Source organism: Xiphophorus hellerii, chromosome 12 (assembly GCF_003331165.1).
Source record: "Xiphophorus hellerii strain 12219 chromosome 12, Xiphophorus_hellerii-4.1, whole genome shotgun sequence".
Lineage (NCBI taxonomy): Eukaryota > Metazoa > Chordata > Actinopteri > Cyprinodontiformes > Poeciliidae > Xiphophorus > Xiphophorus hellerii.
In genome coordinates this window covers 22,343,310-22,415,398 of record NC_045683.1, presented here as the reverse complement: position 1 = coordinate 22,415,398, position 72,089 = coordinate 22,343,310, and the positions used below count along the sequence as shown (strand labels likewise).

Genomic DNA, 72,089 nt, shown 5'->3' with positions numbered 1-72,089 from the left:
CAGATTAAGTTGTATTTCTACATTGTAAATGATTAGCATGTGTGAATTTAGCTGGACAACAGGCCTGAACAAAACACAAAGCCTTGAGACAATTTTTGAAAAAGTACTTAACGAGATTTTTTTTTTCCCTCACATTTATACATAACACACATAAACATCTGCACATGTTGGTAATTTTAAAGGCCAAACATTTTCTTGAATTCATGATGTGAAACTGCTCCATTTTGTGCCGTGGCGAACATAGCTACAGCATGCTGCAGGGTGAGACTGCATTGAATTTTTGATAGTGTGGAAACTGTGAAACAAACTGTCAGAGAACTGTTAGCCATTGGATGAATGTAATTAAAAACCTGCTGCTTCCCTCAAAGTCTGGAGCTCAGAACACAAGGATTTATTTATAGGATGTGTTTGAAACCAGTATCTCTGTAGATTAATGAAATAAGATAAATTAACTGTGAGAAACATAAGAGGTTTGATTTCAAAGAGAGCCAGAAGTTACCACTTTATGATTTTTAATTAGCTTCAGCAAACAAATGGGCATTATAGCATTTAAGTTATTAGTTGACTTCAGTGATCTTGAAGTGAAATAAAAATATGGAATAATCATGGAATATATTGTATTTATTAGTGAGCTAGATTTGCACAGACACAATCTGCATTTGCATTACGCCTCAGCCCCGGGTCATCGGTGTCCACTAGCTCTGTCTGTCAAAGAAAAGTAATTGCATCATGTCGGCGGACAAACCACCGCTAACGCAGGCAAACAGAAACTGCTGGAGGTGTTGTGTTCCTTCTCCCTGGGAGCTCAGCTCTCTGATTCTTTCTTCTCTTTTTTTCTGAAAGGTGGTGATGCGGTGTCAGACTGTCGCTTCCTCTGATCTGCAGTCACACAGCGGATTCCCAACGAGCATGTCATCGAGGGCGGGGGGGATAGGGTGGTGTGATGTGTGTATGTGTGTGTGGGGGGGTGCTCAAATGCTCTGCTCGTTACTCTAAACACTGCCTAATTAATAATGTATCAGAGAGGACGCGGTGAGACACAGCAGGGCCCCTCTGCTTGTCACAAACGCTGACACACACACACACACGCTTGCATTTAAGTAGAGGTTGATCAATCCCCCCTTCTTCTACAGGGGCCTCCTTCCAAATCTCCTCCAGGTATTCGGATGCTGAAGCAGCAGGACCAAACAGGTACCTGCCTCTCAAGACATGACGGTAGATTGCTGGTGAATCCTACTTCCTGCTGAATCCTAATGGGTTCATGCTAGCTGCACACTTTAATGGTGGAATATGTAACTGGTAGGTGACGTGGATTACTTCCTTCACTAGCAAACATGGAGAAATGTTTGCACTTGCTGTCATATTTAGTTTGAATTATTCATGATCCCTGACAGGTAAGGACATTTGACACTGATGATGTTGAAGTAAAGGTCTAATCTCTACAGCTTCTGCCACATTAAACTCTTTGTTTTTCGGAAATCAACAGCATAAAGTATCTTGCAAAAGTATTCATATCCAATAAACAGATTTTGTCACAATATATATATATATATATATGAATGGGATGTGACGGGATAGACCAGAACAACATAATACAAAGCTGAGATATAGTTTGCATTTCTTCCTCATAAGTCAAATTGTTTTGTTTTTTTTTATTCCAGGAGAACGCTGCAAGTAGTTCCACCCATCTTCCTTTCAGCTCCGATCACACTCCCTCTTCAAACTAGATAATTACCTTAGAATTATACTGTCACCACCATGCATCACAGGGTTTTTTTTGTTGTTTTTGGGGGGGGGGTTGTCATAATCATAGTGTCACATGCAGGGCAAAAAGTTCAGTTTTGCACCAAAACTGACCCATGTTTGCTGTGTTCCCTACATGGCTTCTAAAAGTGAATGTTTAGTTTTGTGTTGCTACTGCTGTTTTCTTCTTGCCGTTCTTCCATAAATACCAGATTCGTGGAATGAATGGCCAGAGGTGGTGTCAATAGATTTTTTCTCCTGAAATCTAAATGGCCACAGCAACTCCAGAGTAAGCATAAGTCTTTTCGTTGCTTGTCTAATTTCTCTTCTCATTCCCCTGTTTCTTAGCTTAAGGGGAAGGCCGGATTTCAGTAGGTTTGCCATGTGCCATACTCTTTCCACTCTCAGATGATGACATTCAAAGCTTGAGACATTGTTTTTCAACCTAACATCTCCGTAATTTAATCTTTCTTCTGTTTGCTGTGCTCTTTGGTCTTCATGATTTGTTTGTTCACTGATGTTCGGTAGGACGCCTCGGAGGCCCTCATGGAATACTGATCAACCAAGACACTTGGTTGGTATGGATTTTATTCAGGGTATCAAAGTATAAAGGAAACTGAATAAAAATACATGCCACACTTTGGAAACTAAGGAGCGTTTTTCCTCCACACCGATTTTCCGTCCACTTTACAATATTGCACTGCTTTGTGTTCCAATTCAGTTTCCAATTCCAACACATGTTGTGCCAAGGCTCTTTCCAAAAACAAAAAGAAAGAAAGAAAGAAAAACATCAATTCATCCGAATTATACAGAATCCAAGCCAAGTACATACATTCCAAGTATAATAAAATACATATTTTGGGGGGGTTCTAATGGAACAAAACGTGGAACAGTGCCAGGCGCATGATTACTTTTGGATGGCATGGAACGCCTATCATTTTAATTTTCATGTTTTTTTATTTTTTATTTTAGCATCAAAGTTTTCGTCTATACATCTGTCACTGGGTGAAATGGTTTGAGATGATTTTGATTTTCACACAGGTGATTTATGTGCCGTCTCTTTAAATAAATATGTTAGAAATTGTTCCAAGGGAGTCATTAGACTATCCAACCGGTGCTGCACAACTTTAATCTATTCATAGATTATCATGATGCTTCTGTTGTATTTTTTACATATGTTCTGAGGCTGACATTCACATCCTTTTTTGGCCTTTTTTTTCCTTTCTCTTTCTTCCGAACATTTGATTTGTTTCCTTCTTTGTTTGTGTTTGTCATACGTAGAGATGTAAATTTAGCCACCCCATGGGAGAGCATCCTCACTTGTGACACAAAAAAAACTGCAGGAGAAAAAAAAACAAAAAACAAAAAAACAACACGAAAATCTGAATAACATAAGCCACAAAAAAGTGAGAGGGGTGGGATGAAAAAGTAAAGGAAGGATTGCGGTTTGAGAGATGTGGGGGCACAGAACAAGAGAGGGAGGTTTGAGATGTGCAGGACTGTGTAAACAGTCGACGCGGGGGCTGGAAAAATTAACGCTGCATAAATTGTACGAAATATGTCCTATTTTCTTTCTTTTTTCCTCTGCACTCTCTTTTAAAAGGGTTCAGGATGCAGTGCTGTCAGATGAACGGCAGACAGGCATTTTCCGACTTTGTTTGATCCTGGCTCCTTTTTATCCTTTTTTTTTTTTTTTTTTTAACTTCCCTGTGACAGAGGGGAGGCAGAAAGTGGGGTGCAGCGTGCAGGCGTGTGTGCGTGTGTGTGAGGTGTTGGCGGAGAAAGAGGGGAAACAGGAGAGATGAGCCGACAGGAGACACATGTAGACAGACGTTCACAGTTATCACACCCTCATTGACACTGCCTTTTTAGTTCCTACAACCAGCAGATCTCACTGGGAGAGCGGCAGGGATTTTGTGTCTGATAACTGTGTCAGCACCTCGGCACACCAGATCTGAACACACTGACACAGTGATTTTATGGACAGGGACTAACATCACACTCATGCTTTTTGCACACAACAGCTGGACCAAGAGAAGGACGGGGGGGGGAAAAATAAAAAAAATAAATAAAAAACAATCAGGTCAGAGACAACTAGTCTTTCAAACAATTTATTTATTTATTATTATTATTTTTGACAAATGTAAAATGGGATCCGTGGAAAAGCAATCTTAGACAAGCAGATAGTTGGAAATTGTGTGAAGCTGTAAAAGCAGTTTTAGTGGGTCAGGTTCCTTGTTTCCTTCAACACTTTTCTGTGTTTCGGTGAGGTTGGGAGCCAACGTCAATATGGAGCAAGAAGGAGACGTTCATGTCAAGGAGATTTCATCAGATTCTGTACAATTTATGAAAATGTTCACATTGCGTCAATATTTTTTTTTCCTAAGTTCTCTTGAGGAAAATGTAAACTTAGTTAAAATTAGTGTAATTATTTAAAAACCTAACCAAACAACTGGCCAAAAAAAGATTCATTGTTACTTCCTTCTTTTGTTTGAGTAAATGCAACATCTAAGCTCTTTTTTTGTACAATAAGTGATCAAAATGACCAAGTAGATGAGTTTCGTTAGATCTAGGTGTCCAAATATCACGCCAGTCAAGACAAAAAATTATGTTATGTGGAGGCTAGACACACTACACAAGAGAGAAATTTAGAAATTGAAGTCTGTCACTTCAGCCTGTCTCCACTCAAGTGGAAAACCCCTGCAAGAAGGCCAAAGTTTTACATCTGGACATAGAACAATATAACAATGCCATCATAGTCTCAGGTAGGTGTATCTTTGCAAGTTTTGTGCACAGAAAAAGTTGCCCAAATATTTACATACAGTGGCATCTCTGTTTATATTTGGAAAACTGAATGCAAATCTGCAAACTATTGCTAGGATGGTGGCTAAGGAGGTAGGAGTTCATCCTGTTGTTGGTGGGTTGCTGGTTCAATCCCCTTCTTTGTCAGTCTCAGTCATTGCTACCTGGGGCAAGAGACTGCCCACTAGTGGTGGTGCCATTTTAAGACGGCCTTGCCAGCTCTGGCTACATTGTAGCTTACCACCTTCAGTTTGGGATTGATTCTGGTGTGAACCACTCTGTGGTCCTCTGGACTAGATAAGATGCTACACAAGCATTTCTTATGACTATGTCTGACCTTCTGCAAACAAAACAATCAACTCAAATCCCCCCCAAAAATAAGTGAACCTCCAAACCAGGCATGGCAAAACCTACTGTGTTGTTTGTCTTTATGTGTTAGTTGTTTTCTCATCTTGGTCATGTTTATACCGTTGTTGTTCACAGAGTTATTGAGTTTAAACATCTGGAAGGAAAGAAAAAAAGATATAAAAACTAATGGAGGGCAATTTTCCATCTCCTGGAAGTCAGAGGGAGGTTTAATTTCCACCTTTATGGATGAAACAGATTTATTTTTAAGACCGTTCTGTCTAAAACAATAATCCTAACTTTTCCTTTCATGCTGCTGCTATCAGCATTATCCTTTTTGTCAAACTACATCTGCCTCTGTTTGCATCTCCTGCAAATGAATTTGAAACAGAGTTCAGAAAAAAAAAAAAAAAAAAAAACAGGCCATCTCTCAGCGCTCTCTCCCTTTCCCTCTCTGGATCACAACAACACAATTTCCATTTATAATTTCAATTGTTAATTTGCATAAGAAAAATTAGTTGGATGACATGCGTGATGTTTTTTTCCACCCCCCCTTTTCTTTTCTGCTTAATTTTCCCACTAATTATAAGCAGCAATGGCACATTATTTACATAAATAATTGTTGTTCCTTCTGTTCGCTCGTATTTTCCTCCTTTCTTTCTCTGTCAGAGTTGTTTTGGCATTTGTCGTCCGCAGGGGCAATTCTCCTCTGAGAACATTTTCACATATCTCCCGACTGAAATGTCTTGGATCCTCAGTGTTTTGTGTTTGTTGTGGTGTTTTGCTGTCCTTTGTTCAATAAATAGACTCATCCTACATTCTCCCTTCGCCTCCAAACTTCTAAACTCTCATAAATAAATATGTCAGTAAACACTTTCCTACTGTTTTTCCTTCAAGATAGAAGAGTTTTCCACTTCTGACTTTCCAGGGAAGTTTGCAGTCCACAGGAACAAACCTGCCCACTGCCTGGGGCTTTGTTTTATCATCACCCTTTTTTTTGGCGACGCCACATTTTGATCTTCGGGATCAAATATGAGTAGTATTTTACTTATTTTGAGCTTGTTGATAAAGTCTAACGTGCACCGTGGCTAAAGCTGTAAATTACCCTCTGCTGCTCAGGGACCTTTTATAGTACAAACAAAATATTAATGAATCAAACAATCAGGAGCATAATGCAGGTCACATTTCACGGTTTATGCAGCGCACATTGCCACATATCAAACCTGGTAATTTGTACTCACGGAAAATGGCTCTCAGTAGCTCAATAAAACATTTGTACATTCACTTTATAGAAGCTCATAATTAATCATGTTATAACAGCCAAAGTTCCTATGAGGCCAATTTACTATGTCAAGTGTAAAACGCAATTTACAAAATAAATGAAAGACTTACTGTGCATTGCTTGGGATGCTTGTATTAACTCTTTAGTAATGCATTTTACATGAACTTCTTCCTCTAAAAACCTGGCAAGAACAAATTAATTTGTGTGTTTTGAAATTGAATTTTTATTTTTTTTTTAACTAGAATATAATGTATATTAAATAACCTTTTTGCTGTATTATTAAAGTAGATTTATTCATTCTAAAAGAAAACAAAAGCAATACATGGAAGTTTAATGACAATGACAAGTAGTGGTTTTGGCCACAAAATGAATGTTTATTTTGAAACTGCCATAGATGTACATACCATGTTATTATTTATGTATTTAAACTTTATTTTAACAATTATAATGAGTCAGTTTGTTATGAAACGCATTGATAGTGAAAACTATCATTCAAATATTTCTGCAGTCTAATTGAAAAAGTTTTAAAAATCCAAATGTGCCTGATGACAAATAAATCTTCCATTCTTACCAAAACTGCTCACATATTTTCACCATTTAAGGCACGTAAACATTAAAGGCTGGTACTCACAAGTCAAAGTTGTGCACTTATAGTGTCAGCCACTGCTGTTGTGTTTCGCCACCACAACCCATCAAAAGTGCAAAAAGAAGCCCACTCCAACATGTTTACCACATTTTCTATCTGCGGCAGCCATGTTGGATCTGACCTCAGCTTTGTTTGGGGACCTAAAGACTTTTCAAGTTACGATTCGGTCTTCAAGGGCGTTCTGTTCAATTTTTCTGACTCAGAACTCAGAAATTCTGACATCTAAATACAAATTGAGCTTGAAACTTGTTATTGGGTTGAGGTTTCTGGAGAGAGAAAGATATTTAAAAACAAAGAAATAAGCATAATCTGACATTTACCTGTTAATGACAGAATAATTGTTTACCTCTAACAAGACATTATGTGGGGGAGGAACCACAGGAATGATTGAATGCTGTGAGATGCCCAAACCTCTTCATAATTCTCTCTTTGTTATGTTCCACATTTACATTGTTAACAAAACAACAACTATTCACTACATATTAAAACATTTCTAAAGCAAGAACAATTATTTGACAATAAAAGTGTTTTTTTTTCTCTTCACCGTCTAATCGCACAAGCCGTAACTTTGGCTCTCTTTCAGCAGACTCAAACTGATTGTTTATCTAAGGGTCCAGTTTGCTCCCAGTGACAAGGGGATAGAGAAGTCGCCAGGAACCAGCGACAGGAACTGCATGTGGGGCGCACATGTTTAATTGAGGGAAGGAAAATGTGCATCAGTAGTATTGAGAGGAGCAGAGGGCGATCTTCAGAGGCCAATTAATTTGGAATACAAAGTAGTGGTGCAATCTGCTCAGGTTTCTGTCTGGGTGCAGGGCTAACTCACACCAGCCCTCGTCTCGAAGGCATCTGAGATCAAATTAATTTCAGCATTTCCACCACCACCACCCCCTACAACACCACCACTGTCTCGACATACATTTTTCTAGTCCGTAAAGTCTAAGCTATTATCTTGCCAAAAATTATTCACTTTCTTTTTTTTTTTTTTACCCTTAGTGGAGAAGCTCACCGAGTTGTGTTTGTCAACTTGGACAAAAATAGCACATCTTCTCTGCCTGCTTCTTCCTGTGTGTCCAGAAGAGAGCGAAGCAATAACACGGCTAAAACTATTTCTGGAATTGGTCAACCAACTTCCTGTAGAGACGCACAATGGGAACCACGACCCTTTTCTTTGTGCTCAACATCTCAATATGGTGGTACTCAGTGCTCTAAAAAGATTCTTTAGCATCCGTGCTTGACGTCTTACAGGTCCCTAAATTTATACATGTGGATACGTTTCTATAGCAGTAGCAACACCGGCTTTGTTGTGTACTCAGACTGCTGATAAATGTAGTGCATTTTCTAGGATAAAAGTCTGGAAAGAAATGAAACTAAAAAGAAAATCATGATATATGCCCACGCTGACGCAGGCCTGAGTAAGAGGCAGAGATAAGGAAGGCTTGCAAAGGAGGGAAACCTAATTGTGCAGGGGAGAGCGGGTAAGAGAACGTGGGTCCTCTGTGAGATGGTTAATTTATAAGAGCGGTAGTGGAGGTACCATGACAGGCCGGGTAATGCTAAGGAATAGTTTGAAAGATTCCTTTGTCTCTCAGGTTAGGAATCCATCCACGTCACTCAGTTCCCATTTCTATCTTTTTCTCCCTCTGGCTTTTTCTGTTTCCATCACACAGTGGAGATACTCGCCTCTCTTCCTCTTACAAAAGTAATCAGTCTTAATCACGGCACAAATGCAATAGTTTTCCTGGCTTACATGGAAGCAGTGCCTTTAGCTTGGATCAAGCTGGTTTTTTACAGGAAGCGATGCTACAAAAAAAAAAAAAGTATAGCAAGGCTTACCTTTTTGTACATTTTTACATATGATCCAACTAGAGTTTATGACTTTGTTTTCCACTTAACTTGCTTTTTCATTCATAGAGAATTAGGCAGCCAGTCCTCTGTTTCCTGCAGAAGTCACCCCTGCTCTCTCCCGCCCCTCTCTCTTTCTCCAAGCCCTCTCTCTCAGTCTGTACCTCATTGCCAATGCAGGGAGCATAGCGGCAGCCATAGACTCGCGCGTGGAAACACCCGGCAGACAAGAAAAATGACGGCCAGCGCAATCTCATTTTCTGAAGGGCTGCAAGTCAGGCAGGAAATGGCTATTATTCCATCGACACTGTCGGTATTAAGTTATTTCCTTCTCTAAATACGAGAATGTTCATGAATATCTATTGAGTTCCAGGTGCAAGCGCAAGAGGTTTTGTCGCCACACACTTGGATGATTGCAGCCCTATATTCTGCCTGCTGCACCCTCACTTCTGAGATTGAAGTGAAAGACAATGCTAGTGGAAATTGGCTAATAAATCCAGAAGAGGCAAAGGGCTGTTTGAGCGATACCACCAGCTCATGCAGAATAAAACCTCCTGTCCTAGCTCAGCCTCATGCTTTCCAAAAAGGGGGTGATCTCGCCTGGAGGGCCAACTCTTCCTCACTTTCCACAGCCAGAGGCCTTAAAGGGAGAAATCTAAGTGAGGTTCTGTTAAAGGTTTATATGCAGGTAAAATCTAATCTGCTGTCAATGACTCTCATGGTGTCTTCATTTAAGTTCAGTTGGTCCTTGACACTTTTGCCAACTTGACAGAAGAGTGGTTGTCTGAAAAGAAGCAGAAAGTAACTTAGCTCCATGGTTATACTTGCAAGCAATTGTAGATGCTGTAGAAGAAGAATAACGTCGTCTTACTGTGAAGAGTTAAGACTGATAGACATCAGTCTTTCCTCATGTATGATTATGTTTGGATGTACAAAATGGACTCTCTTCTGTGTTTTTTTTTTTTTTTGTAACCACAACAATTATCCTAGATGTCACAATTTTTACGCAGTCTTAAAAAAAATAAATAAAATAAAATAAAAAACTTTAAAACACCCACCATTCTCATCCTTGGTCCTAAATCACCTTGATCAACATCTAAAATTTGCACACTTGGTCTTTAACTTTGGAGGCATGGATTTCTTCTTCATCTTGTAATAAGGCAGAGAAACTTGGTAGATGGCTAAAACCTATGGACCAAACATTGCATTACAAAGTTTATTTGTAATATGACTATAGTCAGATAAGATAGGATAGGATAAGATAAGATAAGATAAGATTTATTTGTCATTGTCATCAACAGATTACAACGAGATTGAGATTTGCTCGACTCGAGTTAAGATGCAGGTTATGTGTATATACATAATATACAAAGATAAAGAAATAAATAGTACAAAATGAGAAATAAATAGACATCAGTTTTTTTTTGTTTTTTTTTTTTTCAGATAAGATCAGAACCTGGAGTTGAAAAACTTCACTTAAAATGGAAAATATTAAATTTTACTTGGTTAAGATATTTAGCAATCAACTATAATCAGTTAAGTTAGTAAGTAGAAATATTTTTTGTCATTACCAAGACTCTAAAATTAAATCATAATTGTATTTTTTTTTTTTTTTTTTAAAGTCTCAACTTTCCCTCAGATCTGTATTTTCATGTCAGGTTCTTCATAAGTCTTAAATAATGCCAGAAAAATTATCAATTAGCTAATTAGCCACGAGCAGTATGTTTTTTTTTTTTTACATACAAAAATGGAAACACAAAAGATGAATCTGAATACTTGGCAAGAGTGCACGAAGGGGCTAAAGCTAATCGCTAATTTGAAAGTAGTCCAGGTTTTATACAGGAAGATCACTGGTGAAGCACCCTTCAACCTCTTTTTAGTAAGTAAAAGATAATCCTTGCTGTCTGTTTAAAAAAAACACATAAATATTACAATAGTAAAGCTTGGTAAAACAGCATTTGCATAAACTGATATGGAAATTGGAGTTGGTTAATAATAATCAACATCCATTCTTAGTTTCCCCTTCAGCCATTTGCGTCTGCTGGTATATGTGTGACTATGCCTGGGCATAGTCTGCAGCATCAGTATTTCAAAGGAATTACACGACCACTTTCTTGAGCTCTTTGTCTTTCATGCATCAGAACCTTGTACTCCCTGCAAGATGTGCAGAAACATGAAAGTCAGAGCAGAAAAAATTAAGAAAAAAAAAGCAAAAGCGATGCAAGAGACTGTAAAGGTAGGAGGATGACGATCTGCAGCCTGTTACAGGCTGAAGTGACCCGTTACCTCCCACTCTGTGGCGAGACAGAAGGCAGGCAGCAGAGAAGAAGAGAGACCTGGTGCTCTGCTTACATCTGTCCAGTCAGAAGCAACACGCGCTGAAGAGGATACGGGCAAAGAATGGATTGAAGCTGGTGGAGCGTAAATTAAAGTATTGATTTCAGGGTCACAGTCATAGAATGAGGCTTAGAAATAAATTGAAATAAACATATCAATACATCAAGTATATTGCACCACAAGTACACAAATACACTTCCTCGAATACATTATGAACCACGTTTAGACTAATTGATCGTTGATTAATGGCATCTATCAATGCTGGGATAAAAAAAACTCTTCCACATTTTCTTACGTCAAAGCGTTTTACTATCACTTCCTGTGAACTTTTGTGAAGTTGGTAAAACGTGATGTGTGGTTGGACTCTAGAAAACATACAACTTCTGGAGGCAAATGGTTGCCCTGGATTTTATTTAATAAAAGAGAAAACAAATGTTCACCACATTTCCTAACATTTTGAAAACTGCATCTGCTTTATTGTGAACCATCTGCGTTGTGTTGGCCTGTCAGACAAAGTAACAATAAAATACATTGCAGATTTTTGGTTGTAATGTGTAAAAAAGTATGAAAAGGTTGAAGCAATATCAATGCTCTTGCAGGTTACTGAATGTAAGAATTGCATGTAAATGTTATGGTGATTGCAGCGAATCACACAACTGAATGCAAGGTTTGAATTGTGATCACAGAGATATTAAACATTGTCTTTTGGAAGCATGTGCCTGGTAATTTTAATAATTTCGGGCTTGCTAACTGTAATAAGGTTTCTTTTCACCTACACTGCATCTAAAATTATACAGGCAGGTCATCAACGGTAATTTGTCATTCATTATGAGCTCTTTTTCAGAAGTAATTTTACTGCACAAATTTGAGAACGAGAGACTTTGATAAACAGCGTGAGCAGCTAATCGGAGTCAGTATTTCAAACATGAAAATTCATCTCATCTGCATAATAAAAGAATAAAGAGCACACCATAAAGTGAACACTCAGGAAAGGTTAAAGTACTTCCAATTTATGGGTCAGAGGGAGACGCTTTAGTGGGAAGAGGGAGTGAAATTACTCGGCTGGGAGACCAACAGAATCTCAGTGTAAAGACATGGCAGCCAATTAAGAGAAAGGTCAAACTATAAAAGAGGAAGCGGCAACAGGGAGGCTTTGCACACAGCCTCTCTTACTTTTCAACTATCCCTGCACAATATATCTTCTGCTCACAGTGCATTGTTTATAATGACAGCATGCTTTATGGATACAGTTGCAACCCCATTAAAAAGTCTGTAGCTGTGTTTGAAATTAAGCTCTTCAGAAAACTTGTTCTTGTCAAAAATTTTATTGATTGATTGATTGATTGAAGATACTTACTAGATTTTATTGATAATAAAAGATAATAATAGGTCATGCCACAATACTGTCAGTATAGCACCAACAACCATCATCTCTTTTAAATTCTTATAACATTAAGTTTCTTTTCTGTTTTCTTCGACACAGGTCATATGGGGATATGTGGAAGATGAATACATGCTATGCGGGATGTTTCGAATAATCCAAGATGACATTTTCTAATTTAGAAAAGAAACACTAAAATAATTTTAAAAATGTGTCCCATATGAAGCTTCACAGATGAAGTCCTCATGTATTTAAAGTTATATTTTCTCAAAAGTCCTTGCCTTGAAGCTTCAAAATATGTCAATCTTTGCTTGACCCATCACAATCACTGTTTAGACATTCTTTTAAAAGCAACATTCTAGTCTTAATCATGTTATTCTGGAAATATTCATAATTGGGCTACAGTACAGAGCAAGGAGCTGTAGTTGTACAATCAAGCTTCCCTGTGAGCAAATCTTTGTTTTAAATATGTTCAAACTAAATCTAACCATGCCTAAAATCAAAAAGTGAACATCTTTTCTAGATGTTTTTAACAATTCCTAGTTGTCAGCTAAGCGAAGTCTAAATTTAAAGTTATTTTATTAAAGAATGTTGACATCCAAACAAGAAAAAGCAGAATGAGTCAGGCAAAAATTCATGACTTCTAAATTATTAACACATCATCTTTACAATGTGAAATAAATATTGAAATGCTTCAATGTGCTGAAATTATTCATTAATTTATAAATCTGTGCCAGTCAATCTTTTGTCCTTATGGCAGAAGTTTTAGTCAGAACAGCGTGCCAAACAATTGAGATTTTTACTTGTATGGAAAATAACTGAGTCTGGTCATCTGCACAGCCTATCGAATGTTTAACAACACTTTAGTTTAAAACTTACGACTGGAAATAGTTATCTCTCACTAATGTCGAACTTGTGTACGTCGGGGAAAACACAGAGTACTCAATTTTCATCGCACAACCTCAACTCAAAAATAAACTTGAGGAAAGGAAAATTCTGGGGAGGAAAAAAAAAAAGCTTCACCTAATTCATGATTATTCATTTAAGTCTTCCTTTATGCAGCCTTCAATGCAGTGAAACATTGACACCTTGCCCTGTCCTCACTTTCCACCTGCCTCTGAGCAGCTGGCCAGGCTCATGGGCATGAAAGTGTGGTAAGAGAAATGACATGTGTAATGGGAAGTGGCATAACAATTAGGGGGCTTATGCGATGCTGGTGTGCTTGTTGTGCTGTGGCAGTCGGCTATAAGCCCATATGACTCTGCAGGTCCTTAACGTACAAATATAAACTCATGACAGTCAGAATTTAGGATGTTTTATCTACACCTTTGAGGTAAAACTCTTTAACATCCATGAAAACTCGCAGTCTTTTGATGCTAGCGGATTGATGTCAGTTACTGTCAGACTTGCCATAAAAAAGACAAGACAATGATGAATTAGATGGACGTAGAGAAGGTGGCAGGAGGGAAGGGACTCAACGGGGTTGTTAAGGTAAGAAAAGGTAGGGCAGAAAGATCTGAGTTTCTCTTTTCAGAGTGTAGCGCCACTCTGCGGCTCTTTGACCTCTGCAAACTTCTTTCTTTTCCCTACTTCAAATATCCTGAGAGGTGACAGCACCCTGTCACCTCTCTGCTCTCTCCCCAAGGAGCATCTTTGCTTCATCTCTAAACCAATCATAGCTGACGGTAGAGCAAGGTGCGCCCACCTGTCTGGTTCTTCTGTCTGTTTACTCCACCTCCATTTTAATAACAGCCTTTGCTGCTGGCATCATTGGAAACAATGTTTTGTTTTGTTTTTTTGGCATAGTTGTGACAAGTCAAGTGTTACAAAGAAGGTCCCAGATTTGTTTTGCTCTGTATTTGGAACTTTACTTGTAACAGTCTTTTGCAGTTTCAGTCAGAAACTTTAAAAAGGTCTTCGCTCACAGCCAAAAACTTCCTTCCATCCATCCATCGTCTATCCTCGCTTAACCTTGTACCAAGAAGCACATACTTTTTGGCCTATATCTAAATAGTTTTGCATATGAGATCCAAAGATGGAAGTTTGCACTAAAGGATTCATGAAGTTCTTCATGGGTTGAACTCAAACAGTAAACCACTAATTTTAATTACATTTGAACCTTTTAAACAAGATTTTTTACTCAGCTTGTGTTACTGATGGGATATTCTTAATCTTTAGCTATTCCTGTGTTCTGTTCTGTTTCCTCAGTACAATCTTATATTGTGTACAAAGTTTTGGGTCAGATATTAAATTTCCCCATCTCCATATGTATGTCCCTACACAGCTGTCAGGTTTGAGTTATCGCCTCCCCAGATTTTAAGCACTCCTTTATTCAGCCAGTTCCTTGTCAGATCCTCCTGTTCCTTATCCCAACTTTTAGCCCATCTTCTCAGTTGCTAAACCTGTTGCTCCTGTTATGCTCTTCAGTTTGTGCTCTCTACTTTGCAGCTTTACTGCAGACATTTTTGCAGTAAAGCTGCAAAGTGTAACCTAAAGAAAATTACACTTCTACAAACTTCTATTTCATTCTGACTAGTGTACATTGGAGTTTTTCCTATTGATCATATTCTATTTCATTGATTTTGATGCTAATAAGTTTTATTTATGTGGAGGTTATACAGTTGAGACTTGAGACTGGTCCTTGGAAGCTTTCAAGCTTCTCCACACTCTAAAATGAGTGATATTCATAGGTAGACACATTTCAAACTTGCACACAGAAAAACCAGATGGTGGGCAGCAGACATCAAGAAGAGAAGCTCTCTTTTGTGGATGTAATATGCAAGACAAACATCCAGCTTAGCATTTTTTAGCACACGTTGGCGCACTTTGGGCAGTGTACGAACGTCAACAGTTTAGCCAGAAGATGAAATTGATGTCAGGCGAGGATAAAAATGAACTGACCTTAAGAGAGGGAGGATAGACGGCACAAAGCTTTCTTGCCTCATCTACATTTAGAAGCTCGTCTGGGGGACTGCCTAAATCAACCCGTTACCCTTAATTATCTCCAAGGAAAACTGTGATCCACCCCAACCTTTTAATATAAATCCCGCAAGCTGACATCTGACTAAACAAATAGACCACACGGTCACTCTCTTCAGTGCTTTTTTTTTTTTCATATATTAATGTTGGCCAGGAGCCTCGTTCAAAATAAATCCATAGCAGCCTGAGCTGACCTGGTGCAATACTTTAGAAAATTAGTTTGTTTTTTTTTTTAGGAGTGGAAGGCTCATAGGTTGACTAAGTCATTCCGTCAGTCTCATTTTACAATGATAATTTATATTAAGAAATTTAAACAATCCATCACAAAAATATGTTCATATACAGTTTGAACAAATCCAGAATCAGTGGATTGCTGGTGAAAAATTCACAAATGATGAATGAAAGTTTTTCGGGGTTACGCCCAAGACCATCATGGAAAGAGAGTATTACCTTCCTGGCCTGGGGTAGCTCTGGGATCCTATGAAAAGCTGGACACACTAGCGAGGTGAATGTCGAGGTTTCCCTCCTGGACTACGCAGCGGGATCTTAGAATAGCTGGAGATGATGGATGGACGGATGGCAGTAACTTCTAAATGCTTAACATATATATAAAGTTCTCCAGATGCATCTAGCAGGTCCATACTGATCCCTGTGTCATATTCAAACAGATCTGCTATTTGTCTTCCAGCTGAACACCATAAACATTTGATGTAAAGCCACACCAACTACGACGGTAATAAATCTGAAAGGCAAAGCAGCTAAAGATGGACTTGCTTGATTAAAGGTTGTATGTCACTTCTGCTTGCACTTAATTGCTGTATCATCTATTCAAGTTAGGACTGCAGAATATGAGGGTGTTGCTGACAACAGAGCAGAATGGGAGTTCATGCTACAAAGGCCTCACTCTAGGGGGCTGCAGTTCTGGCAGCAGTATGTGTTTACATTGTAATTAGGACTTTATTGTCCTAATTAGAATCCCCAAACCCTGATTACTCAAACTCCTCACAACCTGCTGAGCCAAACATCCAGACTTCACTGCACTCTTCAGCTCAGACACTGTGCATAAGGTCTGCTCCAAGAGCATGGTGTAATGCTGATATGATTTCATAAACTCTGACTGGGAAGCATCTTCTCAAACCAATCCAGGATGCTGTTTGGGAAAAAGAAGACTTTCCTGGGGAAAAAATATGGCTTTAAGCTGGAAGCATTTTTGCGATGGGGAAATGTGCATATGGCAAACCTTTGGTCACATCGTTTTTAAGACTCTTTCATTGAAAATAGTAAAAAATTTTCCACCATCAAATTTTCTTCCAGTCCATGTCCCTTTTTCTCTTTGTACCGTCTTCCTCCTCACTGTCCTCTTAGAAATCAGAGGGCATCTGTTCTGGGTGGTTGTGTGCAACAAGTGGAACATAAACACACCTGTCTCCCTCCCCCTTTTCTACCTGCTCACAAAGGGATGCTGAGCAGAAGGGCCCATCAGTGGTCCGTCTGAGACCTGTAACCAACACTGCCAAGCCCGGTTCCCAGTAGAGCGCTGGGCTAAAAATCCAAATGGTGTGTGGAGAGACGGGGGCAGGTTGGCTGGCTGCAGCTGTGCTGGAAGACATCATGCGGCATATCAAACCACAGCCAGCTCTCCTGGGGTTCCGCATGGCTGGACGGGCCTCACGCTCTGGGACCCGCAGGGAGGCATCGATCCACAGCCGGCATGAGGCGCTTCTTCACGTCAATGAGGGTAAGGAGAAAAAAAAAAAAAGCTTATTGTTATGTATGCTTTTAAAACTTTTATGCATATTTATAAGAGTATTCATCAAATGTTCTGTTCATTAAACTTAATATTCTGACATATTTTTAATTGAAAGTAACTACTAACCACCAACGAGTCACATATCCCTGTGTGTGTCTCCGAAAACAGAAATCTTTGATTTATTTTTTTCCCCCAATGTATATGGTAATAATTCATGTATCTTATCAAATTTTACTGATGGCCGCTCTCAGTTCTAGGCATGAATGGTTGCAGATTTTCCTGCAGGACTGGCTTCAACTTTTGGAATACATTAACCAAAAAGATATATGCTACATGCGAAAACTGATACAGAGGAAATCTTAATTGCTGCCAAAAACTAAAGGGAAATAAGTGGAAAACGGCAACACAAGAGGATAGATTTCTTGAAAATGATGCATCAAAATTTACTTTTCGATCTACATTGAAGTTACATCTTAAAGATTACTATAAGATTAAGGCTTCTAGCACAAAAACTGAAAACATTTTTGGAAAGGAAATATAAATCTCAGTTTTCTCAACATTAACATCCACCCATCTAGTGTCTTTACATGATAGCCATCTGCTGTGGTGAGGAGAAAGGCAAAGGAAATCCTGAACACCTGAACAGTGTGGAAAGCCTTTAATTCTCAAGTCATTTTGTATTAAGTGGAAGCATGCTGCAAAAACAAAAAGTAAAGGGTAAAATAGTCTGTATATAAATCAGTTTCTTTTATTTATACGTTCTTTTGCTCTATTTTATCCTGTCAAGCTTAAATTGCTCCAAGAACACACACTATGTATCCATGAAAATACCTTAAAAACGAAAATATTATGCCTCAGTCTAATGAAATTGCAGATGAAGAAAATTATTGACAGATGTCAGTCTGAAAAGGGCTAAGAAAGCTTTTTTAACCCTTACAATGTGAGAGCTATTATCCACAAATGTAGTAAACATGGAAGAGTTGTACCCTTTCCTGGCTAATAAAATAAATTTAAAAGAAAAGAGAAAGAGAGAGAGAGCATCAAAGACTCATCCAGAAGTCAAAAAATAACCCAGAACAACATCTAAAGCATTCCAGTCCGGCTTGTCTCAGTTTAGGTCAGTGTTCATGATCCAACAACAGGAAAAAGACTGGCATTAAAAAAAAACATGGCATATGTGGGAGAGTTCCAAGGAAAAAACTACAGCCAAATCACAAATAACATGCAGGTCTGTTTCACATTTACCAACTAAAATCTTGATGCTTTCCAAGTGCTTGGGAGAAATGTGTCGTGGACTATTGACGTAAAAATGGAAGTGTTCTTAACGTGTGCATCCTGTCACATCTGGGGTAAAACTGATGCTGATTTTCAGAAAAAGAACATCATACCAGTGAAACATGATGGAGGATGTTATGCTACTACAGGATCTAAACAAATTTTAGTAATTGATGGAACTATGAACTCTAGTATCTGCTAGATGGAGCTGATGGAGAGTATCCTATGACCTCAAAGTCAAGCTTTGGCTATGCAACCACACATGAATCCAAAGCACACCGGCAAGTTTACCTCTGAAAGGCTGAAAAGGACAGAGATAATTTGTAGGGTCCTAAATAAAGTCTGGACTTAAATAACATTTAGATTGTATTTTGTGACATTAAACAGTTCATTTATGCTTAAGCAGTTGCAATGTGGATTCATTAAAACAATTCTGCAGAGTGGGTAAAAATTCTTCCCCAGCAGCTGTTGCAGCCAGTGGTGAATGTTTTTTTTTTACATGTGGTCCGGTTTTCATAATTATGTTCCCTTAATAAAGGAAATCAAAATTTGAAAGTTGTTCTTTGTACTTATTCAGGATCTTTGTCTATCAGAATCTGTTAATGTTTTTCTTTCATAGCAGAATGTATTTTTCAAAAAAACAACAACTGAGTCAAATGTTAACAGTGGTACAGCTTATTTTTCAAGCTGGCTTGTTACCCGTACAACTGAGTGGATTTATTTGAACTTTTTTGCCGTTTTCATCAGTATTTTTACAAGCACCAATACAAAAATAGGGAGAAAAATCTAAAATGCCACAACAGAGACAAACTTTTCTGCTACAAAACCATATATTGAGCTATTTAAAAAAAAAAAAAAAAACATTGTGTATTTTTAATCCAAAAGTAGAAAAACACACAAACACCCCCTTGGTGTGTGATCTCTGCTGAGCCCTCACTACTCACTCACGTCATGTAATGAACCAAGTCCTCTCACTAATGAGGCTGGCAAAGGACTCCAGGGTCAAGTTTTCTGTCTCTCAATTACACACACACACACACCCACCCACACCTACAGTCGCTGCTCAGACTCACTTTTGAAGAACCAGCTGCAGAATTTTACAAGCTCTTACTTAATTATAAAGGACGGGTCAGAATCTCATATTATAGAGTTCATTTTGGAACCCAGCCATGACACCAGATGATGAGTGTCCTCTTTTTTTACGGAGAAATGACACTTCTGAGTGACCTCAAGAGAATTCATTTGCTTTTAGAAGTATTTCCCCTGAACAAAATAGTGATGTGTGTTATTGTGAACTAAAGGGCTTAGAGACATACGAATAACTCGTGTTTGGAATTAATTCCCAGGCATATAATGTATAATATCACCGCATTTATTTGTTATTATTGTTGTTAGCCGCTATTCGGTATTTGCTCGGCTTGTGTTGTCTAAACGGCTCACGCTGTGCAGCCTCTGTGATGCATTATGTGGCGGTTTACATAGACAACCAGACAGCACAGGCGATGGGGGGAATCCACTGCCATCAAAAGAGTGCTGGTAGTTCTGAAGAGGATTATGCTGAATGTAAGGCGAATTAAAATACAGATTTGAGTCAGAGGTAGACAGAGGCATCTTGTCACTCTACACCTAAAGGCATCCTTCACCGAGTGGCATTCACAATCACAAGAAAATAATACCTACATGCACACACACACACACCCCAAGACAAAATCAGATTCTCCATCTCTGCAGGTGCTGTCATGGGCCCACTCTTCAGCCTCCCATCTTTTCCCCGGCTCTCCTCTCTTTCCTTTGTTCCCAGACTGCACACCGTCATGTCCAGGTCTTGCCTCTGGGGAGCTCAGCCTGGCAGGAGGCTTGTTTTCAGAGCTTTGCTCTTTTCTTCCTCTCCCACTCTTCTCCTCTCTCCTTCCTGGGTTCTTCGTTTGTACTGGTGCTGGCTAATTACCGGCGCATTCTCCCCCCTGCCAACAGCGTGCTGCTGTTGAGCTCACCCCTTCTTCCTCCCTCCTCCCCCCACCTCCAGTCGTACGTTTCTCTCTTCTTCCCCCCGCTAGGAGTGAGTTGGGGAAGGAGGTGGATGGAAGGGCCGGGGTACAGATGTGTATTAATGAAGCGGTGAAGGGCAGGGGGTGACTCACAGAGAGTGGGAGAGCGGGGCGGGGGGAGAGAGAAAAAGGAGCAAGAGGCTATTTGCATGCAGAGACAACGAGTTTCACCTCTGCTACAATCCTTCGTCTCTGCCTGCTCCTCTCCCTCCAAATCCTCCCCCCATTATCCCGCATTCTCTCACTTTTCCAGCTACCCTTCTCTCTCCTCTACCTTCTTGCCTCTCTCCTTTGCTCTCCGGCTTGCTGCCACTGCTGATTTGAATAATTCAGCACAAGCCGGTATTCTCCAGGGCCCCATTGTCTGTGCGTGGCAGGAGAATGAGAAGGAGAGAGATAAGGAAAGAAAGGAAGAAAATAGAGAAAAAGGAGCATTGCAGGGCAGTGTGTCTGCGTGTGTGTGTGCATAGGGGCGTGTGTGTGTGTGTGTAAATGGCAGGAAGAGAGAGAGAAAGAGGGGGAGAGGTGGGTGAGAAGGAGGTCCATCCTGCCTTCTTTTACCTAGTAGTGGCGTAAATCAGCACTAATGAGGCAGAGGAGGAATACCTCGGTTTGCAACTGACTACAGACCGCTTTCCTGAGCAAGCACTCCAAAGCACACAGGTAGATGCTTGTTTAAGCAGTCTGCACACACACAACACCTTTATAACCTTCAGTGCTCTGCTGTGTTTTGGTTATTGACTTGTTGCTAACCCTCAGTCTCTTGTGCTTGCCACTCGCTGCATGTTCAATGTCATTCTGGAGGTGGGGGAACATTTGCAGAGAAAAGCTGGTAGGACACCGGTTTAAGTGAACATATTTGGATGAATTTGCATTAAAAATAAAGATCTCATGCAAATATCTGACAACTTAGGAAGTCATCTGGCTTTAGGGATTGGCGGATTGCTAAAACAGAATAAAAATAAATTCCTGGAGTGCACTGGAAACTCTGATACATTTATACCACGTATCTGATAGATCAACACAAAGCAGCGGATCATTGTGAATGAGAAGGACACCAATTTATAATATACTTGAAAATAATTGACAGACAAAATTCTGAAAACTGTTGAATTCAGACTCATTATTTCTACTGCCGGTAAATAATATGCAGTGCAATTCATTGTCATCAGATTGTACCTGCGTGTAGTTTAATCTCAGTAAGAAGGCAGCTTTTCTTTGAAGACCTCAGAGGTTCTGTTGGAGAACATTGAAGAACATAAAGAAGACCAAGAAGCACAACAGACAGATCAGAACTAAAGCACAAAAAGTTGCAGAGACAGCCCAGCAATCAAATATCGAAAGAATATGACACCTGCAAACCTATTACGGCATCGCCGTCCATCTAAACTGAGAGGCCATGGAGGAGAGCATTAATCAGAGAAGTCACTAGGACTGTAGTAACTTTGGAGGAACTGCAGAGATCCACAGTTCAGATGGGAGAATCTGTTGACAGGATAACTATTTGTTGCGCACTCAACAAATCTGATCTCCATGGAATGGTTGGGAATAGAAGCCATTGCTGAAGGAAAGCAATAAGAAATCCAATTTGCAAGTTTGCACAAGTCATGTTGAGGGCACGGCAAACATGTCTAAGAGGTGAGTTGGTCAGATGAGACAAGACAAAACAGTGTGGGTTGGAGAAAACTAAAACGTGACATCAACCTGAGTGCATTTCCCCCTGTTAGGATAGCAGTCTCAAACGGCATTCCTCGAGAGCCAGAGTCCTGCAACTTTTAGGTGTGTTCCTTGTCCGACATACTTGAAATAAATGATGAAACTGCCTCTCTAGCATCCAGTCAAGCTTTAAAGAGCTAAGCTAATGTGCTAATGTTGGAGTCAGGTAAGCTAATGTGCTAATGTTGGAGTCAGGTAAGCTAATGTGCTAATGTTGGAGTCAAGTGTGCTGAAGTAGAAAGACAAAAGCGAGGACTGGCTTTTGAGACCACTGTGTTAGAGGATCCAAATCATTTAAGGCTGAGGACAGTTTAGATTAAAACATGTGTTAGAATTTTCTATCAATCAATCAAAATTTATTTTTATAGCACTTCACTTAACCAAACTACTTTCCATTAGAGTAATAATAAAATATATAGACTAGAACAGGGGTGTCAAACTCCAGTCCTCAAGGGCCGGTATCCTGCAACTTTTAGATGTGCCTCTGCTGCACCACACCTGAACAGAATAATTAGGTCATTAGCAAGGCTCTGGAGAACTGATCTACACAAGGAGGAGGTAATTAAGCCATTTCATTCCAGAGTTTTGTGCCTGTGGTACATCTAAAAACTGCAGGACAGTGGCCCTTGAGGACTGGAGTTTGACACCTGTGGACTAGAAGAAACATAAAAACATTGCAGTAATATGGTTGGTAAATAACAATGAATTAATTGCTTTGGACCAGTTACAGTAAATAAAAACATAAAGGGTTTTGACGCTAGTTTACTCTGGCCAAAATCCAGACTTAAATCCAGTCAATAATTTGTGAAAAGAATAGAAAAGAATAACACTTTTCATCCAATCTGCCTGAGCTTGAGTTATTCAGTAAAGAAGGACAAGGGAAGGTATTCAGAGGTGGAAATCTGGCAGTGATATTCCCAAAATTATGTGCAGCTGTAAATGACACAAAAGGTGGTTCTAGAAAGATCAACAGATATGAATATATTCTTTCAAGGTTCTGTACATACAGCTTATCCAGACTTATCCAAAAGTCACCCAGAAACTGGGACAATTCTCTGCTTTGGCTATTAATAATTAACAATTTGGTTGCAGGACAATCACTAACTGTACAATATTATATCTAAACTTTACTTCCTTATACTATGAATTTCCATTGCTGTTTTTATGCCAACATTTACGTTAAATATCAAACCATACTCCTTTTTTTTTTGTCCGTTTTGGATTTTCTTACTCTATTTCAAACTCCACACATCTAACTTCCCCAAAAGCCAGCTCCAATAAACTCAGCTTCACCTGGTACATCGGCACCCACCCAGCAACTCCTATGTCAGAGGGGCTCCGAACCTGTCCAGTCCGTGAGAACATCCCCAGATGACAAGTACCACACAATGCAAACGTGAGGAAAAGCTCCAGAGATTTAAGAACATACTGCAGCATCCTCAAGCCCTGCTGGTGATTTGTTCCCATAAGAAAATATGTCAGTAATAGCTACACCTTCATGAATATGGACCAATCTGGAGGCTTTGTACTGTCTGCACAGCGACTTCAGTCAAGTGCCTCTCTCTTAGGAGATGACACGCTAGCCCGTCTGATGTTGGGTTTTTAAAAAGACATATAATGTCTCGACATCAAAGGAATGACGCAAATGTTGTGAAAGGGCTTTCTTTTGTGAGGCTTGAGAACCTCCTGTCAGGCATGGGTAAAATGTGCCTTTTAAAATGTTTGGGAGGGTAGATACGAAAAACAAAGTATTGCATCTTTTTCTATCACACTTTAAGCTCTCCGTGGCTTCTGCGCAAGAACTAAAATCCAATAAAAAAAGAAAGACAATGATCTTGGGAGAGGCACAATCACAAGGTTTTATGTAGAGGTGGAATTTACTGGGTGCATCTTAGAACTGCAGTGATGCAATCTGAGGAAAAACATTGGGTTATTTGTATGAGATAAGACGTCAAGAAATTTGTAGTTAGGCTCAGTTAAGTAGCCAATCAGAAAAGCATGCAACATCATTGCAATTTCTCTGTTTCCTATAATCTCTGTATCTTTTTATCTGTTGTTTTTCACTTCCAGACAGTTCAGAAGCAACCAGGAAAGGAGTGGGATTTTGACTCATGTTGTAGGAATTCTGTTTAATAAATTCAGTGCAGGTGGAGGACCTTTTCATGCTTGCAAGTTCATCAGCGTGTGATCCATAAAGTTGAGGGAACATAACTTTGACAGACTAAAGAAGGGCAAGTGAGCTCTTGTAAAGTAAAACTATGCACCCCTGGATTTACTTAAACAAATACCTAAGACCTTCCGACTTGAATATCCTTGCAGTGACATCAGCTAGTAACGAACTACTCAATTCTAGCAGATGCAATAAGCAAATAAGCAGCTTCTTAATCCTAAAAACAATATAAGAAGACATATCAGAAGAGAGAGCTTGGCCTAGCAGTCAAAACAGATTTTCAGAATGTGACGGAGGAACTGTAACGAGCATGAAGTTAGTAAAGTCCGTGTGGACATACAAGCACACAAATATGCAAACCCAACAAATTACTTTTTGGTTTCAGCTCAAACTGGCGTGGTTCGTCGTGGTGCACACGCGGTGTTCCTGCCTCAGTTGTCACATCCATCCTAGCTTGTAATTTTCAGTGCCAAGCGTTCTTCTTCTTCTTCTTTTCCTTTTTTATGGCGGTTGGCAAGCAACTTTTAGATGTGCATTACCGCCATCTACTGGAATGGAGTGTGGATCGGGACGCTAACTATATACACCCCCCTCAAAACAAAACAATACAAACAAAACAATAAAATAATAATAATAATAATAATAATAAAATAACAACACTTAAATCTTTTCTATCAATTTTGTTTTCTTAAGATAATTAATTAAATAACTTATATCTTTAGAATTAGAAATTTTTCCCAAAATATCTTGTAAATTTAACTGTAATTTATTTTCTTGTAACCGGCAAACTAATTTCCTTCTCTCAACAGAATATTTGGTACAGAACAACAGTGCCAAGCGTTTTCCCGGTTCAAATTTTTTAAACAAAGTAATTTCCGGTCTAAAGCGCGTCGGGAGAGAGTCACATGACGGCGTAATGATGTCATCAGGACGTATTAAGCGTTTTCTATAAAACTGAATATTGTATTTCTGGAGACTGGTTTATTCATTTTTAGTTTTTTCTCAGCGTTATTATTTCCTTTTGTACTATTTAATAAGAGTTTATTTGGGTAATTTCTTGTTCTTGTTTCGTCTTCCTGTGGGCGGAGCCTGTGACTATAAAACAGGGCTCTGCACCACAGGTAGGTCACATTGAAGGTGATAGCCTTATGAGCTGTGAAGAAGGTGCTGCTGTTTTTGTCTGTTTTTGACTTGCCTGGAAGTCCATTGTAAATATACTGCACAGCTTCTCAAAAAAAAAAAATTCACCCGAAGATAAGCACAATAAACACCATCTGAAGTGAACTATGGCATTGGCCTACTATTTGTTTGTCCAAGTCATAACAGAGCCCCGCTACACAGAACAATTATTTCGTTAGTGTGGTATGTTCGACCTGGAGGAAAAGGGCCTTAAAACGTTGATGTAAGTTTTTTGTTGTTGTTGTTGTTATTTGAACTAATAACATTTGCTCAAAATTTAGTCTAAAACGAATTGTTAAAAAAACTCATAGTCATAACTCGGGCTCTTCCACACTGCCTTTACAAAGAGAGCTCAAGCTAATAGAGCTAAACACTCACCTTTCTAAAAAAAAAAAAAAGTCATTTGTCGGTGAAAGACTTGAAGAAAATAAGGTTAGAATCTAGAGCAACAGAAAGACGAGTGCAGATTTACCTAGCTCCAAAGTGATACGCAGCAGGGAATGAAGAGGAGGTGAAGGGGTGAATACACTTTATAAGCCTGTGGGGGTAGTATTATTGTTCAGTTGTTTACAGACAGTATGATGATATGGTATTACCTCAGTTGGTTAGGGGCAATATTGTGGTCTGCACAGTGGGATAGATGTTTGTACTGTCGTCTTGCAGGAGGAAAGACCTGGCTGGCACTCCAATACAAGGCGACCATTCAAAAGCAATGGCTCAATCTGTCTACACAGTGTTAAGACATGGAGGTACTTCAGATGATACGGGAGTAGTATTATGAGATGAAGATGATTGAGTTGGTCAAAGGGTGTAATTTGTTGTTACTTTTGGGATTTGTTGGCGACTCTTTGTGGTTCAAAGTAAAACACTTTTGCAAAAAGACTTTTGAAACAACTCAGGAAGGAGATTAATTACGGCTCATACCACACTAACTATGTGCGTGAGACTCAAAGTTAAATGTTGTCCAATAAAAGATTAGAGCTGTGATTCTCACCACCTTTTGTTCTGCATTAATAGTGTGGTAATTCAGCATGTTTAACTGGTGTGTTGTGTTAGCTCTGTGGATAATATTAGTACTCGTCAAGACAAAGACAGAAACAAAGAACGAGAGAGAGAAATCTGAGAGAGAAAGAAAGAAAAACATTTGAGAAAGATAGAAACAGAGAAAGACAAGAATAGAAATCTAGCATCTGTCATGCAGCTGGGAGTATTTCTAAGAGATGCCAGGAGAAAAAGGAATTAAACACATCATGGGAGAGAAGGAGGGAGCCGCTCGGAGAAAGCTGGGAGGGGAGATGAACATAGGATCCAACATGGCTGGACTGGATTAAAATGGCTGGAGTTAAGGAACACTTTTCTGTTTACATAGCCATAATGGCCTGTTTGAACTTTCCTGTCAGACAGGACTCATTTTGCTGGCATGATTAACTTTGGTTCTTAACCAGACTTGCATGCTGACCTTTCCAAGCTTAGCCTCTTTTTATGATGACGATGTAGGTAATTTGCACCTTGAGTAAAGTTTTATCAAGTGCTAAATTTACAGCATTGCAGGATTTCAGGATTCGTGCAAACGAGACGTGTCATTGATGAATGTAAACTCCTCTGCCTGATAACAGCTGTAAGTGGCAGCAAAAATAGGACCACACACACCAGTGACGTGCGGTGGAGTGAAACCCCGGCACCGAGCCTTGGCTGAGCCTCACTCCCACCGACCCTGACAGTAATCAGGAGGAGAAGTGAGTGCTGAGGAAGTGTCAACAGAAACAAACCCAGGGCTTCGTTTGGGCCAGATTGAACTGATAGCTCATTGTTGGTGACATAATTTAGATGAATGGTGGGTGCAATCCATCAGTGGAGTATGGCTGGTGAGGGTGAGGAAACGAGGAGGTGTGCGACCCGCTCTGTGTGTTCCTGCCAGTGTAGGTATCCTGTTACCCTACACCTGTTAACAACGCCAATTCGCTTGTATAAACAGTAAAGTGATCTTTTTATCGAAGCCAAGGGGAAAGAAAAAGAAACGAGTAGAGGGAAAAGGATAGAAAAGATGAAGCACAGAGGATTAAAGAAATGTTTTCTCGTTTGATTTTAAGAAAGACAAGCAGTTCTGGACATGATGGATGAACCCGAGGTTTGGAAAGACAATTCATGGACAGATGACTCAGATACACACTCCAGCACCGAAATTGAAGCTTCTAGGTTAAAGCAACAGGGACATCTAGTGGGGAAACATGTCACTGCACTTCAGCACCACGCTCCAGCTGAAGGCCAAACCTTTACTCTTGTAAATCAGTCAAGTTACCATAATTACCATATTTCTATTTATTAAATGACAGAATAACAAGTGATAGATTTTAAAAAAGAAGTTCTTATTACTTTCTTATACTCAGGGGTTTAGATAGATTAGGATTACAATGAATTTAGAAAGCCGATATGATGACGTTATCTCTTTGTGAGCTTCTGATAGGTTCATCATTTAGGTTTGATAGAGACAGACCTGTGGAAGACTTTTAAGGCAACACCTCACACATACAAGAGTTAAGAAAAATTAGCCAATATATCATAAGGAGAATTGTGAACCTCCAAAAGTTTGGTTCATTCATTTTCCAGATGCTTGATGATTCCATAGAGATCTGCTCAAACATGTGCGTATGTAAACAGCATGAGAATGTGCAGCTGTCGTACTGTCCAGGAAGGAGACCAGTTCTGAGTCCAAGAGATGGATGTGTGAATCAAGCGAAAACCTAGTGAAGTTATTGATTGAGGTTAGAAGAGTGAGAGCATTATTAATCCAAAGTGAAACTAGTTCTGCATCAACATAGACTAAAAGGTCGCTCTGAGGAGAAGAAGCACAAAACTACATAAAAAAAAACATGATTACAGTTTGTAAATGCATCAAGGGACAGACTCTTACTATTTGTCATGTGATTTGATTCCACTGAAATTGGAATATGTGGCTGTAATGATCACCATTACATTATGAGGAAAAGGGGAGCCAGCTTGCAAGCTTGAGAGCATGTGAAGAATAAATGTGAAGTTGTGTTGGCAGCGTAATGTTGAGTCGGGGTTTCCCTTGAGAAGAGACTGATGCTGTTCACAAAACAGATGAGTCACGAGGACAGAATATTTTGTGAAAATATTGAAACAACATCCCAAGAAAGTCAAGGCAAAGCTAGGGCTCAAATGGACAGTGACCCTCATCACACTACCAAATATGTTGCAAATATGAAGAACAAAAAAGTAAATGTCTTTGAGTGGCCACCTCAAAACTCTTACTACAGTCTCATGTGGCTTATGAGTAGAGCCGAAAAAGGTGAGTGAGAGCAAGGCAGCCTGCAAACCTGGCTCAGTTTCACCAGTTCAGTCAGGAAAAATGGGCCAAAATTCCAGCAAATTGTGGTGCGAATCTAAAGCAATTAAGGTAATTCCAAGTTAGGGTTGATATGACATTAAATGCTTTAAATGTGGACAAAACAGGGTAAAAAAAAAAATCCCAAATTTTATTTTAAACTATTTTTTGTTGAAAAGTAGGGCAACCAGCTTACCTACAATAGCTATAAAACAAGTGTTAAGTTTTTGGAGGGTAAGATTACAATGTTTGTTGATGAGCAAGTCTTTAACTTCATTTTTTGGGGGTTTACAGAGGAAAAGAGGTGTGGTATTTTAGGATGGCTGTGTCGAGAACAAAACATTGTGTAATGATGGACAAGAAAAATAAGACCCACTGCATTAGCTGGGCTGTCTGTGCTAAATAGAGAGAGAAACACAAAGCTAGCTTGCTAACCAGAGCTTTTACAACTCTGCAACACCACACAACTGAAGGAAGGATTTAATCAGCTAAATATACAACATGTTCTAATATTTGCCTCATGTTTAAATCTGTTTTTCAAGCAATCAGGGAAACTGTTTTCACTAGCATACTGGCTAACTTTTGTTTTGAGTGTTTCAACATCAGTGAGCACAATCAGTTTTTCTAATAGTTTTAGTTTTACTGAAACTTGTTCAAGAATGTTTTTTTTGTTATTTTCTGTTTCCACCATGGTAATGACACGGTGCATAGTCCTGATTTTTCTCTCCCTATTCCATTGTACAGAGACACTTTCTTTAAATGGCAGAAGCGAGGTGCCAACCAGCCATATTTATCCTGAGAGGAAGTTCCTCGCGTCCTCCTTGCCTCTCTGTCTCCCCCTCTCTCCGCCATCACATTGTGTCTGCAGCGTGTCACGTCTGCCTGGCAATTATTATGAAATTAAAGCTATTTTCCATGGCCGCTGTTTGCCCCGTTAATAACCGCACCGAGATAGGCCTCCGTTCATTTAGCATTTTAGTTCAGCTCAATTCCTGTCGCATTAGCAATAGGAGCAAAATCAGAGTGTCACTCAGATATTCTGCCTAATGGTTTGGCAATGGCTTGGCCTTTTTTCCAACCCCTCTCCCTTTCCTTTTTGCGATCCTCCTAACCCTATCTCTCTACCAATTACGCTGTTTAATCTATATGTAGATAATGGTGTCCGGGACCTCCCTGTTGAAATGTCAGGTGTGAAGAGGTTATTAGCTAACTTTTAATTACTGTCCATCACTCAACAGCCAGCGGAGCTGATTGGCTCTCTCAGTCTGCCTGCTTATCTGAACGTTTGGCTGATGTCGCTGAGAAAGAGGAAGGCATTTAAGAAGTAGCAGCTCCCTGACTTACTATCACTATTTCTATTCTATTAACTGAACTAAGTGTTTAGAAGGAAGACAAAGGAGGAGGAGGAGGAAATGGTGTGGATCACATGTTAAATAGTTTAATGGTTAAACAGTAAGAGGAACATGCAGTGAGGTATAAGGTGGCAATACAGTAAATTGACACCTGCAACAAGAATAAAAGTAACTATTCACCAAACTAATGTAGAGTAGAGAAATAAACATTGCCTCCAAGTTTTCCCAAAAACTTGGAAACTGCGGTAACACAGTTTGTGTTACCGCAGTGCAGACAGTTTAAATGTTTAGACCTTATTAAGACTGTAATTGCATTGTTCATAGGGATAAGCTAGATTTTAATCTCTTTCAAATGCTTTACGGGTCTGCAAAGAGTTTCCTTGAAACCCCCCTGCTGCGATGCTAAGCTCTTTATGTGCATTTAAAGACCCTCAACCTTTGACCCAAAGTTTACAGCTCAACTCTTCCATTCCTGCTCTGTAATACATTTGCTGGGCTGCAACATTATAGAGATGTGATCTCATGTGTTTGCCAGGCCACAACTCAATGACGTGTCAGTCAGACTGAACATGTCTGCATAAAATATTCAGTGTTTTCTGTCTGTTTTCTAAAAGATACATTATAATTATATTTTTTGTGGTATTGCAGACTACGTCATACCATCATTAAATGCAAAGATTTTCTTTATTTTATGAACTAGGCCTAGACGGTAATAACGATTATTAAATATACTCATACCCCTTGATCTTTTTTTATTTTATAACAAAAATATATATATATAATTTTTGTGGAGTTAGTGCATTAAATTGGTGCATAACTGTAAAGGGGAAGGAGAATTGTGTGTTTTTCAAAAACCTACAAATTAAGATCTAAAGTCTGACATGTATTTGCATTCAGCTCCATTCACTCATTTACCCCAAAATAAATACATTGGCAGCCAGTTGTCATGAGAAAAATAGAGTGAAATTCAGTCTCAGCTTAAACACAGCATTCCTTAGAAATCTCTGCATTTGCCTAGAAAACAAAATGCATGAAAAAAAGTCCTGTTTTCTGTTTACTGCAAGCAATGTGGAGCAAACAGTCAAGAAATATGTGGAAGCAGGTGCTCTGATCTGAGGTGACTGTAGTTGCGGCAACCTTATGCTGCTTTTCTCGACAATAAACAATGAAGCTGGTCAGATGTAATGGGAAGAAGCATGGGAGTAAATCCAGGAAAACCCATGAAAAATCCTTGAGCCTGGTCTGGAGATGGGTATTGATGAGATGCAAAAAGCTGTACGCTTTAAAAATACTTTTGACAAAAGCGGCTCTAAACGTGCAGTTAAGAATAGAAAGCCTTTGCACAATAATAACCTGATTCCTCTGCTTTTATTTGAACGTTACAAGCTGAGAAACACTCAGAATCACTCAGACACACACACTAGCATGCGCTTACAGAAAAAAACCAATCTCTTTTCGTGCTTTGAACCGTCTTTGAGCTGATTTACTATTTAAAACTCAGTGGGGCCAAAGCACCTCTGATTACAGCACCTCTGAGAAAAAAATACTTCCTAAACTCACTTTTTCTTCTTTTGCTTCCTAGTCATCTTTTACAGCTGCATTTTTTTTTTCAAAGTAGAGAGCTGCTTTCTGCAGACATCCACCCAGCTATGGAGGCTCCGGTTTCAGAGAGCTGCTTCTGGATCAGACGCCGTCAGAGATGTAAACAGCCAAGCTCTGTCATCACATTCCTTATTTTAGTAAAGGCAGAACAGGGAGACAGAAGTGAAGAATTGGCTGCAATTAAAAGATATTTTGAACCAATTATTAAAATTAAAATTTATTTTTCAGTTTTCTGCTACCAGCCCCCATTGTTTTCCTTTAGTAAATAAAGGTCCCTGTGGTATTCATGACCCAGTAAACCTGAGTACTGGTGTGTTTGGAGAAATAACCACACACCAGAAGACGTTGTTTAAGTTGATTATGTTTCTCATTCCAACATTGCTACCTTTCAACTGAACTTTATGTGATATTTAAGACTTTAACTTAGTCCCAGCCTTCAGTTTGGACTCTTTTCTCTGAGTTTCTGCGGTGAATTACAGCTGACCCATGAAGACCTGGACCCTGCTGCTCCTACCTCTGGAAAACCTCGTCATCTGGAACGCATCGGCGCTCAAGTGAGGGAGGGGCAGAGCTCCATTAGTCTGATGCAAACAGAGGAGGAGGCCACTGGAATGAAGCTGCCTTCTGCTCTGTTTTGTTATTATCTACCTTGGCAGTAACAGTTTGATTTCCCGTTGGCCAGGAATGCTATTTTAGATGGAAAAGTTGTGGAAGTAATGTCTGCAGACAACAAAAGCTGCAACATCTCAGAACATAACGTTTTGGGATGAGCTGCACCAGCATGTTGCAGAGCTAATGTGGTGATTTTATGCTCCAATATAGGCTACCTTGTTTTTCATGATTAACGTGTCGCATAAGCTCCCTCTGCTGGCGCTTTTTAAACTTTATAATGAGCAGCCATAGCAACATGAAACTGTTTACAAGTGGGAGTGGTTTGCGTGTGCGCATGAAAAGCCTCTTTTGGTTGCAGCGAAAATCTGAATCTGGTGTTTGAAGAACAAACTCCGGGTCAGAGAAACGATGAAAGTTTTTTCTTCTTTTTTGTTTAATATTTGAGTTCAGTTCTAAACTTGTTGATCCACCTAAATAGAGCTCTAGACAGATTTGCATTTAAATGAAGAGTTGAAGAAGTTCTCTATTAGACAATTGATTACCAAATAATGTGATGTCATTGCGCCATTATTACATGAATATGAAGCTCAGCACGAAATCTAACATCTCAAGCGATGGAGCAAACTGCACAAAACACACAGCCTGGTGAGATGCTGCCCTCTGCTGGAGACCTGCATATATGCACGCAAAAATCTGTCCATGATTTAGAACAGTTAGCACGTTTATAATAATAATAATTATAATAATAATAATAATAATAATAATAATAATAACTATTATTATTACATTGTTTCTTTATTTCGACATAACAGAACGGAAACACAATAAAAATGCTTTATTTGTACACAAAACCAGCTCTTAACAGAGGAATAGTTCAAACAAACAATGAAGCAATAAAAAGTTCATACATTTCTTACATTCATAATTCTTCCGGCTGATCTGACAACTATTGAGATATTATAGAATTTTCAAAGTATTCTGGTGGCACGTGGGACAATTTGTCATCGCTGATTTACAGAATGATAAATATAATCTGAACAAAAAAACATGCTTACATTGCCAAAACGGCAAAAAAAACTTAGTGCAGTTAACTATTAAACATATTTCTCAGAGAATGTGTATTTTTTATTGAGGTACGGGAACAGAATGCTTAACGACTCAAGCAATCCACCCTCCTGTTGCAGAAAAGGAGAATCTGCTGATTAGAAACAATCCTTTCCATCTCTGCCATTTCATTTCTCCTCACCATCATTTACCAACTTTATTAAATATATTTATATATATATATATATATATATATATATAAAATTAATGTCTCCCTTCAAAAATATTCACGGAAACACAGAAAAGAAGGTCAATAAAATTTCAAATTTGATTCTGATACAAAAAATGCTGAATGTACTGATATAATTTTCAAAGTTGTGGAAAAACATCTTGTCAAGACAGCATTCTTTCTTATAAAGATCAGAAAATTTTAATTAATTATAACATGACAGTAATTCTTATTTGCTTAATTACAGAAAAATAATAGTTAGTAGTGAAAATAGTAATTAGTAGTTTAGATAAATAACTCAATGTATTTTTTCTATGTAGCAAAACAATAGATAGGCTAAAACTTCCTATAACTTTTAAGAATTTTGATGCAAGTAGTTGGATTGAGTTGAACAAGTTATGAGGAAAAACATTCTTTAAACAACAATGCGCTCCATATGTTGTTGTTTTTCAGCCTTGCTCAGTTTCTGTTGATGGCAATTCATATTTCCAGAGGTGCTCTTAAAGTCAGCATCAGGCCCTCAAGTTCTGGGTCTTCAAAAAGAACAAAAAAATAACATGGCAAGCAAAAAGAAAACCTTCCTCAATTAAGATTTTTAAAAACACATAGCATAGTTATTCCTTTAACTTAGCATGTCTAAAAATAGCAAAATCCCTTAAAAAGGGCAATGCTATTTTATAGCATGATTAAATAACTATGTTGCCTTCAGTTATGAAAATGTTGTATAGATCAAACATGACTTAAAAGAAATTTGACTCTGTAATTTAACACTTTCAAATTAGACCTCTGTCTCTTCAGGAAGCTCTTTCTCTTTCTCACACTCTGCCTTCAGGACATGATCACAACAATGTTCTTCCATTAACTCTTTAACAACATTTCTACCAGCGTTTCACTGAGACGTGGCTCATATAATACAGGTGAATGGTTGCCACGGCAGATTCAAGGATTTCTCCAACATGCATGAAAGAATGAAAGCAACACTTCAGGGATGTTTTTGGTGAGGGAACAACATGATGTAAAGTTAAAAATGAGTTGATTTTACATAACAGTGCCCCTTTTATACAGAACAGAGAATATCTGGGGATTCATTGTTCATTTTAGGGCCTCAAATCTTTTTTGCTTTGTAGTTTTGGTCATTTCCCACCTGATGGAGCGGCCTGCAACTGAAAGTTTTATGCTAAACGCACATCAGTTCGTAGGTGACAGGGAGGACGTAGTGTGACTAGCAGGAAGTTGCTCATGTCTGAACAGCTGGCATTATGCAGTCGGGCATTTTGAATACTACACTTTTGCAAACATGGGAGCTTCACTGACCTCTACAGATTCCTCGTGACCATCAGAGTATCTACCCTTTGGATGCTTTATCAAATTTGCAGTGTGACTCACGCCACTTTGTGGCACAGCTATCATCAGTGGCTAGCAACATTCATTGACTTTTCCTGTTTCTCTGCCTGACAAGGCAAACTATCTCTGTACAATGTTGCAAAGGCCCTTCTGTGAACCTACTGGCCATGTTATAGTAGCTTTCAGCTTCCAGCACAGGCTCATCGTGAGACACAGCGCGGATTGGCGGAGCGGCACAACCTCTCCTGTGAAAAATTGTACGTCAATCAATTGATCAATTTTGGTGTAAACGTGTAACTTTAAAAAGTATTTTTAATGACAGTTATATAAAAAGTATTGGTGATTTTGACTGCAGCACGCACTCTTTCTTCTCAAACATCCGTTCAAACACACTTAAATACATTCAGTAAGCGATGCAGCTCCTCGGTTTGAAGGTGCTCTGGTGACTGTCACATTAAAAACACAGTTAGTGATTTCAGTTAGTTAAGGTTAGAAAATTAGTTTATTAGTAGGTTAGTTTGTTAGTTTGCAGAGCTCTTGGAAGCTCCTCTGGTTAGTAACATTTAAGTTGCTTTTTAAGAGATAAAACCTCAACTCAGCTCTTAAAACACACTTGGGAAAGTTGATGCTTTCGGGGGAGAAGGGAAAGCCAGTTGACTGTCTTATAATCAGCACCACTGGTACCACAACGCATGCTTTAATCAACGTGAATCAATCAGATGACAAGAAGATGTTAGTAAGAGTGGCAGATGGTCCGATACAGCCTCTGCATTGTTAGTATGAGCACTATTAGGAGTTAGTTACTACCTACAGGGACAAAAAGGTCGGGTTGACCACACAGAATACAATCAGAGAAAGAGAAAACTGCTTTATAAAAAAAAACATGCAAATTTAGCCTTTAAAATGAAATCACTTGGGATCAGATTACACTTTTCCAGCTTCAGTATGTGGTCAACCGAGTTTGACCTCAGCAGCTGCTGCTGCGGCTTTTCTTCTAGCTGTTCGGTTTTCAACGTTGCCCTTCCCCGGTCCTGAAACCCTTCTTTCCATGCTCGCTTTAGGATCTCCGAGTTGGACACCTCTAACAGAAGGATTGCAGGATCATGCAAGAGAAGTGTGCATCTTGAAGTGAGCATAAAGCAGAAAGGGAAGTTAGTGGGTTAGAAATGCAAGCCGTCTGCATTCTCAACACGGGTTAGTACTCCTTCAACTGTTAGCAGACGTTAGTACTGTTAGATATTAGTCAGATATTGTTAGTGCAATCCAGACGTGGGTAAAAAGCTATTTACACATCATTATTAGCATTTGCTGTAATTTGCTTAAGTGTTAAATGATGGGGCTGCTGACACTGAAACCGTCTGACTTTTGCCAGCAGGCATCATTGAGAAAACTGCACCACACTAATTTCCAATGACATCCTTGTGATCTAAATCACAAGTTTTTTTTCTTTCATTTTTTTAATGGACAAATGTAACAAATGCTAAGAATCATCAGTAAATAATGTTTTATCCCTTATCTGGTACATCCAGTGGCTATAAAGGATAGTAGCGGCAGTTTCAGGCCCTTTACAGACACATCTTATCGGACTGATGAGACACACGTGCACAGGTACTGCCACTAACACAGATGGAGCGCATGCAGAGAAACACATGCACTCTCCCACACACACCCCCTCACGCATTCATCCCACACACACACACACACACCCTACAGTTCAACTGCAGAATAGTACAGTAAAAATAGCTGGTTTCGCATTGCGCTCGGGAGGTTTCTCAACAAACAGAAATGTGTGATTTACACATTATTAGAAGGTGAGAACATCCGTCATTTTCACACACTAGCACGTAATATTTTTGTTCATACAGGCCTTGAACATAAACCCCTCATAGATTTGGATCTGGAAACACTGGAGGCCAGTTTTCACAAAAAGACACAAAAGGTAACATTACATAAACCGGTGAAAGCTTGGGAGACATGATCAATTGCAAGAAAATGTAACTCAGGTGGAGTTGATTTACAGTAAAGGTTTCCATGCATCTAATCAACAGAAATAGAAACAGGAGAGGGACTGAATTAAGCTATAAAACAGCTTTAACAGAGCAGTAAACGGTTCTGAATGAAGTCCCTCCCAGCAGCCACACATGATTAAACAGATAATGATGGCAAAGCAATGGCTTAATTCTCTTGGCTGATGAACAGAGGCAGAAGTCGCCTCTTGGTAGAGAGACACACTAGTGCTGAAGGTTTTCCTTCGAAGACGCATTACGGCACAAGTCTCCGGCACTGCAAGAGAAACAGACCAAACACGGCGAATAAAGATTCATGTGCAACTTTTCAAACCTCATAGGTGAATCTTTGTCAGTTTGAAACTCATTGAGAAGTTAATTTGGGTAATTCAGTTCAAGCAGTAAAACTCATACAGATTAAGAAGAGTGATATTTTTAAGAATGTATTTCTCTTAATTTAGATACCATAAAACTAATTACACTATAAATAAGCTCTTATGATTAAGGAGGGTGGGCAACAAAACAATGAGTTGCCAAAAAAACTCACTGTTCACAGAGTTCTGGAAGGTTGACTGGAAGGAAAAAGTGTGGTTCATCAGCAAAATGAATAGTCAGATCCTGTAGTGAATCACCACACACAAATGTATCCGGGACATGGGTTACCGCCTTTACACTCGTTGCGTTAAGCTACCCCTGAACAAGAGAAAATGTCAGAAATGTCTATCTGTGCTAAGAAAAAGGACTGAATTGTTGCTCAGTGGTCCAAAGTCTTATTTTAAGATGAAAATACATCTTAATTGAGAACCAATGTCCCAATGTGTTATAAGCTGATTTTATTTTCCAAGAGGACTTGGCACTTGCCCACACTGCCAGACATACTGCCTGCGAATTGAAGTTCTTATTAGCTGTGAACATTCAAGTGGACAGAAATAATGAATGGAAACACATCACTCTGTAAAATCACTATGATGTAGGAGTTATGCTTTCTGAACTGAATTACTGAATAATGTTTCAGTGCCTGTGTAGGAGACGCATAAAGAGCTTCATCGTGAAAAAAAAAATGTTTTCTGGGATAATCCTACATAATGTTGAATAAATAAATCTGAGAAGCAGATTATGTTAATCAGATTTGATCTATGTGTTCATGTTGGTTTATCTCTATACTGTAATCCTACATATAGGGCAGATTCACATCAACAGAAACATGTCAGTGACTTAACACATTGCTAATCTCATGTTGCAGCTCATGTTTCCACTAATGCAGGAGCTAAACACAAATACACTGAAATCTGTCTGAGAGCTAGAGACACTAAGTTAATAAAGAATTAAGATGAGTGGTTAAAATAAAGTAAAGTAAAGAGCCATAGGGTAAAAGTGTAAAACAAATATGAGGGAAATAAAGGGTCTGTCACCATGAAAGTGGCAGATTCAGTACCGCTCTGTAAGGCAGCGCAGCAGAGGAGATGGAGGAACGCCAGCTGGGGCACAATGGGATCTGGTTGAGGCCAAATCTGCTTTTTCATCAGCGTAACTGGAGAAGGGACACACAACACAAAGCAGCAGAAAAGTGGGACGCAACCCAACTGTCCTATCAAGATCCCCAAAGGGATCTGGCTCCTGTTCTTTCCCGTCAGAGCGTTTCATTATATGCGAGCAAAAACATAACACTGATAACTAGATGACCAGAAACTGATCTGAGAAGATTAATCTGCTCCAGCAATTTTAACAAAGATAACACATAACCTGCCCTGTCGTTGGATCCTCCCAGAGTCCTGTTTGGTGCCATGTCAGCAGCTCTGGGGACGAGTCCAGTCCGTACAACGCTGGTCAGCTAAAACAGCAAACACATTATTCTCAATCAGTTTTGGTCATTCTTTATTCCTCTCTACTTTCTGTTCTGTGTCATGTCAGATCAGAGTGCTATGATTAACAACTGTGTTATAGCCCATAGTCTTCAGCTCAGAGGCGGACATTATGCATTTTAAATATAAAATAAACAAACTGTAGAGACGTGTTAATTTCTCTGATATATTAGTTTAGTTTGGCATTAAAATGTGATGAAATGTGATGAACAGGTTTTCAGTTTAGACTCGGTAGAGTCGGGGGAGACGGTCTGAGTTTAATTGTTTGTGCATAATTATCACATTGATCAAGTTCCCACAGTTTCACTGACTCAGCAATCAATGTACAATAATTCGGGTTAGCCGTGACCAGGTGTTACATTGAATTCAGCATCTTTTAAGCAACTTACAAACATTAGCTTAGCATTGTTTATTTCCACAGACAGACAGACAGATAGATAGATATTTCAGCCTCTAAGCTTTTTCCAATAGAAATGTTGCTGCAATACAACCACCTGAACTACCAAAGCTATGCAAAAGACAAGCAGATGCAGAAGCTGGAATGTGGTTGTATTATTTTACGTTCTGTTCTGAAGTCAAAACTCTCCTGAATGATTGCCGGGCACCGCACCAGTGTAAAGAGCTGCCAGTGTACATTGCTCTTTACACTTTCCACTGAAAAAAGGCATGAAGGTCTTTTTCTGTTTTCACAAATAAAATAAAGTTTTTATGAATCATGAATAATTTAACAAATATACAAAGTCAAATAACCCATTTCAGCTTTGAACAGCTGTATGAGTTTTAGACTTTAAACTACAAATGATCAGATGCGGAGTCTATCTAAGATAGACTCTATAAAACAGAAAACCATAAAAGTTCAATAAAGTGTCATAATTACTTACAGTGTAAAACACAAGGGATGCTCAGTCAACCCTGCAAACAAGTAATAGAGGAGTGGTTTCGGGTTAGACTGACAGGTAGTTTTTTTTGTTGTTGTTTATTTTATTTTTTAGGCGGAGCACCAGAGGTGGAGAGCCACATCGTTATCAAAAACTTCCTCTGGTAGTTATCCGCTAATCGCTGACATATTTATTTAGATTTAACTACAAATACAGTTAAATATAATAGGACAGGATTGAACTACTCATGTTACATTATGGCTGAATATTACTGTCAACACTATGAATATTTTCGTTTGCGTGATTTGCCTGAGCAAATAAATTTGCTTGACATTAACACAGATTAGGAGCAAATTTCAAAGCAGGGCAATGTTTGATAAATGTTACAGCAAAGTCTCGAGACATGTTTTCTGTCTCAGAAGGAAACCTCTCTTGAGGGCCCCCTGCTGGCCTGGAGACCCTGCCAGCAGAGCTTGCTTCTGCCTTAGGCCGGCTCTGTTCCCCATGACGAAAAACCATGTTTTTCTATTTTATTCCATGTAAACATTTATTACATGTATATAGTTTTATTTTTACAACATCTGCCCACGAATTTGAATGTTTTTTCTCAAGACCTACGGGCCTTTTATGTCAAGGGAGCAGAGGTGCTACTAAGAAATCTCCATGTACTCCTTGGAATAATAAAAAGCTAAAAACATAATTTAAAAAAGTTTGTATTGAAAAATTAAGAATATTTTTCCATACCATAGATCTTCAGGTTCCACCTGTCCCGCAGCATTAAAAGGGTGCGAAGAGATCATGGCTTCTTCCTTTTCTTCCGCTTATCCCTCCATCCCGGGAGAAAGCTGTTCAACATGCGCATACCCGCAGTGTTGGCGCAGTTTATCTGCCTTCACCACATAAAGGAGGTCGCTGCTCGGACCGAGTCTCCAGCCGTTCACCGTGAGCCGAGGCTCGGCGTCCTCTTCATGGCCGCCGAGCTGAAACAAGCAGATGTGGGAGTGCCAGCAGCAGCTGCGCACTGACGGGGGAGACGGCAGTTCGGTTGGCGGGGATGGGGTGGGGGCGCAGGACAAAGTGGAGCAGGAAGCTTTGGACAAAGATGATGAAGCGAAGGTATTAATGAGAACAGAGGCTCCTTTGAATGAGCGGGACTGCGCAGTCCTGAGAGAATGAGCGGCTCTCGGTCTCCAGCTGCTGCTACAGGTTTATGGTCTTTTGTATGCAACCCCTTTATCCACCATCTGTGTTTCCTGGGCAACCGAGGATTGCCTGCAGGCACCAGCTAATGCACCGCAGCCACCTCAAATCAACATACTATTGCTGCACTGTCATTTTTATAACAGGTGCTGTAAGGCTATTTTACGTCTTTTAATCATATGCCAAATAATCAAAGTAATCTTTTAGCAAAAAAATTGCAATTTTTTTTATAGGACAACCTCGTGTGGGTTATTTTTATTTTTTTCTAATCTTGTCCTGCAGTTCAATATGGATCAATCAATTCCTGGGGCAATTTAGCACAAGTTTGGGTTATAGGTTTAATTCCACATGGTTAAGATTTATCCTAAACAATGGTTTAAAGTAATTATCTTACTGAAAGGCTGCCAGACTTGAAAAAAAAAAATAGGCTGAGGTAGATTTCTAAACAAGTGATATCTGGGTCAAATGAAAGATTCTGATCCATCCATGTTATTCTTGCAAAGTTGCTGGTACATATCTCCACAGACCAACACATAGACAGTGTTGCATTCACACACCTAGAGGTCTTACACTCATCAGAAACATATATTCCTTAAGTTCACATTCCTGTATTATTAGTTTTTTTTTCTTGATGTAATATTCTAATCCTAAATATTGGGGTTTCATTAGCTGTTTGCCTAAAGTCATCATGATTAACAGAAATAAAAGCATGAATTCATCAGTGTATGTTGTTATTTTATATTCCAAGTGTAATTATTCCATGTGCATCACTTAGTTAATCGAATTACTGAAAAAAAAGATTTTTTCAATAATACTCAAATTTCTTGAATATGACTATATATGGGCCTACACTGATTTTATTCTTATTTTCTATTTCAGAATTACAATAGTAGAAGATATAAGAACATAATTCAAAAATATTTATTCCTGGATTCTATGAGCAGACATTAATATTACAAGCAGAAGTCTCATCACAATATATTTGAGATATCTGATAGCTGGCATGTTAAACCGCATCTTATAATTAGCAGATTTAGTGCAATGAGTTTTACTAAAGTATCAGTCTCTCTGTTAAAGCTGTTGTAGTTTCTAGCAAGGAGAGAGTGGTTGTCAGGTAGCAGATTAATATCACCAAAACCTCTGATCCAGAGGAGAAATGTTGGTAGAACACCCGATTCCACCTGCAGAATGAGCCTCCTGTCGATAAGAGAGGATAATCTACATAATCCTCACTGTGGGACTTCAGAGTTATTTATTATTTGTCCACTTATTTCAGAGAAATCTCAAAGATAGCTTTTCAGAATATCGACAGTTTTGGACATAACCAAAATGCAATCGTGGAATCGATGCCCCTTTGGGCCGGAATATCATGTTTTTTTATTATTTATAAATCCAGAACGTTCTTTCTTTATTTTCACCAGACATATTTTAGCTTCAGTTTTAAAACATTTCATCCACTAGGGGGCGATATAGTAACGTGAGCTGCTTCAGATTTGATCCGTCTCGGTTACCATACAGGCCTCCGCTCTGTGTGTTGGCTCATTTTAAATGGAACTCGACGATCTGCAGCCATCTGGTTGTTTTCTTTCTCATCGTTTATGCATCAGTCTGGCACCGCAAGTCTCTCTGGCTTGTGCCGGGTCACCGAGCACCTTTTCCTGAGTAGTAACAGAGCAGCCAAGGACTGCTCCCAGCTGACTGGAAATGGGATAACCTGCATCATAAACGCCACAGAAACCAAGAACGATGCTGCTCCTCCTCCCGGAGTGGAGTACGTCCACATCCCGGTGCCCGACTCCCCGCAGTCCCCGCTCAGAGACCACTTTGACCAGGTGGCGGATAAAATACAGAGCACCGCGGAGCGCCACGGCTGCACACTGGTGCACTGCAACGCCGGGGTGAGCCGCTCCGCCGCCCTCTGCTTGGCCTATCTCATGAAGCACCGCGGGGCCAGCCTGCTGGAAGCCCACCGGCTGCTGAAGAGCTGTCGGCCTATCGTCAGGCCGAACCCCGGGTTCTGGAGGCAGCTCATCCAGTATGAGGCGGAGCTGCGTGGGAGTAGTTCAGTCAGGATGGTGCCGTCTGCTTTAGGAGAGATACCTGACATTTACTTAGAGGAGACCCGGAACATGGTGCTTCTGTGAAGAGACGCTCACTCATTGGGGCAATAAACTGTGGTGCTGATGAGCAGTGACGTAAACATGAGTTATCTTTGGGTTAAAAAGACAGACTTAGAGAGTTTTATAAACTGTTTAATACAATCTGAGTAAATACTTGTTTGTATGTGTCCTGTTTTTAATATTTTTCTTAACTTATTTAACAAATTATGTGTTTCTCTTTTGGTCGTGAGATCCTGAGAGAAAGAACCAGATCTGGTCACATATAAGAGGCTTAAATGAGCTTTTGCCATACGGTCTACCCTAATGGTGGGTGATGAGCTCCTGCTCATCAAAATGAGTCAATCAGACAAAAGGCAACGAAACTGAAGTTGGTTTAAAATTCTAGCTTCCGATTCGGGAAATGGCTAAAGGGCGATTCCACCTAATTTTTCAATACCTTCCGCATCTTTAATCGCAATCACAAACATGGTTATAAATATTCTGCTATTAGTTGAGAATAATTTAGTCTAGGTTTGAAGAGTCTAGGTGTTGTAGTTTTGGAATTGGAGCAGTTATACTATGACAGAGATCCCAAAAAAAAGGGTGAAATCAACCTTTATTGAAGTTTCACAAATTAGAAAAAGGTTTCACAAATCACAAACATGGTTTTAAATATTCTGCTATTAGAGCAGAATAATCCAGTCTAGGTTTGAAGCGTTTAGGTGTTGGTAGTTTTTAAACTAGAGTCGATCAAAGATGCGGAAGCTATTGAAAAATTAGGTGGAATCGCCCTTTAGCCATTTCCCGAATCGGAAGCTAGAATTTTAAACCAACTTCAGTTTCGTCAAAAGGCACCAATCCCACCTGGGAACACCCAGAATGTGCTGGAGAGTTTTGTCTGGGTTTCCCTCCAGGACCTGCTAGCCAATCTTGGTTAAGCAGAAGACAATAGATAGGTGGCCACTTAAAAAATTCTATAGGATATTGATTATTGAATAAATGTTCAAAATGTCCAGTTGTCAACAATGACATAATTATTAGGTTAGGATTAGGTTACATCAGAAACTAGTTACAAAACTACAGATGCTGAAATTCAAGCCAAATGTTACACTAACTATTTGCATACTTGTGCATTAGGTCCATCAAGATGACCGTTCAGGGGTATTGAAACATTTTACAATTTAAGCTATGGTATGGAACCTTTCATTGCTCTTACTATTTCGTAATGCTTTTGTCAAAGCCCTATGCATTATTATTACAACAAAATTGACAATAAGAACTATTTATTGCTGTTTTTTTTAGGTCACTGCATGGCTGCGGTGGTGTCACAGCAATCAAGGAACCACAAGCACAAATACTGCTCTTGGAAAACATTCCTACTTGTAATTAGCATCTTTAGGATACCAGTCACATAAAGAATAGTGATTTGTCTCACTGCAAATCACAACTGCATTTAGTCAAGTTTTCAAATTTATTGATAGTTTCACTGAATAAACAGTGGGAAAAAAATTGTAAAGTTAACAATCCCCACAGTATGGACATTTTGGGGGGTGTTAAACATTAACTGGAATTTGTCATGACAATAATAATCAGCATTATAAGAAATGTATCACGATGAACTATAAACAATAGGGCCCACCCTTACATGCCGACCTTTGTGGAATTGGACACCAGTGTCAGACTGCAAAAGACTTGCTGATGTTCACCTTTCAGCAGAACGACCTCAAACAACAGAAAGCTTCGGATCAAAGCATAATCACGCGTCAGAACGTTTAGTCAGAATCTAGATGTATGATCTGTGAGGACCGGAAAGCTGCTGTCAGAGCAAAAGGTACATAAAGAAAAAAGCATCAACTCAGCTTCAAATGAACGCTACAGTTGCCAGCTTTGAACTCTTAAAAAGTTTTTACTTTGTGTTGGTGTACCTCACACCAATACAAAGTAAAATATCAATGAAATACTTTAAGGTTGTAAATTTGAGAAAATGTGGGGAAGTTCAGGATGTTTAAGTACTTCTGCAAGGTACTGTGTCTGCTAAAATAATGCAAGACTAGCATGCAATCTTGTTATATTTGAGGGCATTTTTTAAAACCAGAGCAGACAAAACTTGATATTACATTTTATAATAAAATGTCTTGTTTTCCCCATCCAGATTAGAGTCATGCTGTGCATATCTACTTTAACCAGAGATATTAAGAAGCTTTCTTTCCATCCTGGAATGATAATGTAATTTTGCAGTTTTTTGCCCTTTTAGCCCATTCCTTTTTGCAGATGACAGGGATTAAATTAGAGATGTGCTATTTAAAGTATTCTAAGAGAAAAAAGTGACAGAAGAAAGTTAAAAAATAGCTTTTATTTTAATAGAAGCAGTCAGCTGTTCATATTTGATATGAAGTAAAACAGCAGAATGTCTATACAATTCTTTTTGAAACTCAGAGGACCAAAAAGATTAACTGTTTAGCATACTACAAACATGGCTTCCAGGAAGCAGCAGAATATTTTCTCTTTCACCAAAACTTGCTAGAAAAAAAAGATTACTGAAAGTATGAGGCAAAGAAAAAAAAAAGACAGCAGCACAATAAATCACAATATTTTCTTAAATCATTTGGCACAGGTATGGCATTTTTTTCTAAATACAAAAACTAATCCATTCAAGTTGAAAGAACAAACTTCTTATTTTAGTGGTCATGTCATGTGTACAGAGCAATCTTTTTCCTGAAAGAACCAAAACATAGAGGCTGCAGCCAAATCCCACCCTACAAATGCAATTTAAGGTAGAAGCAATATGTTGTGGACAACAGATCCAACCCATCAAGTGGTATAAGTTGAGACAAAAAAAAACAAAAAACACCCAAAAGTCACCATTGGCCAAGCATGCTATAACTGGACTGACAAGATTTTAACAGTGGCTCCAAAACAGATTGTTTAAGGAAACAGCACAAATAAAGGCATTTAAACAGAAACATGACATTGACGACTTATTCAGGTGCATGTTGAAATCTGTCCAGTATCATAAAATAAGACGGAAGTGCAGACAACTGATTTGCTACTTCTACACCCTGAGTGAGGGCCTTCGACAGGCCAGATTGCAAAAGCAGTGCAAAATACTGCAAGCCTATTTCACATAACTTCCTTTTTTTAATGCAAGCCTATTTCACATAACTTCCTTTTTTTACTCCCCTCCATCTCAGCCCCCTCTAACTTCCTCCAATTCCCAATAAGGCATCAGTGTCGTCTGCATAGTCATTCAACATTTAGAAGTCAAGAATAGAAGAATGTCCATTTAACAGGTCATTTTATTTACTGTAGATCCATGATTTGTATCCACTCGCAGTCTACTAAAGCCGTTTTCTCAGCTTCTCTGGGCAGCTTTGGATCACATCTGAAAGAAAAATAGTTCAAAGTCAACAAAATTTGATTGGACTTCATGAGTCTCTCATCCATGCAGGTGGTGAAAAAGATCATCATAACAATGCTTAAACATGGCGGTGGCAGTGTGATGGTCTGGGAGTGTTTTATTGATTCAGCACCCGGATGAATTTTGAAGTCCACCTATGAATTTCAAATTAAAGAATCAAAAGAGGAAAACTAAATGAAGGCTTTGGAGCGGCCTAGTTAAAGTCTAGATTAAACGGCAACTGAGATTCTCCGTCATGACCTTAAACAAACTGTACATGCTCAAAAACCTTCCCATTTGATTAAAAATAAAAAACATTGCTGGGCCTGGTCAGTTTGGACAGTTTCTTTGGTTTAATAAATGAAATCATTTGAATGGTGTTTTATTTGTATTCATTCTGGCTATGCTTGTCTGATATTAAAATGTGTTTAAAGAAATGAAACCTTTAAGTGTGACAAAACAAAAAAAATAAATCTATAAACATAAAAATACGTTTTCACTGCACTACAACAACATTAATTTTTTGCATTAGCTGTCTAAAACCAGATAGAGCTCAAGGTAATATAAGTCCATTTCTGATTGGTCGATCAGTCGCTCTTGATGTCTCCTCCCAACAAGTTTATCTGGGGCTTCAGACTGGAAAATAGAGTACATCAAGAAGGTTTTGTCTCATCATGGTCAGATGTTTGGCTTTTCCACTAAAGGTCATGCAGAAGAACTGGTTTGGATTTCATCACACAAAAGTCCAGACAGAGTTTTGTTATTACTTCATAATAAATGTTTCATATTTTTTGTATTTTAGTAATATTGGAAGGACAGTTTTGCATGGAGGTACTATCCAGTATTATCCCTGTAAAAAAATTGTCTAAAATCCTCACCTTAAATTAACATCGTTTAAATGTTCATTTAAACAATGCTGCATGAACACTTTTACCATCAGATTATTAGCATTTTTGTTTTTTCATTTTAAGTTGAAAAGAAAAAAAAAAAAACAATCGGAACTCAAACTAAACTTGATAGTTTTAAAATACCATTTGCAATGTTTTGATAAGCTGCTGTTCCCAGTACGCCTGCTTCTGGCTTCTGATGAAGCGGTTCTTGATATTCATGTTAGCATGTTATCCAGAGGTGCTTCCCTTGTCGTATTGTTAATCCTGTTCCAGTGTGGTCCAAAGACTGGAACCACCCGCCTAGCCAGTTACCTGGGCCAGGACAGAGAGCCCATTCAAATCAGTTGCTAAAAATTCTCTGTTAATGAAGCCGAGAGGAATGAGGTCCGAACTGTATAGCTGCAGAGATCCAGTTAGTTTAGTAAGTGTAAGTGGCAACAGCTCGACTTTAGACGCAAAAAGGACCTTTATCCTGTTTTGTGACTGTGGTGGCGCTAAAAGTCAGCAGATCAATACTTATTTCCAACTCCCTTTTTATTCCCCTCTCAGAATAAAGCTAAAGCATAACTCAGTTGCAAACTGTTCTTTATTGTTGTTCTTTCAATCTCTCATTATGTCAATTGAATTTTAAAAAAAATTAAACATAAAAATATACAATCTCACATTTTGTAGAAAGATTTTTCTAAATAAAAAGGTAAAGATTTTCTCCTTCAGACTGAGTTTGTGCAGTAGGATGGTTTGTCGTAATTCATTGTTGCTACAACTTACATGTTGTTCCAGCTTCTGGTAATTTGAAGATTTAGGTCGACGTGTGGATCTGGAATTCTTCCCTTCCAAAACAAAGGCGATAATCTGGATAAAAAAGATAAAACAAGTTATGATTTAATCAGTTTGTTTTACAAAAATTAGCTGTAGGTTCCTATAGACTAGCTGTCAATAAGAGAACTGTAGTCTAACTGTGCTCAGGGCTCCTTCACACAACAATATGGAGTTACATAAAGTTCAGTTTCATTGTATGTTTAAAGTACCTTGCGCTTGTTGTGCTTAGCGATGTAGAGAATGACCACCACCACAACTCCGGTGACGAAGTAGGCAAAGAAATGACTGTTTTCCTCCTTCATCTCACTTGTACCCTTTGCGTTGTCAAATTGACTACCTGAATTGTCCTTTCCCTGCGGCTTATCTGCATTTGCGCCTTTGTCGGAGTTGCCAGCTGAATTGTCCTTTCCCTGCGGCTTATCTGCATTTGCGCCTTTGTCTGAGTTGCCAGCTGAATTGTCTTTTCCCTGCGGCTTATCTGCATTTGCGCCTTTGTCTGAGTTGCCAGCTGAATTGTCCTTTCCCTGCGGCTTATCTGCATTTGCGCCTTTGTCGGCGTTGCCAGATGAATTGTCCTTTTCCTGTGGCTTATCTGCATTTGCGTCGTTGTCGGAGTTGCCAGCTGAATTGTCCTTTCCCTGCGGCTTATCTGCATTTGCGCCGTTGTCGGAGTTGCCAGCTGAATTGTCTTTTCCCTGCGGCTTATCTGTATTTGCGCCTTTGTCGGAGTTGCCAGCTGAATTGTCTTTTCCCTGCGGCTTATCTGCATTTGCGCCTTTGTCTGAGTTGCCAGCTGAATTGTCTTTTCCCTGCGGCTTATCTGCATTTGCGCCTTTGTCGGAGTTGCCAGCTGAATTGTCTTTTCCCTGCGGCTTATCTGCATTTGCGCCTTTGTCGGAGTTGCCAGCTGAATTGTCCTTTCCCTGCGGCTTATCTGCATTTGCGCCTTTGTCGGCGTTGCCAGATGAATTGTCCTTTTCCTGCGGCTTATCTGCATTTGCGCCGTTGTCGGAGTTGCCAGCTGAATTGTCCTTTCCCTGCGGCTTATCTGCATTTGCGCCGTTGTCGGAGTTGCCAGCTGAATTGTCTTTTCCCTGCGGCTTATCTGTATTTGCGCCTTTGTCGGAGTTGCCAGCTGAATTGTCTTTTCCCTGCGGCTTATCTGCATTTGCGCCTTTGTCTGAGTTGCCAGCTGAATTGTCTTTTCCCTGCGGCTTATCTGCATTTGCGCCTTTGTCGGAGTTGCCAGCTGAATTGTCTTTTCCCTGCGGCTTATCTGCATTTGCGCCTTTGTCGGAGTTGCCAGCTGAATTGTCCTTTCCCTGCGGCTTATCTGCATTTGCGCCTTTGTCTGAGTTGCCAGCTGAATTGTCCTTTCCCTGCGGCTCATCTGCATTTGCGCCTTTGTCGGCGTTGCCAGATGAATTGTCCTTTTCCTGTGGCTTATCTGCATTTGCGCCTTTGCCCGAGTTGCCAGCTGAATTGTCCTTTCCCTGCGGCTTATCTGCATTTGCGCCTTTGTCGGCGTTGCCAGATGAATTGTCCTTTTCCTGTGGCTTATCTGCATTTGCGCCTTTGTCGGAGTTGGCAGCTGAATTGTCCTTTCCCTGCGGCTTATCTGCATTTGCGCCTTTGTCGGCGTTGCCAGATGAATTGTCCTTTCCCTGCGGCTTATCTGCATTTGCGCCTTTATCGGAGTTGCCAGCTGAATTGTCCTTTCCCTGCGGCTTATCTGCATTTGCGCCTTTGTCGGCGTTGCCAGATGAATTGTCCTTTCCCTGCGGCTTATCTGCATTTGCGCCTTTGTCGGCGTTGCCAGATGAATTGTCCTTTCCCTGCGGCTTATCTGCATTTGCGCCTTTGCCCGAGTTGCCAGTTGAATTGTCTTTTCCCTGCGGTTTATCTGCATTTGCGCCTTTGCCCGAGTTGCCAGCTGAATTGTCTTTTCCCTGCGGTTTATCTGCATTTGCGCCTTTGCCCGAGTTGCCAGCTACAGCAGTGCTTCCCAGCTTCCCTCCAGTATTTCCCCTGTCACTGCCAGAATCACTTTTTGGAGGATAAATTTCTGGTGCCGCTCTCTTGACACCTGTTGGAGCCCCTGAGAAAAGAAAAAGGAGCAATTAAATACAAAATATCACGGAAACCTCCCGGATGGCAACAGCTCGTTTACCGCTGAATGTCCTTCCAACTTTATTTCTTGCAAAAGTTGACCGATAATTTTGTGCAACTTAAAGTAAGTGAACCTAATCTGATCCTTCAAATTCAGAAAATCCTAAAAATACCTATCATCCAACCAGACATTTAACAAACAAAACATGTCCTATCCACTTCTTGGCCCAAATACCTGTGATGGGCACCAAAAAATTCAGCTCATAGAATGTTATAGTTTTAGTAATCATAACATTCTTAATAAATGTTATTTATTAAGAATAAATAACATTTATTCTTAATAAATGTTATTAATTAATTTATTTATTTATTATTTATTATGTTATTTTATTATTAAAATAGATAAGGCATGAACACAAAAGTAACATTTTTGCTCGAGATAAAGATGAATCTCCTGTCTAGAGTCTCCTTATGGTGCCCCTCTTCTAATGGTTTGTTACATTATGCCTCAAAATCAAGTTGGGCCAAATCTAGCTTCTTCCTCTGTGCATCATCTGAGAGCACTCAGAGCAAGAGCTTTGCCTGTACGTTCACATACAGTGTACAGAGCCAAGTAGACATCTTAAATTTGACACAAATGTGGCGGAGCGAAGATTCTCAAGAGTTGAGTGTATGCCAGAACACTATTGAATGAGATTATGTGAGATTTAAATGCACACCCCTGAAATTATTGTTCACTCACAGAGATATACATGCTCAGATCAGTCTCACTGCATATGCAGACTAGTCACTGCAGCACTCAAGTTGGTGGCACAAGTAATGCTATAGACAAGAAAAGAAACAGGAAGAATCTTTGAAATTATTCTGCCATTGATAGAATAAAAAATGCATCAAAGTATCATTTTACATTAACTACTAGAGCGACAAACTGCTTTGAACAAATAAATATAAAAAATTATAAATACAAAAACAACAAAGACATGAGAAATGAGTCTGTGTCAATGAAAGTATCGGTGTAATTAAAATTAAAAGTCCTGATATAAAAAGTTTATTGTACAAGTTAATCGAATGGCTTTGCCAAGGCTTCATTATGACATTTCATTCTGGAAGTATTTTATAATGCAAGGAAGTCAGCTCTTGGTGACATAAACTGAAAATACTCAAGACATCACTATACAGCATTGCACAGTCATTTGTAATCTACAGTTACTTACAGAAAGTGAGGTAAAATAAGTACCATACACTGAGTACTATGCTTCACATTTTTACTGCATATTTTATTTGCAATCCTAATTTGCTCACTGCATTATCCAAAATCAAAGTATGAATGTATAGCAAAAACTTAACACTCCTTGAGTGACGCTGGACACAACTTTAAACAATATCATCAGTGAAAGTTGAGGTAAAAGAAAATGTACTGACAGAAAGCAATTTTTAAAAAGAATGATTTAAAAAAATCATAAAATGACAGATTTTGAGAAAAAAATCTGTCTTAAGTTTGGAATGACTCCCGCAATGAAATGAGGACTATTAGTTTTAGAGGGAATCAGTAATCATCATTTATTAGTGAGGTTCATTTTGACCTACGTGATAAAAAGTCTTGACAGTGTCATAAAACAGCAGGGAACTGTGTGGAAACAATTGATGGAAGTCCACAACGATTTGAAATTTACTGGAAGGAAGAAAAAACTGCTACGATCAACAAAGGATTAAACTGTGTGAGGCAGCATTTGGCTTAGGTTACCCAAATGGTTAACGACACTGGGCGTGATCTTAGTCTTTTAATGAGAGGATCAAAACGTTATCAAAATTAACCACAATCTAAAAGTTAACTACAGATTTAGATACAAAATTAGCTCAACTATAGTCTTAAGTTTTTAAAGAAAAAACAATAGTGGACAGACCATATAAAAACTCAACAAAAATGGCCACAACATACAGTATCCTCTATTTTTAATCACACTTAAACAGTTTGGATCATTAAACTTGCATAATATCAGAGAAAAATAAACTTGATAATTCTAAAACAGTTATTAAATGGCAATTTTATTCATCAAGTAAAAAAAAGCGACCCAAGACAAGCTGGCCCTATGTGAAAGAAGTACCTACTCCCCTTGTTAAACCATCAATTAATCGAATTACCACAAAACTTCATGAGCCATGCCTAAGCCCAACTGTCTGACCTGTACAATAAAAAAAAATCATAAAAATACTACAACTAGTAGCAAAAAGAACAAAAACATTTGTCTCTTTAATGATATCAAAACTCTAAAAGACTGATTAGACAAAAGTGGAAAACTATTGAAGGTGTGTATTCCATTAAATGTGGTGTGAAACATGGTTTCAGGAAAGGATAATCCTACCTAAGCTAAATATGGTGGCAGCAGTGCAATGGTTGTCGACTGCTTTAGCACCTGGACAAAATATTGTTTACAATAATGAATTCTGCTCTCAACCAGAAAGTTTGGAAAGTCTGTAATTTTAGTCTGTATCCTTAATCCCAAGGGGATTGTAAGGTACTGTAATATGTCACTCTGAATGGTTCTAACAAACAAAATGAATGGTGTAGTCAAAGTCTGGAGTTTAAATGTTGATGTGTTACCTATAAACAATTCAGCAAATAAGAGAGGGCCAAAATTCACGCACACCAATGATAAAGACACATTGGCAGTTATTGTAACCACTTGATGTGTAGCCAACACATTAGGGTTAAGATGCAAATAGTTTTCTCCTTAATAGATTAAATAATAATATAAAATCTGCATTTGCATTTAGTTAGGTGATCCTTGATAACATTTATACAATGATATTAAACATGTACAAAAAGCAATAACAATAGAAAGCTGTAAAAGCCAAACCATTTTTTACAGCAATGCATATGGATAAGGTGAACTGAGCTAAAGGTCTATTTTTTTTATTGTAATTATGCACATTATGTTTTAAATCTGCAACTGAAACATTTGTCGTATACTGGATTAGTGACAGTCTTTGAATGATCTACTTGACTACGCAGATTGCATCAGTGGGCGTCTGCATCTAGAACAGGAAATAATCTACATTCTGCCTCTTTCCGTATCTTGAGAGCTCCATCAAAGTCATTTAAAGGCAAATATTTAAACTGCAATGTGCCTCTGTTCATTTAGTCTATGAGGAGGACTGCATCACAGCATTTTCTAAAATACCAGTTTGAAATAGTTGTCACCCTGCTGTAAGTATTAATGCTTGGTCTCTAGTTTTCTTTTAGTCTCTGTGAATACATGATTCAATAACACTTCAACTTCTTTGTTTGAAAGCTGATTTTTTTTTTCAAACAAAATGAGCAAACAAAAAAAATGAGAAAATGGCTAAACAAAAACCACACTCAGGTGAAGCTGTGAAATAATTGTCACACTAGTGAAAAAAAAGACATTAAAATTTAATCTAATTGTTTATTACTGCACATGATTTAGGAGATGAGGCTTTCTGTCCTGTGCATGTGCTGTGATTCTAAACCTTGGAGACGAAATGTGTGAACACTAACAATCTCTCAATAGAGTTAAGGTTCAGTGGTGGACAATCCATGTGCAAAAACGATGTCTCGTGCTCCGTGAACCACTCTTTCACAATTTTTGCCCAATGAATCGTGGTATTGTTATCTTGGAATAAGCTCATGCCATGAGGGAAGAATCCCCCCTTTGATTAAATAACTTGTATTTAGAGAGTCACCTGACCTCCTTCTTTGGTGTAGTTTTAGGTTCAACACATGATGTTGTTGAACCTAAAACTGACCCAACTGAAGCAACCCCAGATCGCAGCACTGCCCAGAAGCTTGTACAGAAGACACAAGATGGGTGAAATCCTTTTTGTCTGCTTCTCTTCTTACCCTGAGGTGGATATGTATGGACTCATCAGACCACCTAATCTTCTTCCATTCCTCCAGACTCCATTCCTTATGCTCCCTTGCAACTAACAAACTTTTCCTGACTAACATTGTTCTCTTATGACCACACTGTTGTTCAGCCCCAATTCCTTGAGATCATTTCACAATGTGCTCATGGTAATATTCTTACTTTCACTGTAAATATAAAGTCGACTGGCTTGACAGAAGTGGAAAAGTGACCTTAATAACTTGTTGACAAACTATATTTAAATGAGTTTGAGCATTCAGGTCGTTCTGGTTTGTAATTACCTGATAATATGGCAGCTTTTGGGGGGATATCCGCATTTCTGAAATTTTCTTATTCAACATGCTTGTTGTCAAATCTCACTGTGAATATTTGTTTTTACCAACAGCCACATTACGTAATTAAAAAAAAAAATAACACAAACCAATGGCTCATATTAGCTCAGACGCAACACTTGGTTTCCGTAACAGTGACTCATATTTCTAACTAAAATACTAAATAATTTAAACTACACAAACTTCCATTTAAACTATACAAACTTTCACTCACCTGCGACCAACACGCAGAGCAGTAAAATAGAAAGTGACAACAAAGCCGTCCGCATTGTGTCCGCTGCGTCCACCACCCGGTGAAATGTAAACCAAATCTGTATAATCTAATCTGTCCAGTCCTCTCAACTCAATCCCAAGAAACAAACGAGTCAGGACAGTTTGTACGATTTACGTCGCGGTTTTGCTTCCGCGTATAAACCGCTTTTCTTCTGCTGCTCCACCAAACAGGAGGAGTTGTTTTCCGCCCCCTACTGGTTGAATGCATGTATTACATGGATGCTGCTTCATCCGATCTGGTGACTGTAAATGGAGATCAAACTGCAGGAGAAGGACCTCGCTGCAGCAAACAGAAAGGGGCGGGGACGGACCACTGTCAGTCTCAATAATAAGATTCATACCTTATTATTACCAAATAAGCTATGAACCTTATTTGGTAATGGGACCATTGCACTCCGGAATTAAGGGGGCGTTATTTCTTATATTATCCGCGGTCTCCCGTTTTTATTTTCTTTTGAAATCTGTGATATGTCTTCACCTTTAGGGAGGATTTTCACTCTCAGTATGTTTTTGAACTTCTCTCTTTTATTTACTTCAGCGCAGGTCACCGTTTTTAACAAACTATGTAGCTTTCGGTCTACTTCTAAATCTGCTCCTTAGTCGCATCTTTTCGGGCTTGCTACTGCCTCTAGTGTCGTGGGGTGGTAACACAATTAATTTAATTACATTACTAAATCAGAATACCACAACGTTTTTATTATTTATTATTAATTTCGGCATTTCTGGCACCGTATAAGATAAATTATCTTATAAAACACCATATTGTTTAATTTTCTTAAGGATGTAGAGCTAATTGCGTGACATTTAAACAATATTCTTTTACATTATAAATAATATCTATATATCTTCATCAGTTATAGGAGGAACAAAAGAAATAAGGAGACATGAAAAACAACTTGATCAACTATAATAAAAAAACAATTTTCAATGTATACATAAGAAATTTAATTGAGCAATAGCTAATAACAAACAAATGATTTAGGTACAGAAGAATAACAACCCAGGTTGTTACAACCAGGGCTGATAAACCGATACGAGCAAAAATTCACATTTTTGTTTTTACGGTGCCATGTATATTATTCTGAGAGACATTTTATTGGTAGAGTGTTATATATAGGAAAAAATAAGATGGAACTATTTAGTTTATCAATGTGGTAATTTTTCTTCGACTCTAAAACGATAAATCAGATTCATAAAATCACATTATCAACAATTTGTGAATAGAGCAAAACACTTAACAAGCTATAGGTAAATGTTATCATTTAGTTTGGTTAAGAATAATTATTGCACTGTCAATAAATGACCTCTAATAGATGTTCTTAGTTGCCAGAGCAACACAGTAACACCTTCATGAGCTCAAAGGTTCAAACTGACAAAAAAACGAGGATGGATGCTCTCTGCTAAGATATTTCTTGCCATCTTTCATGTTATTTCAGAAAACAGTTGAGACAGAGTTGTTTTTGGTTTCACCACTATTTACCTGCTATTTTACCCGCCATTGAAAGTATTCTTAAAAGATTGTTAGTCTGCAGCTTATGTGGCCAAACGAGCTGAGGAAATGAAAAGTTAAAACTTGAGTTTAAATGTTTTTTTTAACTTGAGTTGAGTTAGAATTCAAGTTAGAACGTTAAGTTTTAACATTTTATCTCAACAACCTATACCTAACTACAGGTTGTACACAACCTCAAGTTGGGCAACCCTAAGATCACTGGGTCTTCTTAAAAGATAGAGTCTCTGAGAACAGTTCTTAAAGATATAGCCAGTGTTTTCAGCAAAGTTGAGCTGACTGTCCAGGAATGACACAAGGAATTTAAATTTTGCCACAGTTTCAACAGGTTGGCCATCAAGTGAAACTGGAATCACTTTCAGGTCTTTTTTATCTCATTTAATTAGCTCTACTTCCTTAAGAAAATGAAAAGGTATGCTCTTTTGTGAGGGAGTTTATCCTTTACGGGTCCAGTAATGCCAGAATTAATAATAAATAATAAAAACGTTGTGGTATTCTGATTTAGTAATGTAATTAAATTAATTCTGTTGCCACCCTCACGCCACTAGAGGCAGTAGCAGGCCCAAAAAGATGGGACTAAGGAACAGATTTAGAAGTGCACCAAAAGCTACAGAATTCGTTAAAAACTGTGAGCTGCACTGAAGTAAATAAAAGAGAGAAGTTCAAATACATGCTGAGAGTGAAAATCATTCCTAAAGGTGAAGATACAGTATATCACAGATTTAAAAAAATAAAAATAAAAACGGCAGGCCGCGGATAATATAGGAAATAGCACCCCCTTCACTTCCGGAGTGCAATGGTCCCATTACCAAATAAGGTAATGAGACTGACAGTGGTCCGTCCCAGCCCCTTTAGGTTTGCTGCAGCGAGGTGTACTTGAACTGCAGTTATTTACCATTTATGGTGACTTAGCTAATCATTACATGTTTCGCATAACTAGCAAAAAAGGGCTTAATAGAAAAGAGTGGCCGTGTTCCAGTTGTGTGTTTACACGCAGATCCGTTTGATTAGGCATTCAGTCACCTGACCAATCACAGCCTCATAGTGTATCCCTTTATGAGCAGCAAAGATTGGTCAGAGAAATATTACAAATTTGATTCATATTTGTAATTCTTTCCATGTACAAGACTTTCCATACACAAAACATGTATGTAAGTAATTTGCTAATTGTATTTTAATTTTGGAAAGTATAGAAATTTAGAAAACTGTTTAATTTATTATTATTAGTATTATTATTATTATTATAACAGAGTATAGTCTAACCAAGGACATTTCACTTGAGTGACAGATAATTACAGGCAAGTGTCCAGGTACTGACAGAGATCAGTAGACTCCCTCTGTTTGACACCACATCCTGTATGTATCGTTGTTCATGCAAGATAGAGACAAAATATGTAATTGAGTGTTTTTAAATTTAAAATACAAAATGTTACCTGAGAAGCCAATTTTAAAATAACAGTTGATCCAGTTGATCCAAAAACCATATAACTTTGAAGGAGTTGCACAGATCCACAGCTCAGGTGAAATAATTTGTAAACATTACACATATTCATCTGAATTCCTAGTGGCAAGAAGAGCAATGATTCAGAGTTCCTGTTTGCAGTGTGCCCAAAGCAATACTGGGCACACACTGCAAACATGGAAGAAATTGCTCTGCTCAGATGAGACCAAGAATGAACATTTACAGAACTCAAAGATGGTGGTGACAGAATCATGCTGTGAGGATATTTCTTTTTCAGCAGGGACAGGAAGCTGATAACTTGATGTGATCATGAATTGAGCTCATTACAAGGGAATCCAGGAAGACTACCGAATGATCAGATAAGGAAGTAAATAAACTTAGCAGTTGTTGACAACTGGGGAGGAGTTTGAGGCTAATCAGTGGAATGTTGTGCCACTGAATGAGAAACTGAATGGAAGAGCTGCAGGAAAATGATAAACAAACAGAGACATTAACACAGAGAAAAAAGGATTTTACCAAGCCAAGAGTTAGACTAACACTAAAACAATATCCAAATAAGTACTACTAACTGTGTATTGGAAAAACCGGGAGTGAGCAACAAAATGATCCTATACCCAAAAATGATCTCCAACAAATGCACAACTTAAGTGAAATACAAAGAACAAGAGCTCACCACTGACCCTAAACATGCAGACTGAGAAAGGGTTTAAAACATGGCACAGTCCTCACTTTTGGTGTTGGCCTGTCAGAGATATATAGGCACCCTTATGACAAAATTTTATCGGTGGACTGATTTATGACCCTAATCATTAATTACATTTAATTTCCGGTGACCGGATGTGCCTCCCCTAAAATAAACATTCCTTTGACATCTGTTAGTCCCATCTTTGTGACACTTTGTTTTGGTAAACTCCTTATGACCTGAAGGAGTCAGAAGGACTCCTTCTGACTCCTTCAGAAGGAGGAGTCAATTAACAATTAACTCAAATTAACAATTTGAGTAATTAACTCTTTGAGTTTGAGTTAAGTATGAAAAAACAATAAGTATTTGATAATTAAGAGTAATATATAGTGTATACTATACCTAGAGAAGTTTAAATAGATTCGGATGTTGTAATTACCTCTGGTTTTAAACAGAATGTCTTCCTGATACACAGCATGATGGGTGGGGGGAACTGACCCCAGACCTGCTCGACATGCCATCTGTGTGAAGGAGTAAAAGCCCCTCAGGATGATCAGGACATTTGCTCACCAACTTTGTGACATCTTGCTTTCGTAAACGCCTTCCAACCTCTATGAGGTTTAGGAAGAATACAATTAAAAGGGATCAACAATAAACATTTACTTCTAGGTACAGTCTAACAGTTGGCATAGGATGATGAGACAGTGACAAACAGACAAAGGCCACAAAGGGAACGATCGATGGCAGTGGTGCTCAGTGTGCATGGGTGTACGGGGGTGTGTGTGTGTGCGTGTGAGGGGTGTGTGGGCACATGTGACCACCTGTTAGGGAATTAAAGTACAACACAATTAAAGTATGAAAAACAATAAGTGATCATCAGTATCAAGAATAATATATAGTTTGTCACCTTTTCTAGAAAAGTTTAGATTTAGAATCTTGTAATTACCTAAGGTTTTGCTCACCAAGCCGTTTGTGCGTCCGTGCGCGTCGCTGCGTAAGAGTAAACACATACCTCTAAAGAAAACCTGCAGTTTCACTGTTTTACTGCATTATTTATGGTAGCACGATTCGTCAGTGCTGACTATGAGTTTGTGATTTCCTTCATCCGTTCCGAAAAACGCACTTAAATTTTAAACTCTTATAGATTTTTTTTCTGTAACACTTGCTAGTGTGATACATTTCAGTAAATGTTCCTCATTTGTACATGTACTTCTTAAGAATATGTGACAGACAGGAAACAGGCCTACGTAAGGTTACTCAAATTTAACTTTTATCTTTCCACAGATAAAGTGAAAAACAACCTCTAACATCACTTCCTTGCTGGTCTTCAGCATGCTTTGAATGCATTATCTGGTTTCTCTTACTTGAACCCGCCCAACTTGAAACCTGATTGGCATGTTAGCCTTTTATATATATTTTTATATATATTTCCTTTATTTAACCAGGTAAACCTCGTTGAGATCTAGATCTCATTTTCAAGAGGGACCTGGAAAATTTTTTTTGCAATACATAGCAACCTAGTTACAAGATAAAAACAAAATTAATTTAATTGCTTTTGATTCCCTCCCAGTGAGGCGGTGTTTCATAAAGCAAACTGTTTGTCAAATTGTTGATCTGCGTGGTGGCTGTTTGAAACGATGAGGAAACATGGTGACTGAGTTTTAGACACTAGTAGCCAGCTCATGCAGCTTTTTTACGAGATGGCAGTTCTAAAAGTGCGTACCTTTAAAATATGAACAAATATGTACAATTCCATAATTATTCGATCCAGCAGTTATAGAAGTTTGGTAATTCAGGGATTGTGGTTTACTCGAGTGAGTATATTTTATTTTTTAGGTAAAGCGTACCAATAGTGAACTTAGTCAATGTTATTGGGGCCTGCCATGCAAAGCAATGGCAGGAACCTATTACTATTGTCGGAGAGAGTGTTTCTTTCTTCTTCTTTATTTTTCTTCCGTAACCGTTAATGCGGCTCATACTGCTGGGTGCACACCTACAAATGAGGTATCAAAACGTGCAGAAAATTCACGCCATTGGAGCTATTACTTTTGGTGGGATTTGGGCTTAACGTGGCGACATAATTCGCAAAAAACTACGAAAAAAACCCCATTATAAGTCAATGGGAAAAATCCTGGAAATACCCTATTTTTGAGGATTTTCTGTGTCGTCACAAATTCACCTAGAAATGCCATTCAAATTTCATTTTGTAGATACGTCTGTGATCTCTTCGAAAGTGAAGACGGCTCGTCGGTACCAGTTACGGTTTGTCCACAATTTGCCTCTAAGCGACCCAAACTTTCTCATTTTTGCTCAAATTAGAGTGAGAGCCGATCTCGGTTCAGATCTGGGCACAACATTTCTTTCTCTCATCACTGTAAATGCTCTGAGTGAGGTACAGATATGAATCTCGGGACTATCGCAGAAGACACATTGAACTGTCATACGCTTAAAACGCTTTTCGAATATGTATTACGGTTCCCGAACAAGAAGGATTTGTTTCCAATGCTTTTTTTCAGTAAAACACGTTTTACTACACACTTGTGTGTTTGAGAGCTCAGAGCTCACACCCTGCTGAGACCATTATTTACCATAGCAACGGAACTCAAGAGGCTATTGGCTGCTGATTTGTACTACAAATACGCATCACTGTAGTTCTATATGACTTTTCATCCAAAGCACTGTTACACATGGTATTAGTTTGGCCCTTTGAAATGAAGCTTAACAAAATTTTCAAAATAAAAGCCTTGAATATTTTTACATGACGTAATTGCTCTTTTTGACTTTATTTGACTTTTTCATCCAAAGCACTGTTACACATGGTATTAGTTTGGCCCTTTGAAATGAAGCTTAACAAATATTTCAAAATAAAAGCCTTGAATATTTTTACATGACGTAATTGCTCTTTTTGACTTTATTTGACTTTTTCATCCAAAGCACTGTTACACATGGTATTAGTTTGGCCCTTTGAAATGAAGCTTAACAAATATTTCAAAATAAAAGCCTTGAATATTTTTACATGACGTAATTGCTCTTTTTGGCTTTATTTGACTTTTTCATCCAAAGCACTCTTACACGTGGTATTAGTTCAGAACTTTAAAATGAAGCATACTGAAAATTTCAAAATAAAAGCCTTGAATATTTTTACATCATGTAATTGCTCTTTTTGGCTTTATTTGACTTTTTCATCCAAAGCACTGTTACACGTGGTATTAGTTTGGCCCTTTGAAATGAAGCATACTGAAAATTTCAAAATAAAAGCCTTGAATAGTTTTTACATGACGTAATTGCTCTTTTTGGCTTTATTTGACTTTTTCATCCGAAGCACTCTTACACGTGGTATTAGTTCGGAACTTTAAAATGAAGCATACTGACAATTTCAAAATAAAAGCCTTGAATATTTTTACATCAGCTACTTGTGTTTTGAGCATTATATAACTATTTTAACCCAAGGACTATTACGCATGGGATTAGTTTGGCCCTTTGAAATGAAGTTTAACAAAACTTCCAAAATAAAAGCCTTGACAACATTTTAAATCGTACCGAATGGTGCACGTCCGCCTCGCTTAACGTTCTTGCGGTTCTCCGCGTGCCACTGATCACGTCGCGGCGTTCTTTAGCGTCAACGCCGATTTGTGGCGTGACGACGCCGGGCCCGAACCCCACGGCCGCGCCTTGGCAGGCCCCGGCTAAATTTCTTCCGAAATTTTCTAGTTATAAGTTGGGCTAGATGTCAGAAGATGTAAGAAAGTCTCCGTGAGAGGGGGTATTTAAAAAAAAACACAAATTCACTGATTGAATTGTTGGTTGATAGCCAGCATATATTTGAATTTGTGCAACAAACACCAAAAGAAAAAAAAAATACTATATAAAACCTGAATGGCCATTCAGTTTGCAAAATATTTACACAGACCATCATTCAATAAATCGATAGAAATCCAAGTGCACACATCCAAACATCAAATCTAAATAAATAATATTTAAATTAGATTTGTAGTAAATATTTTAATACAGACTGATGGTTTACATTGATCATTTATAAGCTTTAGTAATGGAAAATTCAACAACAACCGGTGTGCTATATTTTGTTAGTGAACACACTTAAGTGTGTAAGAAAATAGATGGAGGGAAAACATCATTAGGGCCAAGAAACATACAGCATATAAGTCAGAGACAAAAGTAGTGGATAATTTTAAAGGTAAAAAAAACAACAATTTCCCATGTTGGAGCAACTCTTGGAGCGTGGCTGTGCAATGTAAAAAACTTTCAACTTTAGGGAAAGCTGAAATATACATATGAGTAGCCTCACCGAGGCCTGTTTAGTCCCTGTCACATATTCTTAAGAAATAAATTTATAGATGAGGAACTTTTACTGACATGTATCACACTAGCAAGTGTTACAGAAAAAAAAAATCTATGAGTTTGAAATGTATTTAAACCAACTTTTACTATTTTGGAGGAAGCATGAAGCAGTGGGAAGATCAGTGTTGATTCAACAGCAAGAAAAAAACTGAACGAAAGCATTCACAATGATGTGAGGCCAAATTCTGGAAAGGAAGTGATATTAGAGGTTAATATCACTTAGTAATATCACACAGATAAATTCACTTTATCTGTGGAAAGATAAAAGTAAAATTTGAGTAACCTTACGTAGGCCTGTTTACTGTCTGTCACATATTCTTAAGAAGTACATGTACAAATGAGGAACATTTACTGAAATGTATCACACTAGCAAGTGTTACAGAAAAAAAAATCTATAAGAGTTTAAAATTTAAGTGACAGTTTTCGGAACGGATGAAGGAAATCACAAACTCATAGTCAGCACTGATGAATCGTGCTACCATAAATAATGCAGTAAAACAGTGAAACTGCAGGTTTTCTTTATAGGTATGTGTTTACTCTTACGCAGCGACGCGCACGGACGCACAAACGGCTTGGTGAGCAAAACCTTAGGTAATTACAAGATTCTAAATCTAAACTTCTCTAGGAAAGGTGACAAACTATATATTATTCTTGATACTGATTATCACTTATTGTTTTTCATACTTTGTGTTATACTTTAATTCCCTCACACGTGGTCACATGTGCGCACACACCCCTCACGCACACACACTGAGCACCACTGCCATCGATCGTTCCCTTTGTGGCCTTTGTCTGTTTGTCACCAACTGTTAGACTGTACCTAGCAGTAGATGTTTATTGTTAATCCCTTTTAATTGTATTCTTCCTAAACCTCACAGAGGTTGGAAGGACTTTACTAAAGCAAGGTGTCACAAAGATGGTGAGTAAATGTCCTGACCATCCCGAGATTCATTTTGTGCTGGTGTATAAATTGTACCTACCAGAGAGAATGTTTTATTGCTGATCCCTATTAATTGCATTCTTCCTAAACTTCATAGAGGTCGGAATGAGTTTTTGACAAAATGTCCTAACCATCCTGAGGGGCTTTTACCCCCTCACATTGATGGCATGTCGAGCAGGGCTGGGGTCAGTTCCTACCCCCCAGCTTCAAATGAACGCTACAGTTGCCAGCTTTGAACTCTTACTTTGTGTTGGTGTACCTCACACCAATACAAAGTAAAATATCAATGAAATACTTTAAGGTTGTAAATTTGAGAAAATATGGGGAAGTTCAGGATGTTTAAGTACTTCTGCAAGGTACTGTGTCTGCTAAAATAATGCAAGACTAGCATGCAATCTTGTTATATTTGAGGGCATTTTTTAAAACCAGAGCAGACAAAACCTGATATTACATTTTATAATAAAATGTCTTGTTTTCCCCATCCAGATTAGAGTCATGCTGTGCATATCTACTTCAACCAGAGATATTAAGAAGCTTTTTTTTCCATCCTGGAATGATAATGTAATTTTGCAGTTTTTAGCCCTTTTAGCCCATTCCTTTTTGCAGATGACAGGGATTAAATTAGAGATGTGCTATTTAAAGTATTCTAAGAGAAAAAAGTGACAGAAGAAAGTTAAAAAATAGCTTTTATTTTAATAGAAGCAGTCAGCTGTTCATATTTGATATGAAGTAAAACAGCAGAATGTCTATACAATTCTTTCTGAAACTCAGAGGACCAAAAAGATTAACTGTTTAGCATACTACAAACATGGCTTCCAGGAAGCAGCAGAATATTTTCTCTTTCACCAAAACTTGCTAGAAAAAAAACGATTACTGAAAGTATGAGGCAAAGAAAAAAAAAAAAGACAGCAGCACAATAAATCACAATATTTTCTTAAATCATTTGGCACAGGTATGGCATTTTTTTTCTAAATACAAAAACAAATCCATTGAAGTTGAAAGAACAAACTTCTTACTGATTTGCTACTTCTACACCCTGAGTGAGGGCCTTCGACAGGCCAGATTGCAAAAGCAGTGCAAAATACTGCAAGCCTATTTCACATAACTTCCTTTTTTTAATGCAAGCCTATTTCACATAACTTCCTTTTTTTACTCCCCTCCATCTCAGCCCCCTCTAACTTCCTCCAATTCCCAATAAGGCATCAGTGTCGTCTGCATAGTCATTCAACATTTAGAAGTCAAGAATAGAAGAATGTCCATTTAACAGGTCATTTTATTTACTGTAGATCCATGATTTGTATCCACTCGCAGTCTACTAAAGCCGTTTTCTCAGCTTCTCTGGGCAGCTTTGGATCACATCTGAAAGAAAAATAGTTCAAAGTCAACAAAATTTGATTGGACTTCATGAGTCTCTCATCCATGCAGGTGGTGAAAAAGATCATCATAACAATGCTTAAACATGGCGGTGGCAGTGTGATGGTCTGGGAGTGTTTTATTGATTCAGCACCCGGATGAATTTTGAAGTCCACCTATGAATTTCAAATTAAAGAATCAAAATAAGAAAACTAAATGAAGGCTTTGGAGCGGCCTAGTTAAAGTCTAGATTAAACTGCGACTGACCTTAAACAAACTGTACATGCTCAAAAACCTTCCCATTTGATTAAAAATAAAAAACACTGCTGGGCCTGGTCAGTTTGGTCAGTTTCTTTGGTTTAATAAATGAAATCATTTGAATGGTGTTTTATTTGTATTCATTCTGGCTATGCTTGTCTGATATTAAAATGTGTTTAAAGAAATGAAACCTTTAAGTGTGACAAAACAAAAATAAATAAATAAATAAAATAAAAATAAAATAAATCTATAAACATAAAAATACGTTTTCACTGTACTACAACAACATTAATTTTTTGCATTAGCTGTCTAAAACCAGATAGAGCTCAAGGTAATACAAGTCCATTTCTGATTGGTCGATCAGTCGCTCTTGATGTCTCCTCCCAACAAGTTTATCTGGGGCTTCAGACTGGAAAATAGAGTACATCAAGAAGGTTTTGTCTCATCATGGTCAGATGTTTGGCTTTTCCACTAAAGGTCATGCAGAAGAACTGGTTTGGATTCCATCACCCAAAAGACCAGACAGAGTTTTGTTATTACTTCATAATAAATGTTTCATATTTTAGTGATATTGGGAAGGACAGTGGTGCATGGAGGCAGCTTATGTACACAGATATTTATTCCAGTATTACCCCTGTAAAATAAATTGTCTAAAATCCTCACCTTAAATTAACATCGTTTAAATGTTCATTTAAACAATGCTGCATGAACACTTTTACCATCAGATTATTAGCATTTTTGTTTTTTCATTTTAAGTTGAAAAGAAAAAAAACAAAACAATCGGAACTCAAACTAAACTTGATAGTTTTAAAATACCATTTGCAATGTTTTGATAAGCTGCTGTTCCCAGTACGCCTGCTTCTGGCTTCTGATGAAGCGGTTCTTGATATTCATGTTAGCATGTTATCCAGAGGTGCTTCCCTTGTCGTATTGTTAATCCTGTTCCAGTGTGGTCCAAAGACTGGAACCACCCGCCTAGCCAGTTACCTGGGCCAGGACAGAGAGCCCATTCAAATCAGTTGCTAAAAATTCTCTGTTAATGAAGCCGAGAGGAATGAGGTCCGAACTGTATAGCTGCAGAGATCCAGTTAGTTTAGTAAGTGTAAGTGGCAACAGCTCGACTTTAGACGCAAAAAGGACCTTTATCCTGTTTTGTGACTGTGGTGGCGCTAAAAGTCGGCAGATCAATACTTCTTTCCAACTCCCTTTTTATTCCCCTCTCAGAATAAAGCTAAAGCATAACTCAGTTGCAAACTGTTCTTTATTGTTGTTCTTTCAGTCTCTCATTATGTCAATTGATTCTTAAAAAAAAATTAAACATAAAAATATACACTGCCTGGCCAAAAAAAAAGTCGCCACCTGGATTTAACTAAGCAAATAGGTACAAGCCTCCTATTGGATAAGTACTGCATAGGCGATTATCTTTCAGCTGGCAACAAGTTATTTAACCCCAGCTGATGCAATGAGTAACTCCTCATTTCTTTAACAACCATGGCAAAAGACACATCCTGTGGTCGTGGAAAAGACGTTAGTCTGTTTAAGAAGGGCCAAATCATTGGCATGCATCAAGCAGAGAAAACATCTAAGGAGATTGCAGAAACTACTAGAATTGGGTTAAGAACTGTCCAACGCATCATTAAAAACTGGAAGGATGGTGGGGAACCATCGTCTTCCAGGAAGAAATGTGGTCGGAAAAAAATCCTGAATGATCGTGATCGGTGATTACTTAAACGTTTGGTCAAATCAAATCGAAGAAAAACAACAGCAGAACTCAGGAGTATGTTTAATTGTGAACGCAAAAGCATTTCCACACGCACAATGCAAAGGGAACTCAAGGGGTTGGGATTGAACAGCTGTGTAGCCGTAAGAAAACCTCTAATCAGTAAGGCTAACCAGAAAAAAAGGCTTCAGTTTGCTAGGGAGCATAAAGATTGGACTCTGGAGAAATGGAAGAGGGTCATGTGGTCTGATGAGTCCAGATTTACCCTGTTCCAGAGTGATGGGCGCATCAGGGTAAGAAGAGAGGCAGGTGAAGTGATGCACCCATCATGCCTAGTGCCTACTGTACAAGCCTGTGGGGGCAGTGCTATGATCTGGGGTTGCTGCAGTTGGTCAGGTCTAGGTTCAGCAACATTGTGTGCCCAAAGAATGAGTTCAGCTGACTACCTGAATATACCGGATGACCAGGTTATTCCATCAATGGATTTTGTCTTCCCAAATGGAACGGGCATATTCCAAGATGACAATGCCAGGATTCATCGGGCTCACATTGTGAAAGAGTGGTTCAGGGAGCATGAGACATCTTTTTCACACATGGATTGGCCACCACAGAGTCCAGACCTTAACCCCATTGAGAATCTTTGGGATGTGCTGGAGAAGGCTTTGCGCAGTGGTCAGACTCTCCCATCATCAATACAAGATCTTGGTGAAAGATTAATGCAACACTGGATGGAAATAAATCTTGTGACACTGCAGAAGCTTATTGAAACAATGCCACAGCGAATGCGGGCTGTAATCAAAGCTAAAGGCGGTCCAACAAAATATTAGAGAGTGTGACCATTTTTTGGTGGCGACTTTTTTTTTGGCCAGGCAGTGTACAATCTCACATTTTGTAGAAAGATTTTTCTGAGTAAAAAGGTAAAGATTTTCTCCTTCAGACTGAGTTTGTGCAGTAGGATGGTTTGTCGTAATTCATTGTTGCTACAACTTACATGTTGTTCCAGCTTCTGGTAATTTGAAGATTTAGGTCGACGTGTGGATCTGGAATTCTTCCCTTCCAAAACAAAGATGATAATCTGGATAAAAAAATAATAATAAATAAAAAATACGATTTTAATCAGTTTGTTTTACAAAAATTAGCTGTAGGTTCCTATAGACTAGCTGTCAATAAGATAACTGTAGTCTAACTGTGCTCAGGGCTCCTTCACACAACAATATGGAGTTACATAAAGTTCAGTTTCATTGTATGTTTAAAGTACCTTGCGCTTGTTGTGCTTAGCGATGTAGATGTAGAGAATGGCCACCAGCACCACTCCGGTGACAAAGTAGGCAAAGTAATGAATGTTTTCATCCTCCATCACTCTTGTACCCACTGGATTGTCAGATTGACGACCTGTAGGGTGCTTTCCCTTTGTATCGGCTGCATTTTCGTCTTTGTCGGTTTCACTAGCAAAATAATACTTTCCCTGCGTATCGGCTGTATTTGTGTCTTTGTTGGTTTCACCAGCAAAATAATACTTTCCCTGCGTATCGGCTGTATTTGTGTCTTTGTCGGTTTAACCAGCAAAATAATACTTTCCCTGCATATAAGCTGTATTTGTGTCTTTGTCGGTTTCACCAGCAAAATAATACTTTCCCTGCGTATCGGCTGTATTTGTGTCTTTGTTTATTTCACCAGCAAAATAATACTTTCCCTGCGTATCGGCTGTATTTGTGTCTTTGTCGGTTTCACCAGCTACATTCTTCTTTCCCCGCATATAAGCTGTATTTGTGTCTTTGTCGGTTTCACCAGCAAAATAATACTTTCCCTGCGTATCGGCTGTATTTGTGTCTTTGTCGGTTTCACCAGCAAAATAATACTTTCCCTGCGTATCGGCTGTATTTGTGTCTTTGTCGGTTTCACCAGCAAAATAATACTTTCCCTGCGTATCGGCTGTATTTGTGTCTTTGTCGGTTTCACCAGCAAAATAATACTTTCCCTGCGTATCGGCTGTATTTGTGTCTTTGTCGGTTTCACCAGCTACATTCTTCTTTCCCCGCATATAAGCTGTATTTGTGTCTTTGTCGGTTTCACCAGCAAAATAATACTTTCCCTGCGTATCGGCTACATTTTCGTCTTTGTCAGTTTCACCAGCTAAATTCTTCTTTCCCTGCATATTGGTTGTATTTTCGTGTTTGTGAGAGTCACCAGCTACAGCACTGTTTAACAGCTTCCCTCCAGTATTTCCCTTGTCACTGCCAGAATTACTTTTTGGAGAATCAATTTCTGATGCCGGTGTCTTGACACCTGTTGGAGCCCCTGAGAAAAGAAAAAGAAGCAATTAAATACAAAATATCACGGAAACCTCCCGCATGGCAACAGCTCGTTTATTGCTGAATGTCCTTCCAACTTGATTTCTTGCAAAAGTTAACCGATAAGTAAGTGAACCTTATCTTATCCTTCAAATTCAGAAAATCCTAAAAAATCGATCATGCAACCAGACATTTAACAAACAAAACAGGTTTGTAATTACCTGATAATATGGCAGCTTTTGGGGGGATATCCGCATTTCTGAAATTTTCTTATTCAACATGCTTGTTGTCAAATCTCACTGTGAATATTTTTTTTTACCAACAGCCACATTACGTAATTAAAAAAAAAAATAACACAAACCAATGGCTCATATTAGCTCAGACGCAACACTTGGTTTCCATAACAGTGACTCATATTTCTAACTAAAATACTAAATAATTTAAACTACACAAACTTCCATTTAAACTACACAAACTTTCACTCACCTGCGACCAACACGCAGAGCAGTAAAATAGAAAGTGACAACAAAGCCGTCCGCATTGTGTCCGCTGCGTCCACCACCCGGTGAAATGTAAACCAAATCTGTATAATCTAATCTGTCCAGTCCTCTCAACTCAATCCCAAGAAACAAACGAGTCAGGACAGTTTGTACGATTTACGTCGCGGTTTTGCTTCCGCGTAGAAACCGCTTTTCTTCTGCTGCTTCACCAAACAGGAGGAGTTGTTTTCCGCCCCCTACTGGTTGAATGCATGTATTACATGGATGCTGCTTCATCCGATCTGGTGACTGTAAATGGAGATCAAACTGCAGGAGAAGGACCTCGCTGCAGCAAACAGGAAGGCAAGGCAACTTTATTTATATAGCACCTTTCAGCCAAAGGCAATTCAAAGTGCTTGTACAAAAAAGTTAAAAACAACAAGAAGATAATAATAAAATTAAATTAAAAATCAAGCAGATTAAAAATAAACAAAAAATAAACATTACAATTTTGAATATAGTTTAAAAAAACAAAAATTTAAGAATAGGCAACGTCAAATAAGAAGGATTTTAACCTTGTTTTAAGTAAACTCATGGTAGGGGCTGTCTTACAGTGAGCAGGAAACTTATTCCAGAGTGTTGGAGCATAAAAACTAAAAGCTGCTTCACTGTGTTTAGTTCTGACTTTCGGAATAGTTAGAAGGTTTGATTCTGATGATCTTAAAGGTCTGAGTGGTATATATGGTTGAAGAAGATCAGGGTAAAAAATGTAAAATGTAAATGTAAAAAAGGGGAGGGGACGGACCACTGTCAGTCTCAATAATAAGGTTCATACCTTATTATTACCTGGGGTGGGCTTTTAAAATAGAAAGTTTTAAAAGGGACCATTGCACTCCGGAAATGAAGGGGGCGTTCACGGTCACGGGACGAAAGACAAGGACCGGAAGTAGACGTAAGAGGTCTGAAGTGCACATCATTATGACCAGTGTAACCAGTGGCCTTTTGTCCACATTCTGTTAAGCCAGTCCAAGACACTAACGAGAAAAACACAGCACATAGGGCTGTACCGTGTATTAGCTGCCAAAGTTTAAACACAGTTCCCAAAATCCTATGTACACTATACTTCTTCTGATGTATTTGTAATTTTTTTTTTCCTTCGGGGGCAGGGGTGGGGGGTTGTTTGTATTGTTTTGTTTTTGTATTTATCCTCTTTTTTTTGCAGAACACAAAAGATCTTTATACTTTTGTGGTCTCATGTTTTTATTTTCTTTTGAAATCTGTGATATATCTTCACCTTTAGGAAGGATTTTCACTCTCAGTATGTTTTTTGAACTACTGTCTTTTATTTACTTCAGCTCAGCTCACAGTTTTTAACAAACTCCGTAGCTTTCGGTCTACTTCTAAATCTGCTACACCAAAAGCTACAGAATTCCTTAAAAAACTGTGAGCTGCACTGAAGTAAATAAAAGAGAGAAGTTCAAATACATGCTGAGAGTGAAAATCATTCCTAAAGGTGAAGATACAGTATATCACAGATTTAAAAAAATAAAAACGGCAGGCCGCGGATAATATAGGAAATAGCGCCCCCTTCACTTCCGGAGTGCAATGGTCCCATTACCAAATACGGTAATGAGACTGACAGTGGTCCGTCCCAGCCCCTTTAGGTTTGCTGCAGCGAGGTGTACTTGAACTGCAGTTATTTACCAGTTATGGTGACTTAGCTAATCATTACATGTTTCGCATAACTAGCAAAAAAGGGCTTAATAGAAAAGAGTGGCCGTGTTCCAGTTGTGTGTTTAGACGTAGATCCGTTTGATTAGGCATTCAGTCACCTGACCAATCACAGCCTCATAGTGTATCCCTTTATGAGGAGCAAAGATTGGTCAGAGAAATATTACAAATTTGATTCATATTTTTAATTCTTTCCATGTACAAGACTTTCCATACACAAAACATGTATGTAAGTAATTTGCTAATTGTATTTTAATTTTGGAAAGTATAGAAATTTAGAAAACTGATTAATTTTTTTATTATTATTATTATTATTATTATTATTATTATTATTATTATTATTATTATTATAACAGAGTATAGTCTAACCGAGGACATTTCACCTGAGTGACAGATAATTACAGGCAAGTGTCCAGGTACTGACAGAGATCAGTAGACTCCCTCTGTTTGACACCACATCCTGTATGTATCACTGTTCATGCAAGATAGAGACAAAATATGTAATTGAGTATTTAAAATTCAAAATAT

At 38.6% G+C, this 72,089-nt stretch overlaps 3 protein-coding genes across 7 annotated transcripts; 1 reads left to right on the top strand and 2 right to left on the bottom strand.

Annotated features, from left to right (window-relative positions):
• Window positions 1–40,785: 40,785 nt before the first annotated feature.
• On the top strand, window positions 40,786–43,260 carry LOC116730374 (dual specificity protein phosphatase 14). The gene has a single exon (XM_032579538.1). It carries the CDS (start codon window positions 42,572–42,574, stop codon window positions 43,115–43,117), a length of 546 nt encoding a protein of 181 aa, XP_032435429.1. The 5' UTR covers window positions 40,786–42,571; the 3' UTR covers window positions 43,118–43,260.
• A 1,269-nt stretch (window positions 43,261–44,529) lies between these two features.
• Window positions 44,530–70,044, bottom strand: LOC116730373 (trans-Golgi network integral membrane protein 2-like). Of its 3 annotated transcripts, none has more exons than XR_004341309.1 (5): window positions 68,749–69,307; window positions 68,319–68,639; window positions 68,052–68,135; window positions 63,989–65,088; window positions 44,530–44,997 (listed from the first exon to the last, which is right to left on the bottom strand). XR_004341309.1 is itself a non-coding variant. In XM_032579537.1 (5 exons), exons 1-5 carry the CDS (start codon window positions 69,890–69,892, stop codon window positions 65,083–65,085), a joined length of 495 nt encoding a protein of 164 aa, XP_032435428.1. In that variant the 5' UTR covers window positions 69,893–70,044; the 3' UTR covers window positions 64,399–65,082. The 3 variants fall into 3 exon arrangements, 1 of the variants encoding a protein (XP_032435428.1); XM_032579537.1 differs by lacking the exon at window positions 44,530–44,997 and adding an exon at window positions 69,838–70,044 and having other exon boundaries at window positions 64,399–65,088; window positions 68,319–68,543; window positions 69,234–69,358; XR_004341310.1 differs by lacking the exons at window positions 44,530–44,997; window positions 63,989–65,088; window positions 68,052–68,135; window positions 68,319–68,639 and adding an exon at window positions 63,801–63,813.
• Window positions 45,406–54,961, bottom strand: LOC116730372 (spore wall protein 2-like). 3 transcript variants are annotated; one of them, XM_032579536.1, is made up of 5 exons: window positions 54,721–54,961; window positions 50,139–50,276; window positions 48,388–50,081; window positions 48,128–48,211; window positions 45,406–46,454 (listed from the first exon to the last, which is right to left on the bottom strand). In XM_032579536.1, the coding sequence occupies exons 1-5, from the start codon at window positions 54,773–54,775 to the stop codon at window positions 46,449–46,451; spliced, it is 1,977 nt and encodes a 658-aa protein (XP_032435427.1). In that variant the 5' UTR covers window positions 54,776–54,961; the 3' UTR covers window positions 45,406–46,448. The 3 variants fall into 3 exon arrangements, with proteins under 3 accessions (XP_032435427.1, XP_032435425.1, XP_032435424.1); XM_032579534.1 differs by having other exon boundaries at window positions 48,388–50,093; window positions 50,151–50,276; XM_032579533.1 differs by having other exon boundaries at window positions 48,388–50,276.
• Window positions 70,045–72,089: the final 2,045 nt, after the last annotated feature.

Coding starts and splice junctions, on each gene's coding strand:
- LOC116730374 (XM_032579538.1), top strand. CDS start 42,572: ATGCATCAGTCTGGCACCGCAAGTCTCTCTGGCTTGTGCCGGGTCACC.
- LOC116730372 (XM_032579533.1), bottom strand. CDS start 54,775: ATGCGGACGGCTTTGTTGTCACTTTCTATTTTACTGCTCTGCGTGTTG. Junction 50,277..54,720: donor GCTCTGCGTGTTGGTCGCAG/GTGAGTGAAAGT, acceptor TTCTTTTCTCAG/GGGCTCCAACAGGTGTCAAG. Junction 48,212..48,387: donor CTAAGCACAACAAGCGCAAG/GTACTTTAAACA, acceptor TTTTTTATCCAG/ATTATCGCCTTTGTTTTGGA.
- LOC116730373 (XM_032579537.1), bottom strand. CDS start 69,892: ATGCGGACGGCTTTGTTGTCACTTTCTATTTTACTGCTCTGCGTGTTG. Junction 69,359..69,837: donor GCTCTGCGTGTTGGTCGCAG/GTGAGTGAAAGT, acceptor TTCTTTTCTCAG/GGGCTCCAACAGGTGTCAAG. Junction 68,544..69,233: donor TAGCTGGTGACTCTCACAAA/CACGAAAATACA, acceptor AACAAAGACACA/AATACAGCCGATACGCAGGG.